At 36.3% G+C, this 72,089-nt stretch overlaps 1 protein-coding gene across 1 annotated transcript; it reads left to right on the top strand.

The window, feature by feature from the left end:
- The first annotated feature begins 18,649 nt into the window (after positions 1-18,649).
- LOC108667641 (ATP-binding cassette sub-family C member 4-like) lies at positions 18,650-51,070 on the top strand. Its single transcript, XM_018154682.1, has 19 exons — positions 18,650-18,819; positions 20,892-21,030; positions 21,493-21,603; positions 30,632-30,776; positions 31,366-31,484; positions 33,952-34,157; positions 35,620-35,747; positions 37,659-37,805; positions 38,307-38,386; positions 38,820-38,970; positions 39,712-39,818; positions 43,263-43,383; positions 44,018-44,227; positions 46,321-46,448; positions 46,948-47,103; positions 47,390-47,479; positions 47,870-48,042; positions 48,758-48,887; positions 50,945-51,070. The coding sequence occupies exons 1-19, from the start codon at positions 18,650-18,652 to the stop codon at positions 51,068-51,070; spliced, it is 2,637 nt and encodes an 878-aa protein (XP_018010171.1).
- The last annotated feature ends 21,019 nt before the right edge of the window (positions 51,071-72,089 follow it).

The raw sequence follows: 72,089 nt of genomic DNA, 5'->3' as shown, positions 1-72,089 counted from the left end.
TTGGTTCTTTTAGGTCGCTGACTATTTTTGCTGTAGCGGATAATCTTTTCCAAAACTAATTTCTTTTGCATTCTCTTTAGTATACATGAGCTCGCACATGAATAACCAATTTTTTCATAAGTTTTTCTTTCGTATTTTTATGCATGGTGGAAGTTCAACTAGCTTTCGTATCAATTTATGCCACATGTGTTTTCCGTGCTTATACTAAGTTCTTCTAAATTTACCACATTATTTAATTTCACTACATTTCACTATTTTTCAATGAAACAATATTATCGAGAACGTAAATTTCATTCAATTTAAAAATCGTGATGCAGATTGAAATTATTACTTATTTTTATGAAGCCATATGATCAGAATCTTAACTTATTGTAGAGAAAACCCGACTAAGGGGACCATGATTGTTGTACGTATATGATACATACTAAATATCACCAGTCGATTTTTTCGACACCTTTCGAGTGGACATGTTTCAAAAGCGGAGTTCCGTATGAGAATGTTGATATGCAAAATAGTTTGATATTACTGGCCCTATCCATTACAAGAGAAAATCCGTGCTTATAAATGTTTATAATTGGCTTAGGTTAAACTTGTCAGGATTACGACTATGCTGATAATTTTAGTGCCGCACCGTGCCATCAGCTCCCGAGAACAAAATTATATAGATACTAACTTTGCCAACAATCGGTTTATTGTATAATTTCTAACTGCCCGAAATTTGGCAACAAATTGTTGCTTTTTAATTATTTTTTACTCTAATAATCACCTGCTTCAAATTTGGTAGAAACATGCATGTAATGGTAGAAACATGCAGCATTGTTAAAAGGGAAAAGGGGAGCTAATTATCAGTTTAAATGTGGCATAAAATTTGGTGCCTAATTAATTCAAAGACCAAAAATTGAATTGAATTTAATTCAATCCGGATTTTAAATCAGAATTCCGCGATACATGTGAGGCAGGCGAGACTTTCGCTACTGAAAATTAGTTTTAAATTTATTAATTGGACTCTGGAAGACAAGATTCCGGATGGAGGGATGAGGGATGACGACATTCGGGATGATGGGATTTAGGTCGACGAGATTCGGAGTGACGGCTGTAGGGACGAAAGGGCTACCTAATTTCATAGATTATATATCACGGGCAAGGACTACTACACACAGGACATGCATAGCCTATGTCCAGCCTCTGCTAGCAGAGGCGATCGCCTACACTATGAAAATGCTGGTGTTTTAGTGGCATCAACAAATGATATGCCCATAATTGTTTCATACAATAGTATTACAATGTGTGTATTTTCATAGTGTAGGCGATCGCCTCTGCTAGCAGAGGCTGGACATAGGCTATGCATGTCCTGTGTGTAGTAGTCCTTGATCACGGGCAACATGAATTCGCACAAACATCGGGCAAGTTCGCACAGATCAATTTCGAATTTTGGGCTGAATTTAAACCAATTCTCTTTCAATTCCGGACGAAGCGGACGAATCTTTACAGATGCAGCGGACGATCCTCTATACAGATGAAAGACCAAACTATTATAAATTTTGGGTGTATCTTGGACAAAGCTCATAAAATTCTTGGCGTATTTTGCACAAATTTCTGTCAGATCACTGACAAATCATGGACAAAGGTTGAACGAAATTAGGGCGCAGTTCTTAACATTTCGAACAAATCCCGGGCAACGTTGGGTTTGACAGGTTATCTGAAGTCAAATTTCAAGTAAAATCAAGTAGAGAGAAAAAGGGATAATTATACGAATGAGGATATACTTGAGTTTATTATGCAGAGCCCACCAATTTGTGCGTGAGCGCAGGGGTGCGGGTAAAGTGTCCGTCCTATGGTAGGAAAAATGCGATTACAATTGTAGTTCCTTTGGCGCTGGCACGCCATAAAGCCGGCGCCGAGCATGAGAAGGAAGGCTTCCACCCACGCTGGCTCTGGCCAGAGCAACGAAAGGGATTTGACGTTGCTTGCCCCTCCAGCAGGGATGTGTGAACGTGTTGAGGAGCATTTAGCTGTGTCGCCACATGTCTGAATGTAAATTGCGTAACCGGTGTTTCCAGGAGTTGAGTTTAGGATGATGGCCCTAGCGGAGCCTGGTAAAATGGACTTAATGCGTTGTTGGTGTTAGTTGTTCTTATGCGCTGCTGATATTTGTTGGTATTTAAAAAATTTTCCTGGTAAGTAACTTGAAGCATGTATTGCAAAACTGAATGCATGTTTGTAAAGAATCTCCTTCGAGATTCCTTAATTCGTAGAGGAAAGTAATTGAATACGCGGTTTTCGTGGTGATTATTGATCGGTTTCTAGAAGCAAATAACAGAGGCGTGGTATCAGAGATAAACCAAGAAAATCTAAATCATGCGATATTCATACTCGAAGAAAATCAGATATTTACAAAACACAACGTAATTTAGTCATACCAAATTACTGCTTGTTCGGCAAAGGCAATAAAGCTGAGCTGACAGACAAATCACTACTGAGTTTGCTGGTACAGGTAAACTCTTGCTTTAGAGAGTCATACTTATACTTCAATCACAAGTATTGTTTTAATTCTCATGTGAGAGTTCCTTTGCTTAGCCGAAGAAAGCGAGACAATGGCCCAAACTGATTGTGGCCATATACCACTTACATCAATTATAATCGTTGTCAGATTATCTTGCATATTGCCATGAACATTTTTTGACGTAATGATCAAATTTTTTTTAATTATAACAAATTAAAACATAAAAACAGTTCATGACTTCGATGGAAAGCATTCTAGTACCTCCTAGAATAAAGGATCTCGCGCACCACTGGTATATAGAGTCTTTCACTGGTACCAAGAGTCTTTCAAATTCTTTTAGCTCGCGAAGTATTCAAATTGGACTGTCGGTAAACTCGTCAATAATTATCAGCTACAGAGCAAAATGGGGCTTGCTGCAGCCAAAGGGGATAAATTTGCACAGCTGACTTACGCACAATTCAGCCTTTGTTAATGAACTATGGATCTCAAGACAAGCCACAAGTAGAAGGACAACTATTCAAACGAGTGTGTAATTCAGCGCCATAGATTGTGGTGCAGTGTACAAGCATTATTAATGATTGTGGTGTTGTTTACCAGCGCCATATTGATTGTGGTGCTGTTAACGTGGTGTTAGAGCGCTAAGATAACGAAAGTTGTCAAGCGTTCCCTGATGTTGGAGATACAATGGGCTGGAGAAGAAATGTTGCCACAAGTTGTGGAACAACTATTCAAACATGTATGTATTTAAGGGCCATTGATTGTAATCCTGTTTACACGGATGAATAATAATAGGGTCTGTCAAACTTCACAAACAGTAATATATTTGAGAGTTCCTTTTTGTTTAAACATACTGGAAACTTGATGCAATGAGTTAATATTCCAGGGAGTAAAATTATTCGCAACTCTCAAAACCACAGGTAAAAAAATTTAAATGAATAAATTATTCGCAACTCTCATAACCACGGGTATGATAAACATGCCCTACTTTGAACAACATGCAGTAATTTAACGAAGGATTTTTAGTGACGCTTATATCAACAGAGATCTATTCATGGCATTATATAAATAATATTGTACAATATCTTCGTTACATTGATTAGGATGGTTACTTTAAAATACATTATTGCTTTTTAGATAAGCATCGAGCTAATTGATCGGGGCCCGGAAGTCGACTTCCGGACTACGCAGTTGCTCTCGCTAATTTTAGAGGATTAATGTCGATGCCTCTCGATCATTCAGTCTCATTCAATTTTAAAGTATCTCCCCTCCCGCACCAAGAGTAACATAATCAATAAAAAATTAAAACGGGAAATACTTCGGAAATGATGATGAAGAAAAATTATCCAACCTTCATGTACAATAGGAATGTTGAAAGACGAACAATTACACTTCTAAAGATTTATTCAAAACTAAACCCTTTATTTACCATGCTCCGGATTTCGAAAAACTACGGCGAGTGGGGATAAATTAAGTTTAAATTCGAAGAATTTTTATTAAACGAATGAATGAAACTGTTGCGAAACTGCATGGCGGTCGGAGAAGACAACGGGTTAAGCCCGTCGGTGGCGCTCCCCCCGACCATCCGCCACCCGCGGTTCCGAAAAGGAGGATGAAGGGCAACTGTCAAATAACAAAATTATGAGAGACGCAAAATAACTTGAATTGGTAAGAATTTTAAACCCGGATATTAAACATAGTTGGTATCAGAAAATATTCCTAGGTAATGACATAGGTACATAGGATAATGGTAACCGTTTAATATCTTAGGTGAGAAAATTTTACTCGAGGTAATATTAGGTAATGAGCTCAGTTCTAGCAGGTAAGGTAAAGTTTTAAGGTAAGGTAATAAAGAGCTAAAGCACTGGAGCTAGTTGGTAAAATGTTATGGTAGCAATTTGAATATTCAAGGTAATAGCTACTCGGTAAATGACATTTTAGGTAATAGTTCGAGCTAGGTAATATTACCCTAAAAGGTTTCATCACAGTATTATCCTAATTTAGTTGGCGTGCTTCCAGAGTTTTCCTTGTATTTTCGCTGCACTTTCTGGCGGGTGGAGTTTTTGGGGAACCAAGCGTCACAATATAATTTCTAAATCAATTGAAGTCACATAATTGGATGGATGGTTAATCTTCGTGCATTTTTTCAAAGATATTAAATGCCTGAAGGAAATCACATCTTCGTTTGAGGTTGAGCCAGTTGACTGGGAGCTTACTAAAAAAATTTTAATGCCTCAATTAATGGGGTGCAGTTCCCATTGGAATTAAACTGACGGAATAATTTTGAACGTGGAGGTCTTAGTCTTAATTAGCTAGTGATTGTGTAATGCGTTTTTCTTTTGCATTTCGTGTTGTGTTGGTTGTGCGCAATGTCCTGCGGTTATTTTTCTATTATATAGTCTGTGGCTGCCTTGTATTCTGTGTTCGCAATGGTGGTGGAAGGTCGTGAATGTAGAATTTGTAGAGAGAGGGTAAAAGAGAAGACTCCCTCTGAACACCTGAGTAAGTTTCAAGTTGGGCTTTTGCGGTTACTCATCCGAAACAATGCTGTGAGCTAATCGGCTATTATTTTTGCGAGTACGAGTGGAGTTTGAGTCACTTCATTTTGTGTTGGAGTTCGGTGGGTCATATCTCTTCGAAGGCTTGGGTCAAGAAATGGAGCATAGTATCTGTGGGCAGTCTCTTCATGGTGTTTGGCTGGTGTTTCGTAAAATGTATCTAGGGCTGCATATTTCCCTATGTGTTTAATAAAACCGTGATGTATCCATATAATCAGTTATTGAATATTTTGTCTATAAACTATCCGTGAATGTCTAATAATGAAATAGTGCGAATTTTTGTATTTGGTGTTATGAGTTGTTTTATTTTGAGGAAGATAATGAGGGTCTGCTTTATTGAATAGAGTAAAAAACGTTTAGGGGATAGAATGACTGAATATCTATAGCAGGTAATGGGTCATGTTTTTGAGGAGGTGTTTCAGTATGAGAGTTATGGTGCTATTGGGGCCAGTTTCTGTTTATCAGAATATTTTCAACCTGTGATGTGGTTCTACCTATTCTAATATAAATGACCTTTTATAACAATTAAGTTCATAGTGCAGACACTCTGGATTATTTCCCTGGCATATTCCTCCTTTAATACTTATGGCACACGCTAGGCTGGGAGAGAAATTAATTGATCTCATATCATCTTGTCTTAACTACTATCGAATTAACGATAATCACTTCACAATCTTTAAAAACCCTTTTCGAGATATCCAGATACATTTAATTAATAATTATTTTACTTCCTGACTTAGATCATATATGTGATTGGAGCGGAGAGTCATTCACGATTTTACTCTGAATAAATATTTAAATCAAACAAATGACTGGGATTTTCGCACCCCTACGCAAATGCGTGTCACTGGAAGGAAGCAATGCTAAACGTAAGCCACCAACAGGAAGCTTCGCTCATGCAACGTTTATGTGAGTATATTTCAATGATTNCTGTGCAGAGAGGCAATGCAGCTAGCATCCTAACAGCAGTCAGAGAAAAGTTCGACGTGGGCCCGCTCCTCGCTCGCGTAACAGCTCAGCGACCCTCGGAGTCGGTGTAGGCCACCATCAGAGGCGTTAAGGTCGGGGCCCTGATCATTGACATGAAACCATTCCCTGTTTTTAATTAATAAAATCAATTCTTTTTTTGTTGGAATGGTGAGTGTGGGAGGCCTTTAATAAAAAAAATATTATAATTATTTGTTTTTAATGTTTGGCCCAAATTATTAAGTTACAATTCATAGGGGAAGCTTTGTTCTATACTTTTAAACTGTATGAAACCTATTAATAATTTGGTTGGGTTTAAGTTCGACCTGATGAAATTGGCACCAAATATATAATTTTTCCGTTTACCCCATTTTTAAAAAACTTACATAAATGATGGGAAATGTACCTAAATGAAACAAACGTCATTTTAATGAAAAACATTGTAGTGCAAAGTGTGGAAAAAGAGTTTTACATCACACATACATCTCCAGTTCTCATATTTGGAACTGGTTCCTCTGCGATGATTTATCTTCTAGCATCTGCCCAGACCTTAGCCGGGCAGTTTTGTTTCTCTGGCCAGAGCGAAAACTTACGTCTCTTCACCGTGCATTAAATTCAATGTCCTTCTTCAGATAAGCTAACAACTTCGCCAGGAAGTTTCTGTCCATTACGTTGAACAACCCCTGGTCAACTCAGCCATTCATCCAACTCTGGTTGATAAATGAGTACCTGGCTTGTCCAGGGTGTTGTGTAATGCAATCAAATGGTTCTGGCGGGTCAGCCAGCCAGAGATGGTCGTGGAACTACCAGTGGCATTAAAGTGCCCGGAAAAACTGACCTATCACCCCCTCCCTTACGTAGTCGCCTCTGCCAGGATGGGCAATTACAAGTTACAACAACAACTCCTGAAATTATCAATAGTTAAGTCTTCAAGTTTCAATTCAGCTTGTATGTATTCATCATTAGGCCTGTGAACAGGTACACGTCTGCTACTTCATGAATTATTTCTTTCAGATCAGAAAAGGTTTGTCCATCAGATTCTGATATCATCTCACTACTATATTTATCTGCAGAAGAGTTTCACTGTTTATCTCGTTTTCTTCTTCAAAACTTAATTCATATATTGATTTGTTTAATTCTTTGGGCTAAAGTTACTACTATTCTCGACGAGAGTTGTCATGAAATAGTAAATAACATATGTAGCAACCTAAAGTCTAGGGTGGAGCCTTTTTAGCGCATTTTCTCATTTATGGAAAAAATGCACTATTGTGCTCGCCATGTCCGTCTGTCGGTCTGTCTGTCTGTCTGTCTGTCTGTCTGTCCGTCTCGGTCTGTCTGTCTGTCTGTCTGTCTGTCCGTGACCTCAAGTTTTCGTCGACGAGAAAATGCGCTCTCTGTCACTCACTGCAATGAGCACTGAGTTATATTTTTTCAACTTTTTGGAGCTCGATTTCACAATAGTGCGGAAAAGTTACGAATGGTCAATGAAACGATGTGTGCAAAATTCTAGACCCTTAGGTTGATTTCTCCACGATTCGAGGGTCGTTTGAAATAAAAAAAAAAAAAAATGAAGAGCTAGCACATACATGAAAATTTTCCCTAAATTTCAAATAGTCTTTTTTTAGAGGTCGCAATGGGCAAAAAATCACCATAAAAATCCCCACTATTGCGAAACCAAACTCCAAAGTGTTGAAAAAACGCTTCACCCTGCTAAACACTCCAAAAGTACTTGAAACAATAATGTAAATAATATTGTCACGCACTCAAATTTATAAGCTCAAATAATTAGTGTTTACAAGTAAAAGTTTGGTGCACCCAAATTTCATTATTTATCCCTGAGAAGAAGAAGCTGCACTGAAGTGTTGCAGAAATATTGAGGTAAACCAAAACATCATAAACAATAAAACCAGCAGTAGTGCTACCTATCAGTTATGCATGAACTAGATCGATAACTCGTCACATGATCATTTCACAGCACAACGAAACTTCTTCTAACTGTGGGTCAAACTTCTTAAACTCCAAAATCCAAAGTTACCCCATCTGAATGATTTTTAAGTGGCACTTAACTTTCCGGTTATAATACGCTTGCGGTAAGAGAAAGGTACACTTTTATGATATATTTTAACTTACTACCTAATGCCTTTTCTTTTTCAATGGTGTCACTCCAACTAGGAATCAATTATTAGGATTGATAACATGTAGCCACATGTTGAATATAGATGGTTCGGTCAAGGTGCACAAGTTGTCCATATTATGCGGTTTCTGTCACAATTTTTATGCAACAGTTCTAATTTTTTAGAGGATATACTTAACTGTAGAATTGGACCTTAATCATGCATTACTGATACTGAATAGTCAAGATTTTCAATATGGCCTTGCCTAGATCTTTCTGGTATTTATTCAACGAAATTTTTACGCCATGCTCAAATTTTTATTTTGAATTAAAAACGTTTTATGGGAATATTACATATACGGAATGTATATAAAATGATTTGTGATTCACCCTCTATCAAACACAACCATTCATTGTAATAGTGGCCGATAATTCACAGAACAATAGATTTTCTCCTGATTTCTATGGAAAGAAAATTGATCATGTTTTCATTTAAAACGTCAGTTCCGCTAATTTAATTATACCGGTTTACTCAATAGATCAACACACTGTTGGTTTTAATAGGTTAACACACTGTTAGGTTAGGTGTTTTAATAGGTTAACACACTGTTAGGTTAGGTGTTTTAATAGGTTAACATACTGTTAGGTTAGGTGTTTTAATAGGTTGTTAACACACTGTTGTTGGGGACCGTCTGGGTCGGAAAAAAGTCCTGCATTCACTGACATTTCGTACACATCTGTAAACGAGTAACAGAACAAGTTATTGGTTCTGCGAATATTTTGGAAAAAATGAAAGAAAACTTGAAATTCATGGAAAACGGCAAGAAAGGATTGACCTATTACAATCTAAAACGACTGTATAGGAGCCCTTTCTCCATTTTGACGATTTTTTCCATTTTACCACAACCCTACCATTTCCAATATATAATCCGAGCAATAGAAAAATTAGAAAAAATTGCTTCAAGGGGTCGCTAGATATTCGTTTTACGAATCGAATGGTATATCTCTTCATGCTAAAGCTTGAAAAGGATAGGAGGAAATAGATTTGAAAGGTGGGGGATTTTGGAAATTTTAATTCTTCGCTACCCTATCAAAATTTGTGGGCTGGTTAGCTTCCGAATTAAGGAAGCGTTTAGCTCGCCCAGCGAGTAAATTAGCCGCTCCATATATATGTCCGCTTTACGCTCTGATTGTACGAGCGAAATAAGCTTCTGATTAGAATCCGGTCATAGACCTAGTAAGCTTGGGGCGTTCGTGGTACGTACGTATTTTGCACCTGAATGCTTCGGCACGGACATGGCCGAATTTGAAAAGTGCGTAAAAAATTTCCCCACCCTTCCCCCAAATACTGGGGGAAAAAGGGGCATTTGAATTGCTTTACTCTATACATAAAGGTGTTTATCAAAATTAATGAAACACCTGATATTTTGATATCGTAATTTTTGAAGATGTTATAAATAATGAAAACGCGACATATTTTTTTTGTTGTTCATTGTTGTTGCTATTTAATATTCATTTTTGCACAGATATTTTTAGTAAATTTTTATGTCGATAACCTCACCTATAACCTATAAATGGCGAACCTCCCTGACTTTCGATGAGGCCAAATTGTTGGTGCCGGTATGGCAGGTACCAGTGTGACTGAAACTTTCTGAATGCTTGACGTTTCTAGAGGTACTGTCTCAAAAGCAATGACCTTTTTAAAGTATCTAATATTATCATCTTCATGGTGAAGAGGAAGAAAGACTTTGTTCGTAACAAATTATCCAGAGAGTTCCACAGTAACAAATGTTTCTTTAAAGTGACCATCGACAATGTGTCTCACAAATAATGTTTTAAGTGTGATTTAGCGATAATGTTTGAGTTCAAAATAATAAGTAAACAAAAAAAGATCAAAAGGGTAGTATATATGACCTAAAACTCAAATAACCTTCAATAAATTAATTTATGCTCATTGTATATTCTACTATAATGTTATAATATGCCCTGCCTGACATCATAAAATTGCAATCATTGTTCATAATTATTAGATTTATTGGAATTGGTGAAAAATTTCAGCATTAAATACATTTCAGGAGCTTTGCGTGCATTAAGGCCACACATAACATAATAGCTTCTCTACTTTGGAAACTGAAAGAACCGACCTAAAATATTTGCAATTATTTGTAAATTATTATTGAAATAATTGAAAATGACCCATAATTTCTACCATCTTATAAGGTGGCTGATTCCACTGCTGCGAAAGGGTCTCGACAAGGACCTCAGCTCAGATGATCTGTACGCAATCGATGATTCAGAGGCCTCAGAAATTCTTACCGACAACATGGAAAAGTAATTTCAGTGTGCAATACGGCATGTGTAATCAAAGTTTGCTCTTAAACCTAACCATAAAAAATGTCATTCTAGGTGTAGACAATTTCTTTCAGATTCAGAAGGAGACTCATTCGTTCCGTCCATATTTTGCTTACATCAAGAGAAAAATTCTTATAACGTAATGACTGCTTATTGAACAGCAGGAAGCTCATTTTACAGAGATAAGTTTAGATGGATGATGGGTGTTAATAGATGAAAGGTTCCAGTAGATGCAAGGTGTCAATAAATGCAAGGTGTCAATCGATACAGGGTCCACCATATTTATGGCAACAGATGTTTGCTATATAAAAATAAATTGGTTTCTAGGAGACTTTTCTTTTATAATGAAGCTTAATATAATCTAATTATTCATCTATTTTATATTGCAGAAGTCTAAGGTGTCTAAATTTACTATTATTTATGGCAGAAGATAGAAATGCAATTGTAACCCTTCGTGAAAAGGGCGAGAGTAATTCAGTCATTGCAAAAAAGCTCAAAATTCGTCGTGAAACTGTGTGGAAGGTGGTAAAAAATTCAAGGAAACTAGTGAAACATGCAATCGACCTGGTCAAGGAAGGAAACGAAGTGTCCGAACAAAACAATTGGTCAACAACACGAGGAAGAAGTTGAGGAGAAACCCTCGTCGCTCAGCTGTAAAATTGGCTGCAGAAGCAGGAGTCAGTCAGACATCAATGCGTAGAGACCTCAAAGATGACCTCAAAACCTCCCCTTACAAGATGCAAACAAGGCAAGAACTAACAGACCATCATGAATGAACGAGGCTTGAAAGGTGCCAACACATTCTGGATCTCATTGAGGATGGCACGCTGCCCAACTTGGTGTTCAGGGACGAGAAAAAAAAATTAACATTGAACAAAGCGTTAACCGTCAAAATAAAAGAGTTTGGAGTCGGGATGGATCTGTGGCAACCAGAACAGCAACACGACGTCAAAATCCCATGTTCGTGATGGTTTGGGCCGCGGTAACCGTCACTGGGAGGTCCCCACTCGTTTTTGTCCCCTTAGGAGTGAAATTGAACAGTCAGCGATACATTTCGGACATTTTGGAAGCTGTGTTGTTACCTTGGGCCCGTAAACACTTCAACGGCTCACCATGGAGTTTTCAACAACACTCTGTCCCATCACATGGCTCAAATATGACTCAAAACTGGATTCAGGGTCACATCCCAGCGTTCATTAGCAAAAATGAATGGCCCTCAAGAAGCCCTGATTTGAATCCTCTCGACTTTTCTGTGTGGGCTATTTTAGAGAGTAGGGTCTGCAGAGCACCTCATGATTCTTTGGATAGTTGAAGTCTAAATTGACACGAGAATGGGACTTGATCCCTCAAGAAATGATGCGTGTATCCCGTGAAGCTTTCCCGCGTAGATTGGAGGCCGTCATTAAAAATAAGGGTGGTCATATTAAATAAATATGTATGAGAATTGTTTAGGTAATTCTTGGCTACTAGCTCATCCAATAAAAAAACAATGCACCTGTTTGTTTCATTGAGAACTAACAAAAGACATGCGTTGTCATAAATATGGCGGACCCTGTACAAGGTGTCAATAGATGCAGGGAACATTTGTGGGCTTATAGTATGGAACTTTAGACCAATAAATCATGTTCAGGTCAGCAAAGAAAGTGTACAAGATTTACGCATTACGCAGAAGTCGGTAAAGGAACATTAATTCCACCTAAATGAGTATGTGAATGAATTTCATTGTAAGCAGAATCTGTATAGATTTAATCGCTACCTGCTGAAACAATATCGCAATAATCTGCTCTGCCACAGATTTTGGAAAGAAGAGGCATCGAGACCTAAGCCGCGATATGTGCGGGCTCTCATGCGCTGCTTTGGAGGCAGCTGTTTCAGAGCAAGTCTCTGCGCAGCATTCGCTGAGTGTATCTTCAAGTAAGAATATGGTTCCCTATAAGTATGCATCCCCAATCATATTCTATTCTAACCTCACTATTACATTATTTGCTAAGTTTGCTTCTCTACTCTATTCGATTCAATTCAATTTTATTTCATTATATTCTACTCTACATTTCTACATTCTATTCTACTCTATTCTTCTCCATTTTATTCTATTCTGTCATGAAAAATCATCGTATTCAACTCCCATCTATTCTAACCATAATCTTAATGCTTAATTCTTAATAATATTAATTTAAACTTAAAAATTAAGGAAGAAAGGCAACAGATCGCAGTGAATTTAATTTTAATGTTTCATCGATTAAATGTTCACCCATGGTGCGATGAAATTCATCAAAAGAACTGATTTGTATATTCTTTTCACCATATTGTTTATTTTGCGAAACAATAGTTATTTGACACATCGACGAGTGGCTCAGAATCAAGTGACTTTGTCAAGAGGATCAACTGTAAAATGATGCAAGTTCTCATTGATAGATTTAAAAAATTACTCTTCTGCAGGGATGGCCCAACATTATATAGAGATGGACTAAGCTGTTACACAATTGCGCTCTCTATGTTTAAAAATCTTTAAAAAATTTTACCCTTCGTTTATAATTTCAGCATAAACTCGATAACTTCAATGCTCATTCAACCATACTATTTCAATCAAAATGCCTAAAAATGCAGTAATAATCTGGTTGAAGCGATGGAAATACCAAGATTTCTGATCATTTTACTCTACGCACTAAAACAAATCGGTGCGTTAGTTGCAGACATCTCAACTGGCTAAAACGCTCAATGTAGCTAAACGAATCATTCCGAAACGTTCGTTCGCCGTTTACTCTAATTTTCGCTCAGCCACAGACAGCCACTGCCTAGGCTGATGACATCATGGCAGGACCAAAAATGAAAACCGAAAATTTACATGCAAGTTCGAATTTAATAGTTAACAAGAATTGATAATAGCTTAAATCAGCTTTATAATAGTGATAATATAACTAGTTGAAGAGACGAGCTGTTCTTCTTCAGAGCGCTCCCATTCGGCCTGTCTCCCGCACCCCTGATTTTTACGAAGCTGCTCAACGCACCCCTGCAGACGCTCAGGAAGGAGGGTGTGCACGTTCTCGGATACATAGACGACTTGCTCATTTGGGGGGCATNTATATTATATTTGGTGTTCTCCTTCAAAATACTGCATGCATAGAAGCGTCGGCGGTAAGTTCACTGAGGCTTTCTCTTTTTAAGCGCTAAAAGTAGCTTTTAATTACGCGCTCCGGCTGGCTGAGGGGCATTTTATAGACGCCTTCGGCAACTCATTTTGGAACAAGCCGGGATAGTCACTTTGGTGCGTAGTTTCTATACGCACCGAATTGTTTCAGTGCGCATGAAATGAATAGTTTCAAGCATTCTAAAATAATGTTCAACTTTATGGTACTCTAAATTAATATTCCGAGCTCAAGTGTTGACTAATGATTGGCGTCAACCTAAATGATTCCTCGAAAATATCGCAGAATCTCGCAGCCGGTGTTACTTGGTCAGCTGCTCCGCCACCTGGGCGGCGTGCAGGGGTACGAGGAAGTGTGGAAGGGCTGGGCGTTCGGAACAGGCATCATCCTTTGCTCGCTCCTCTACCTCTTTACTTATTACTACCACAGTTATAGCGTTCGGATTATCGGCATGAAAATGAGGATTGCCAGTTGTGGTCTCATCTACAGAAAAGTTTGTAATTTTATTACTTAGAGACAGAAAATATCGTTCTAAATGGTTTATGAGCCTCAATGCGTTCGGAGAAATTCACGTCTTGAATTCAATTTCAGATTGCGTGTGTTGCAATAAAGTTGTTTACTTATTCATTTATGAGAGATTTTTCACTGTTTGTCATGCATTAATTTTTTATTTTTGTAGTTCAATTATTTCCAGTTTCAAATGAAATTTATTAGTCATTTATCAACTTTAGAAACGCGTAGTTTGGTGAATGCAAATAGTGTTTAACTTGAGTGGACACTTAAGATTTATTAATTTTGATCGAACACGGATATTAAGGACATCACTATTACGGAAATTTACCAACAACCATCAAAATATAAAATTAACTCTCTAAGCAACAGTATGTACTGATAGGTTTGGCAAAAAAATAACGTAAAACTACAAAATAACATTTGTTTACAAGTTCAATTACTTTGTGCTGGGAGGGGAATATCTTAATTATTCATACATAAATTAATTTTTGAATTGAACTATCAAAAAATCTATAAGAATATTTTGATTTAAATGGTATTTGAAAACTAAGAATTCCGTGATATTATCACGAAATCTTTGTTTGCATTTTACTATTAATATTATCATCATTTTACTAGTATTATGTATTCGTCAAACTTCAAATTGAACCACACAATATCCATAGTTTATCAGTAAAACTGAATTTTTATATTTCATATACAGTCACTGCGACTGAGCCAGTCAGCCCTTGCCAACTCAACTGTGGGAAAAATAGTGAACCTCCTTTCCAACGACGTGCAAAGATTCGATACAACTCTTGTATTTTTCGACTATCTATGGATTGCTCCATTGCAGGTTGGCATTAAATAGTCTTACTTAAAGATTCGTTCCTCCATTGTTATCCCAAACAATAGAAGAGCCCAACCTATGTTGAAAATCAATGAACATGTTTTCCACTCTCGTCAGGCTTTATTGTTTGTGATTTCAGCAGATCAAAATAATGATCAAATCAAGAGTTACACTTTAACAGACGAATCTTCTTACTTTTTCCATCTCCGCTCTGGCTCGCGTGCAGTTATGCTTGGTGATGGTAGTGCTCTCCCACATGTTTGGACCAACGGGATTGACAGGTGTAACTCTTCTCATCATCCTCATCCCTCTTCAGTGTGAGTATTATGGACCATGAACCTAACCAAACTTTGTTATAGAGAGGGCAAAGGCATGCAAGGTAATAATAATCAAATAAACAGATGCACGAATCTGTATTTTCTAATCGTAACGACTTCCCCGAAAGACGCTGTCACTTAGAACGGTTCAGCAATGCTTTCCCCTTCCTATCATGCTGAGTTCTAAGTGAAAGAGGAGGTTCAACAATATTCTAGGATCGTTTCACTGGTTTCAATTGTGAAGGGGCAACAAGTTGCAATTATTGAGAGAATGTGCATAATAAACATAAAAGATAAATACACACTAGAAACACCGGCGTTGTTAAAGCAAATAAACGTCAGATAATTAGATATACACAGGTTTATTCTAAATGATGGACCCAATTTAGTGAATTCGTATTTATTTCAGTATAAATTAAAAATGAATAATTTATACAGCAATGGAAAAAACATTAAAAGTATTTTAAAGTAATTTATAAATGTTCAATATGTCTCCCTTGTGCTGCACGGCAAACATCTAAAAACGGTAGCCAAACCCGTCCCACATAAGCATATGAAATAAGATTTTTGCTCTGCACTTCTGGCCACCGAGATCACTTGATCGTACCCCATGTGACTATTAATTATGGGTTACGTCAAGGAAGCTGCTTACATCCCGCATACCAGCAACTCTGTTTACGTCCCGCCTCTACCAGCAACTCTGTTAATTACGTCCCGCCTCTACCAGCAACTCTGTTAATTACGTCCCGCCTCTACCAGTCATTACAAGGGTGACATATTGTAAAAAATGAAGCTTTCCATTGGTGTATAAATTATTAATTTTGAATTTAGCTATAGATAAATACGAATCGGGCCCATCATTTAGTTTAGAATCATTGAGGATGAGTCAGCAGCTATCAATTGGCAAACCACCGGATTTGTCAGAACTTTGAAATCGTTCTCTGGGTAATTTTTTTAGCTTAGGTTTTCGTCTGTACCCATAATACCCATCTAATGGTAGTAATTTCATTCCAAAATTTAAATTACAAGTGTTGTAAAACTCATTACCTACTTGATAATGAATGTTGAATATTAGAAGCGTCGTGAATAAAAATTACGATAAAATGTCCCATGGAAACCTGTTATTCGAGCTTTCTAATCAAACCAAAAGTATGATTAGCCGAATGGAGAAAAACAATATGAAATTTGTTAATAAAAAATAATCTCTGCTCTTGTATCGAAGAAAAAATTTTGCATAAATATACAATTATATATGTCGTGCCGAAATCGTGTAATTGCCGATTACGTGGAATCGGCAGCCAGTTGCCGAATGCGTGTAAATCAGCATTTCGTTGCTGACTCAGAAAATCGGACGTTATAGTTAGAGTTAGAATATAAATCGACAGTTAGAGTTAGAATAGGTCAGGTCAAGTTCGGTCAAGTTCCTTTGTATTTAAATATTAAAAAAAAATTTTATGACTGACCTAACCCCAGATTCCTATAATATAGAAATGCTGATCTACACACATACGGCAACTGGCTGAAGATTCCACGTAATCGGCAATTCCGCGATTTCGGCACGACATATATAACAATCGGAATATATCCGTAAGCAGGTACACACAGGTTTTTAAGGCATGAAGTAAGACCAACGAACAGGTAATTACGACAGGTAAAGCAATTGAATCTCCGACACCGATCACAGCTGCATGATTAGTGGCCGTCTAGGAGATCTCACATTCGCTATCTGTTATCACAGGAGATGTTGCCAAAGTGAAATCTCAGATAACTTTTCAATATTCAAAGTTTATAAAATGCAGCTAATAATAAATTATTTTTATTCAATACCTACTTATTTTTCTTACTTAATTATTTTCAGTAGTTCTAATTGTGCGTACATGGCAACAAGTAAAAGAACAGCTGTCACGAAGTTGGACGCATTAGAGGCGCCAGGAATAGAGAACGTTCAATTTTCTAGACGCGGAGCAAGTGACGTTAGACCCAAACAAAATTCAGGGACCACCTATTATAGCCTCACCTATTATAGTCTATATAGAGCAAAAATCCATTCGATCACATGATTTTCTATTCAATAGCATAACACTGATTGAGAGGTAACAGTTACACGATACCTAAGTAATAAGTACAGTGATTGGTCACACGAGTTATTCCTTCGATCGTTAGGCTGACGTTTTTCGTCAACGGACAGCCGTTCCATATAACTACATCAACTGCCTTTTGGTTCTCTCCTATTAAAAAGCATAAAATTCATTACTGAAATTTCGTATTGATTAGAGTTTACTTGTTACTTCTCTTTTTGTTATGAATGCTATTTTCGGAAAATTTTAAAGCTCACCTTTTGTCTGATATATATCTCCCTAGATTTCAACTAAAAGTTGACAATTGTGCAAATTTGTATTGTTCATCAGGGTATAGCTTCTTGTCTCGTTTGGTCTACAATAAAAAACCATCAAAGACAGGAGGAGACTAAGCCATCGAACAAGAACATGACCATAACATTCACGAGATACGATAAAACCCGTAGATGCGAACTGAGTATCAATAAGACTCGGATCCCTGGCACCTTATGACATTTTCATCATTGACGCATTTCGTCATTGTGACAGTTCATCATTTCATCTTTTTCTTAATTAACCTAGCACTATTAAACTAAACACACTAAATTAACCTAAGTGCACTTTATGCACTTAGGAAATTTTATGGCACATTGCTACAATGATGAAATATCCCAAAGATAAATTGATAGTGATGAAATGTTTCGTATCATGAGGTTTCTGGTCAACATAGGACTCATTCGTGACTTAAAGGGAAAAACTGCGAACCGCCCATTCAGTGGCGCCTACTGCCTGCTTCTCCTACTGTTATGTACGGTTTCACTGCAATTTATTATTTTAGTGTATTTTATTATAGGTTAGGCGAAATTATTGCGCTACTTTCGAACTTACTCTCAATGGCACCGAATACTAAAATATCCGCTTTTGATAACAATGTTCAATCTTAGTTTACGCGTTATTTCAGATACAGTTAGTAATGCGGTCTCCATAATTACCCTTTTCACAATTAATCACCCTTTTCACAATCATGCAGCTTCGGCATGAGGATGCACATAGCACAGCATACCGTCAACAGAATCTCTTTAATTGCTACTGGCGCCATCAGAACACAGAGATGGTTGATTGAAATAACTTAGGTCATTCCTACAGAATTCGAGTATCTAATCAACTGTAGTCTTTTTATTTGAAGAAAGCTCAATACCAAATATAGGGGCATTTTTTTACTGGAACTCCTGCATAGCTATTATTACCTACACGCACATTCAACGTAACACGAAAAAATATACTTCATGTGAAACTAGATGGCTACCTCAGGCTACATGGGACGTGTATTTGCGCGACTGCGTCAAATGACTGCGCAGCGCACGGACGACCGCGTGCGCATCCAGAACGTGATCGTCAACGCCATCAAGGTCATCAAAATGTTTGCTTGGGAGCATCGCTTTATCGCACTCGTTTCTGAGGCTAGGAAGTGAGTAATCAACATAAACTTTATCTCACACCTTGTTGTATCGAATGTTTAGTAGGTTCACTTCAATCTCTGAGGTATCCAACATAAGGCTACAAATTCTCATCATAAATTAACGTTATTTCAAGGTGAATTCATGAGATGAATTATATTTATAAATTTCACAATAATCTAAATTCAAAAATTTCTTGGTATGATATTCAGGATTCATCCCTAAAATTCGTACCTTGATGGTCCGATTATCACAGTGGGTACCTTCTTGATAATCTTAAGTTCTTCAGACGCCAATGTGGCCAATTCTCAGAAGCCTTACAAATTGTACATTAAACCGGTATTAAACTGAGTTGATGTTTGTCAAGCCGAGACCAAGGACAGGTAGCGCGATGTGATACTCCAAAAATGCTTCCAAGAGACATACATTGAGAAAAGTCAGGATTCTTTCGTGGACTTTCTCAGGGCTAATCTCCAAATTCCATTATCACGGAATATCTCCCAAACTAATAAACGCAGATCGATGAAACTTGGTACACGTATTCATTGGAACATAACGGTGATGTTAAGCTCGTAAATTTTTTTTAATTTCACCTTCATTCGGGAGTTATATGGTGATACGGGCCGAAATTCGCAATTTCTTCCAAACTACTGAACAGATTCGAACGAAATTTTGAATATACATTCCTAACTACCAAACGGTGATTTTTAGCTCGTGAAAAAATTTTTTATTATCCCTTCGCTTGCGAGTTCTTTATCATTTCTCCGTCATTTGTGATTTCACACTTCTTTATTCGACCCATATCGTTGGGTAATTTGTCGCTTAAATTCGCGGTAATCAAGAAATTTCATACAAAATACTGAGCAGATTTGAACGAAATTTTGTATATAAATACCTAACCTCAGCAACGATGATGTTTAGCTCGTGAAATTTTTTTTCTATTTCGCTTTCGTTCGCGAGTTATGCGGATGTACTGAAAAACGACCGGTATTTCGACCGGCCGGAGAGCTATAATAGAGCTTTAACGTAAAGAGCTTTACGTATAGCCGTATAACTCGCAAACGAAGGCGAAATCGAACAAATTGTCGCGAGCTAAACATCACCGTTGCTGAGGTTTGGTATTTATATACTAAGTTTCTTTCAAATCTGTTCAATAGTTCAGAAGAAATTTCATGATCACTGCGAATTTAAGCACGTATTGCTGTTTAAACCACGACTGAAGGAAAAATGAAAAAAAACTCGTGAACGAAGGCATAATTGAAAAAATTTTCACGAGCTAAACATCACTGTTCGGTAGTTAGGAATGTATAATCAAAATTTCGTTCTAATCTATTCATTAGTTTGGAAGAAATTTCTTGAACTCACGAATGAATTCCGCATATAACTTACGAATGAAGGCGGAATTAAAAAAATTTTCACGAGATAAACATCAGCGTTAGGTTCTAATGAATACGTGTACCAAGTTTCATCAAGTTAAGTTCATTAGTTTGGGAGATATTTTTTGATCACTGAATTTGGAAATTGGCCGTGAGACCGGCCGGGAATCCGGCCGTAAATTTGTCCGAGCGCGTACCAGTACGCCCAGGAGAGGTTCAAAAAACCCATATCTAAGTGAAAAAACCCATCGCTGGGATGTCATGTGCTGCACGTGTTGTGTACAAATCGTTTAACAACCGTTCGAACTTCTGACTTCGACTTTGGTCTGCCGCCTCCCACCACACCCTTCTTCCTCACCGCCCCCCCTCTAGATCTTTCCACTGCCTCCAGGGGGGCGGTGCCGCCCACTTTGGGAACCACTGAATTACACGAATAGATTAAGTATAAATTTAAAATTGCGCTACAAATCTTTGCAATCTGATCCAAGTTTAGCTTATCCATTATGCTGAACGCAGCAGTCTAGTGAATATCTTGAATAATATCAGCAGTCTATATAGTGAATATCTATCCAGCAGTCTAGAATAATATCATGACATAGTGAATAAACAAAATGATTGTTTACGACTAAATTCGCTTGCAGGAACACTCGATTTTATTTAAGTGACAAGGAACATATCGACCATCAAGATTAATATGACTTTTACAGAAAAGAAATCGGCGTTATCCGTAGAAGCAGTCTCCTGAAAGCTGTCAACGACGCCATGTTCTTCACCTCTGCTAAGCTGGCGATCTGTTTGACAGTCATAACCTACGTGCTCACAGGGAGCTTAGTCACCGCTGAAAAAGTATTAAGCTTCCTCGTGGTTCCACTCAATATTGATTTGGATGGTAGCGGTATCTGTTTTTATCATTAATTTAAAATATTAATTTTTTTGCATAACTGTTAATATTAATGATACGAGAAGTAAGTAAGTTTAGTAAACGAATTAAATTCAAGACACTACTGCAAATCTCATGAATAAAGATACACAAATATTGAACTGAAATATTGAAAAATAATTTCAGTATTACTATTACGACTGAAAGATAAAATATGATGAATATCATTAGATTAGACAATTTAAGTTTGACTTTATTGGATTTACTAATATCAGCGCACAACCTTGCTTAAAAATATTTCTGAACTTCATGTAAAAGTTTTGGTGATCGTTATTAGAGCCAACTTACACTGGTTGCAGTGTGAACAAAAGTTATTGATGTAGAAAATACGCAAAAATGCTCTGCAAAGCCGTTTTTTCTCTTCTCAGGTTTTCGTGACAGGCTCTCTGATCAGTAGCGTCGGGATACTGATGACTTATTGCCTTCCGGCTGCGATATCCTCCGGGGCGGAAGCGCTGGTGTCGTGCGAAAGACTGCAGGTGATGATGCAATATGTGCCAGTGTAGCGATGACAACGTAATTCTGATAATTTCAAACCTTATTCGATGATAAAGTGTAGAAAAACGACTGATTTGATGTCATGTAAATGTCACGAGATTAGTTTAGAAAAAAACGTGGCAGACTTTGAGGAGTTTCAAATTAAGAGAATAATAATTTAATGAAAAGCTTAAGGAAACTACGATGATTCTGGAATTTGTTACTACAAATAAGCTGCGCGATTTGACTCGTATAACATCTTGCTATAGAGAGCGCAGTGTTTTTACTCCACTATATTAGCGCAGTGTTTTTACTCCACTATTTGACTGCAGTGTTTTTATTTCACTTTATGAGCGCAGTATTTTTACTCTAAAGTGTGGGCAAAAATCTCAGACAACTCCGACAGACGGATTCCCTTTCCAGACCAATTTTCTGGGATATCTTTGCTCTGATATTCTCCTTTAATTTTGAAAATCCATTGAACGGTTTATTTTTTACGAATTTCGAATTTTTTTCCTGTGGCGTGCTTAAAATAAATTTAGAATAACTGTTTAAATTTCTTGGCTCGAGTTTGAAGTAAGAATTTTTCCGGATTTCAGCACAAGTAGCACATTAAATGAAGACCTTGTGACATTATGATGAGTTTTGGACTTCGTAGTCCAAGGTCACGCCGATGCGCCGCCTTCAAAGTTTTTGATATTTTCCGAAAGTTTTAGATGCAACTTCAGGAAACTTATAATAAGAGTTGTTAGGGGACACACTGTACTAGTGTTTTATTGCAGTTAGGTATTTGGATTTTTTGGTTTTAAGTCACCTCAGACGTGACCTCGTTCAGATATGCTCTGCACTTACTCGTTGCTGTGTGATCCACCACGGAGGTGCGCGTTACTTTATATTTGGTGTCTTGATTTTTGTGATAATTTTCTTGTCCAATTCAGTAGTGGTGTTTAGGGGTGTTCATGATTATTATTTAGCATTCTGATATTCATTTATCTCCCTTGCATTAGATTCTGCCTTTGTTGTTGCTAGTTCCAAATTCTTGTTTATTTATTAATTTCTGAAAGGCTCCGAATCCTGAGTCCAAAGTAAGTACTAGAACAAAGAGAACACACGGTTATATGCTTGTCTTTATATGTTTTTGTCGTTTTGTTTATTATAGTTTTTATTTAACATTTTTATTCATCCTTTTTAGCGCATTTTCTCATTTATGAAAAAATGCGCTATTGTGCTCGCCATGTCAGTCCGTCCGTCTGCCTGTCCGTCTGTCCGTCCGTCCGTGACTTTACGTTTTCGTCGACGAGAAAATGCGCTCTCTGTCACTCACTGCAGTGAGTACTGAGTTATATTTTTTTACCACTATACCCACGACAGAGTTTTTATTTATTTATGATATTTAATCCCTTTCCCAAAATGGCAAAATTTAAAATTTCGATTACTCCTAGTACTTGTATTCGTTGATTTGATTCGAATCACATTTAATTTGCGTGGCTGAGGTTTCATCGCTCCAATAACGTGTTTAACAGGTTAATAAGTTGCCTCTTATATTGTATGTCATGTCACGTAATCACGTAAATTATTCAAGCTGTCCTGCGTCTAGTGCAACACAAAAGAAGCAATGATCTCTCTGCAATATGAAGCCGAGCCGCAGTTCTCGCACGGAATTTCAATTCGACTTTCAAGCGCGGATATGGCGCGTGAGTGACTTTTAGATTGTTTTCAATCCTTCATATATAGGTTTTGCCTCGCTTAGTTGTTACGTAGGTTAGGTTTTTAGGCTTAGTTGTTTTTATAGGTTTTGCCACCTAGTTAGGTTAGGTGGGCTTGCTTTTTAAAACATTTAACTTTAACTTTACTTCTTGTTTGTTTCTCTGCTACAAATCTTATAATCGATATTTAACACACTTCAACCTATCTAATTGATCTGAAATTTTGCACACTTGCGTAAAGTCGGAGACAATGAATGAATCAATTGACAGCATAAATAATTTAAAAAATTTACATTTTTTACAATAAAACAATGTACAAAATATACAAAAATAAAGTAAGAATGTAAGGAATTAGGCAACCATAACGGCTAACAATTTTATTGAAACTACAACGGATAAAATTTCGGATCCAGCGAAGTAGAATAACGGAATTGCAGTGGATGCAGTTGAAGGAACTGAAATTAGAGAAATGCAACTTACTATAAGAATGCCGGAGTTTAAGAAATAATTATAGCATTTATACTCAGTATTTCCATTTTAGCGGTACAAAACTTAACAGTGAACGCATTTTCCCAGTCTAACCTCAAATGAAGCAACGTTTACAACAGAAATAATGTCGCGCTGGCTGCACTTGAGGCACGTAGCACACGGCAAAAGAGATGCAACGAGAAAACCGGAGGTTATGCTGTAAATTAACAGTTACGAATCAGATTGGACAGACATGTAAGCGCTATTGTATCGGATTCAATTCTTCATTATGAGGATCAAGATATATACGTCAATTATGTAAGGCATCATTAAACGTTGCGAGACTAACCTTCTAAATTATTCCCGCTGTGGTCCATTTAGAAGTGGCTTGAAAGCCGTTCAGAGGTATAAAGGTGTTTGACAGTGCAATTGAGTGCAATAGTTAAGATATTAATGAATGGATGACCCAAATTGGCTAAGTTAGTATTTAGGTTAATGCGCCACAGGGCATAGAATTAAGGCTCAAAAACGAGCAATCCAGCCAGTACAATTAATGCGTCAGAGACGTCTTTAAAGTGTTGGGTCAGACCAAAGGAGTAACGTGGCATGCATTAACTTGACAAGGTGCCCATAGCATGCATTAAATCACAATATACAATAGGAAGTGAATTGCACTTTGGTTACTGTTAGCAATACAGCAGCCATGGCAATAATACCATTTGAGTCACCTCTGTATCACATAAGTTGTCAAAAAAATTAATCATAATGCTTCAGTAGTTCTCTCGCCATCAATACTACTAATCTAACTTAATCTTTAAGGTCACCGTTAAATTAAAACGGAACATGAATTTCATTATACGGAACAAAATTTCTAATAAGAAATTCATTGTACCTGTGTAACATCGGAGACACTGGCTTCTTTAGAAGTGTTATCTTTAAAAATAATTTTTTAAACGCATATTATTTCGCTTGTGATTGAGTGCTTAAGCAAGTCCAATATATTTCGATGTCAGTTCCCTGTATACATAGAAAATGTCTCTATGTTATCTATGTACATTTTTAACATAAAGACTTTTAATATAATGTAATATAGTAATGACCCTTCCACTACGAAGAAATATTTTAATAGCTATTACTCCTTGCCAGTACCTCAAATCTCTCTCAAATCCCCGTAAATGTCTGTTTTGATTGAAGGGTTATTTATTAGTGCCCAATGTTAGATCCTTACCCAACTCCATTTTAATCTTAAATCTTGACTGCCAAAGTTTTTAATCCCTAAATTGCTGTGAAAATTAAATGATTCAAATGTGGCAACAGTTAAATACATACATACCTGCCATCCCACGTCCAGGGTACGCCTATAAAAGCACTTTGTGAAACTTAAAAGCAAAGAAAACTCCACAAAAATTCATAGTATCTTTAAAGAAAACGTTTCGGAGTCCAGCTCCATCGTCAGTTCGAAAATTTTAGAACACAGATATATCAATAATTAGTACAGTCAAGAATACAACTTATTACTTAGCACTTTGTGCATTTATATATTGGGAGAAATAAGGTGAACATCATTAACGAGCTTAGTTTGTGAGAATTTCAAGCACTTGATAAGCACAGTTCTTACACCTAATGGATTATACCAAAGTCTTTTGTCGCCCAGTATTCGTTTTTCGAATCTGCACTCGGCTGCCGACCTGCGCGTTTGCACTTTCTTTGAAGAAAATTTGGCCGGAAACTAAATTATTCCTGGGACCTGTAAAACTCAAGACGCCATGCATCGATTGCATCTTAAATTAGCGCTTTCTTGAGATAATGTCTAGAACTGGTGTTCCACTGGCGAAGGTATAATTCCCAACAAAATAACGAGGAATCTATCACAGTCACTGGCATTGTAGCAGTAATGGCCAATAAATATGTAATTCTAGGCATACAGATGAGCAAATGTGGCATGCATATAATATTAATTTGGACGTTGGTACATCTGCTCACTTATACTGGATGTTCTCCTGGTCCAGATACCTTTTTTCTAGTCGTATAGCTATTGCAGAAAGCTCAACGGTTGCTAATTGTAAACGTCCAATTTTTTGACAATTTCTGCTGTCTTTTCCTCGAGGAATTGAATAACATAATTCCATTAATGAATAAACTTTATTCAAAAGATGAATTTTTTTCGTTCGCAGTGATAGAGAAAGTTAAGCGTTCGCTGAAAAACGTTAGAGAAAACAAAGAACCCATACGAATCTGCTGGGTTTTTGGCTCAGTATTCTTCACTTCTTTTTGTCATCCTTCGAATCGCACAAAATTGATTCAAAGTCCTGTTTAGCTCCTTGCGTTGGTTGTCCACATACGACTCTCGATGACTCGTTCGATCCAACAATTTTAGTGGAAAAAACGACAAAATCTTCCTGAAGCACTCTTTGAAATAACATCTCTTCGCGGCACGAACTGATTTTTGGGGAATGAAGTCTTGCACGTACATGTATTAGACCACGTGTTCGTTTAACCGAATTTAAATTGAGGCGAATGTTTCGGAATGTAAACGGTATCTTATAAAGTTTCAAAATTCTTATCTCAGTATGAAAAACATGCCTCGTGTCGTCTAAAAAATGGTTTCAAATGATAAAATTAACCTGGAACGAATTAGCTTTGTGCATGAGAAGTAGATTAGTAAAATTTCAAGAAGATGTAGAAGACTGATCCATATGTTCTGTCGGGTGCAACCATAGATTGAAAATATAATATGAAACACAATTTGTTATTTTAATTTTTCTCTACAATATTTTACGTTCGATGCAATCAAATGAATTTAATCGGAAGATTTTGGAACAAACATTTCAATTTTCATTTTGGTTTTTACTTCGGGTATTAACGACATCCATCTTTGCTCTCAGGATTTCTTCGTTCAAGCCGAAATTCGGACTCCCCAAAACAATTTATCAGAAAATTTCCCAAGAATGAGTAATAAGGTAAGTTTCTGTAATTTATAATTTTTACTTGACAGCAAAAAATGTAGAGTTTAGATTTTGACTAAACTTTTACTTGTTCTTTCATTTGTAGCTATCCATGAAAGACTTAAATTGCTAGTTACATTTTTGAAACTGAACCTATAAAACAAATTAACAACCTAATGTGACCGTCGAATGTCCTCCTAATAGTTGCCTCATTTTCATACGTAGTTCGACAATAATTGGTGATTGATAATGAAAATAATGGATGAAATGTTGCTAAAAGCAGAGATGCGTGTTGAGAGGCAAATGAAATAAAGGTAAAACGATTCGGACATTACGAATCGTTTTAGAAAGTTATTGGGTGGGATGAGTCTAGCATATAACAGAGTTACTGAAGCTACAAATCACTAGTTTGATGATAAGATTTCTAAGTACGATCATAAATTTGTATCATGTATCATTGTATCAATCAAACATTAAGATAGCATGACATAAATTTTCTAATATTCATTAGAAACAAAATAATATTCCATTAGGACAGACGTTAATTTAAGAGCTTTTTCACATTTCTTATACGTCACTGATGAGATATTTTTATAATATAAATAAAATTGAGACATTCAAAAATGGCATATCCAAAATTTTTGGAGTTGGCTAATATTTGAAATTTCGAAGCCTTGAAATATAAATCGCATTGACAGTTTGTGCAATCAATTGTAATAATGATACGAGATACTGTAGCTTAGAACTGATTTCTGAGTGGTCTTACCACGATTAAGATTGCCGAAAATGAACGAATTTAGATTGATAATTTTTGTATGCTCCGAGTCCGTGTAAACTTAAGGGGAGCGTCTGGGTCCAAAATCGATATTTTAGGGTTTTCCGGTTTTTATGCTCATCTCAAAGCTAACTTTCTGCCGCATCGAACGGTACTAGAACCATCTCTGTACGTCTATTTATGCGTTCACGACAGATCCCGAAAGGGAGGGGTGTGGTGGGGTCCCTTCACTAAAGTCGAGGGGAATAATTCAGACCAGGCACTATTTAATGTGCTATTACTGGACCTGCAGCTCAGTTACCAAGTAGCCAGCACGCGGAGAGGTTTCGATGCAGTCGTCCTCTGCACTGCTGACTTTGAAGTGAGCTAACGCTTGCTTTGGGTATCTGAGCTACGTTACATGCCCTTACATGGCGCTCGCGCCGCCAGTCGCCGGTTTCTCGCCTCTACTGAAAACCTCCTACCTGTCTCACGGCAAACCTATCTCCTCCTACAGTTAGCTACAGTAATGAGACATATACCGAGGCTACAGTAATGCGACAGCAAGCTACAATAATGAGACATTTACCATTCGATTTGCAAAGAAATTATCTAGAGACTTGTGCAGGCGTTTTTCGAATTTCGTTATAGCTTGGATTTTATTGAGCAAAAATGGAGGTGGCGAGGGGTAAAATCGAAAAATTTCCAAAAAATTTACACAAAATGCTCCCACACCCACAAAAATTAGAATTTCAAAAAACGCCTCCACAATTATTTAGATATGGTCATTATGCATCGAATGATACGTGTCTCAATGTTGTGGCTTAAAAATCATAAGAGGAGTTAAAAACCATACAGCCTTTTTGGCTGTTTTCTAAGAATTTTACGTTTTCTTTTTTATTAAATTGACACGAACAAAAAAATCTTAGATTTCTGTTTTACATATGTGTACCAAGTTTCGGAGTGATCCGTCCGTAAATAAAAAAAGTTTTTCTGGGAGCCAGACGCTCCCCATGACTCCATTTAAAAATTGCAGCAGAAACATCCCCTGAATAATTAGCCTTGTGATTTCTGTACAGAGCACTGAACCTAATTATTCTGTGGTGTGATGGATGTAATGCATCATCGCATCCCATGATGGATGTTGTAAGGATTCCTGGGTTGATTCATTAGGTTCGTAGAAGTACAGTATATAAAACATGGCTTCGGGGTTTAATATTTAATACTTATTTACCGGTATCTAAAACCATGCAAAAAAATCATTTTACGAGCCCATTTAAATAACGACTTAATTCGTGTTGCAACTACAAGTATATCGTCAATCATATATAAATAAATTACCAAAGAGTTCTCACCATACTAATGGAGCTACGGCATAAATTATTCGCAGCCGACAGACGATTCGTAAATGAGTTGGCGGATACAAGAAAGCTTTTTCTCTCGTCTAGAGTAGTCGGCCTGAAAGTAATTAGGATGTTTTTAACAGATGCGATGCAAAATTTAGAGAACAGTGGAAAGTTGAAAATATGAATTGCATAATTTTTTACGATGCGTTTAAATTATGTAATCAAATAGTTCCGAGACCGATCCTAATTCTACTTTATATAGGCTCTAAGTATCCCGATTGAAATTAGTCTTTTCACATGAATTTCTAAAGCATTTTTCCCTGTGGCCTGATTTCCACTTTTGTGAATGTCACCAGTAAAGGTATAAAAATCAGACTATTGAAAAGGCAATCAAAATGTGATTCAACTACCTACACTAGAAGTAAAAAACCTTCAAGACGTGGCAAAGACAAGGCGTAAAAGGAAACCTCGTAAGAGGAAAACTCTTTTCTATCGATAACATTTTCTTCAAAAAGAAACTACGAGGATTTGACGCGATTAAAAATGATGTAGAGCAGACAGATGAGACCATTACAGCATCATGCTCGACCGTCGATTCTCTTGAATGAGAAACATCGGAATATCACGATGCATGAACGAACTTGATCGATTTTTCTACAAAATAAAATAAAATATGCGAACTGAGTTTACAATCAGTGTGTGAACGCGGGGGATTCATGCACCCAAGATTTTTGAAATCATAATCATGAGTATCATAATGTTTGATATTCATTTGAAGTAACAAATGAGTATTTTCAAAATAATTTTTTAGTGTTATTCTACAGACAATTTTAAATTTCTGTGTTAAATATGGAAGGCGCGAAGATTTTTTGACGTCCATATAGCTACAAATTAATTATCCATAAGAATGTTGAGAACTGGCTCGGTCATTTAAAATATTTATAACTGGAAAATCGTCTTCACTCCGTTTCAATTCCACCTACACAAGAAAAATTCAAAGATTCTTTTATTTAGACTCGCTTCAATCTAAATTATGGAATGAACCAGTGGTATCATGTTGTCCTCTGATTATATCTGCTACATCTTATAGATGTTATTGGGGTTGGCATGAAACATCACTTTTCCTCTTCTGGTGTTTTCGTTTTCGAGCTTGAACCGTAAATAACAATGAAAGGCCAATTAACTTAATTATATGAATAAGGTAACATTATAGGAAAAAGTGAAACAGTGTTCTCCCACAGCAAATTATTTATTTTTTCTTCACGCTAATGTGGATAAATTTTTTAAAATGACTAATCATGCCGAAAACAAAATTTAGTCTTGAAATCAATTTATATTTATATCGAATATTATTATTATGAAACAAAATGAAAAGGCGACAATAGTTCTCAAAATTTCCGAATTCCAACATTGCCAAATATATTTGTCCTGCATGTACGAAAATATTAACGAAATGTTGAATGCAATGCGAGGCGATGAATATGTCTATCGAACACAAGTCTTCGTGTGCACATCCTTTCCAACCACAGTATCTCATTGTATATGATACCTAGGCAATTGCAGTTACTGAATAAAGTATAAAATGGGTTTTTGAGCCATCAATGACGCCCAAATGCAGTTATGCGCGGAAATTAGTTATGAAGTATTTGACAAAATAATTTTTGATTGAAGATCCCTCACCTCGGACGTTGAATAATTGCACAGAGAATTTTTTGGTTAAACATCCCTCAGCTCGAAGTTATATAATAGCACTGGAAATTTTTGGTTAAAAATTAACTACCCGATCAGCTTGAAATTGTGTAATTGCACAGGGGAAGTGTGCATTTTTTGGCCCTTTCAACGAACTTCAGAAGAGCAACATCGGGCTAGAGATGATGACGATTGACGCTATGAAGCTGAGTCCCGCCTCAGCCACATTTTCATCGCCCAGTTCCATCGTTAATATTCTACAACGAGGTACGACGAATATTAAAGTTAATCTTTCTTACCAGCTCCTACCAATTTTTCGCTGTTCTTATTACGTTGTGAATACGTGTAAAAAATTGGATTTTATAACAATTGCTTCTAATTCTTCTTGCGTCCCTCTTGAACTTAAAGGTCATATTTGATTATAATTTGTATAACCGAGATTCAAGCAGTTCTATTGTCGTCGGGAAAGAGCCTCCCGTTTTCCAAGGAATTTGTTTTAGGCTTGGCTTGAGTCATAGATAACTTGTTTGAAACCTGAAATTTTATCATACGACCACAATACACAGTACCTATATACACAAACCGATCTTATATTAAAGAAATACATATACACTTAGACGCAAGCAGTACTGAACGCCTCCGAAACTTAAATTCCCACCATAAAAATCACATTATACCCTTTTAACTTGAAGCACAAACAAATAAAAAATTTTTGATGCTCGTGCAAATATTTTAATGTGAAGTTCACATGCACGTCTTATTTGATAAATTATAAAAGTTAATAATATGATAATTTTCCGAACACGAACGTTCATTTTATTCAAGATAAAAACATGAAATAATCTCGGTCTTGCAGGGCAATCGAATGCCTCCAAGTACGGGAGCATGGAGACTAACAGCGAGACTGAGAAAAGAGTTCTGATGGCGTCAGAGGAAGGTTTTGAAACGGTTCATCGACTTCAAGAAAGAAATACGGTAATTAAACTTTCAGAATCTTGTCCAAAATCTGAACTGATCCTGAGTTTAGCGAGAAGTCTATTTGTTTCTGTTTTAATTTGTCACTGCGTCTTAACAACCGAACTCAATCAAACAATGTTGGAGTATGTAACATTTTCGTCGATTTCATCATAAGTGCCGGGCCATCAAGCATAACGGGATTATTTGTGACGTCGAAAGAATGGATTTCTTGTATGTCGGATCAATGCTCTGATCCTTTCCCAGTATAGGAGCTCTTCATCGCGAAATAACAGTAAATACTGGAACATTTTATTTGCATTTAAAAAGAGGTTATTTTACCACTGAAGCCAGTTTTTTCTTTTAACAGGAAAAACCTCTTTGAATGACCAAACTTATTTATTTCAAATTTCTAGAATTTGCGGCTGCGCTATAAAAGGGGAAAAAAATTAGAAAAATACAATGTTTCTGCAAAAATCTGCAGCTGTACAGTTTTCGAACAGTAAAATATTCCAGTTAGAATTTCTCATGTAGATTAATTCCAATTTCAATCAGAATTTGAATCATTAAAGTCTCCAACTTTATATTATTATTTTTATTAGTAAATTATGTTTTTATCCATCGGCAATCTGACAATGATTTCTTTAAATTATCAGCGCTCACTTATTACACTCATTTATTAAGCGCCATCTGAGGATCGGGATACGTGACTAAGGTCGTGAAGGAGAAGTAAGACACAGCTGTCTAGATAACATATCTTGATATACGGGGTGGTTATACATGAGAGTTACGATATATACTGTATTATATGGAGGTATAAGCTACGGCGTTGACCGAAAGGTCGAAGAACTCAACTGACGCGTTACATCTTATCAACTAAACTGCGTGGTACATTACTAAGGTTCCAAGCCCTTTTATAGGATCTCGGCTTCCGCCCACAACATAGGGTCTTGATCGCTTGATCTATCACGTGATGTCATCCCGACGCTGACTCATCACGTGACACTCACATTTCCATCAACCTCTATCAGATCAAGTGAATATTACGTCTAAATTACATATGATATAATCATTTTTTAATTTTGGTACAATTGGAAATTAAAGAACAAGGAAAGCGTTGAAACTTTTATTGGAGTGGTTCCGTAAAAATAATTGGTTCGCAGAACGAAGCCAGGAGGTCACGAGAAGCGCGATGAGGAACTCGTGCCCTGTATAGTGGAATACGTACGCACATATAAGTACAAGTTCGAACGTTAGAAGTCAAGTCTAGATCACAATATTTTTAATTTCGATTGAATGAGTCACTGTTGCAAGTGAATGTCTCTCTCTCCAATTCTCACCATGTATTGCCGGTGACAACAGAACGTAATAAGTAATTTGAGTAGTTCAGTTCAAATAAACAGAAACGGCAGAGTTGAAGACCAAGTAGAGGCGATTGGGTGGATTTTTATCAGAATAAGACAGAACAACAACTTAAGCCTAAAATTAATAGATTAAAGGTTTTAACGCAATGGATTTCAGTATGATTCAAGTAAATGCAGAATAATAACACTTTCAAGATAATCAAAATAACCAACCTATTTGTTTCCGTTGAGGAATCCTAGATAAGAGTTCTCATGAAGAGAACTTTAAGAAAGAAAATAGTGAAAACAGTAATAGGATTGTTCGCTCGTACTTAAAGAGAGTAAAGCGCATGCAAGCATGCAGTTAATTCACAACACTGGGCATGTGACATAATTGGTTAACACCAAAGCTCCAAGGAGCCAATAACCCCTACGGGTTTCAAGCACTGGCCTAAAGCCAGTTAAGCAAGATCTTAAACGAGCGAAACAAAGAAGTTCTAACATGCATTAAAAGGAACAAAATAAAATGAAAACATACTCGCACAAACACAAATTAAGTAACAGAAAAGCAAGAGTTAACAAAAGTAGTAATACTTTTTGAGCAGGAGGTCTTCACTCGGGTAAGGTTAAGGTAATAATAATCAAGATTGAGCTAACGAGCGTCTACTTTGCCTCCTAACACGAGACAAACGATAAGCGTATAATATTAATGAGTAAATTAGATAATAAATTGTAACATCATATAATGTAATTATAATGAATATATTGAGACTCCAGATTGACACCGGACAAAATCTCTTGAAATTGCAAAAGATATGTCATATTCTCTTCCTCCTGTTCTGCAAGCTTTTTGTCTCGTCTCTCCACTAACATCATGAGTTGCCAGATCTCTTCTCTATTGATGCTCGATTAACTGCGTTTATATGGTATGATGGAAACTACTGCTACCGAGATTAAAATTGCTGGCAACAATTATTTACTCTCGGCACCATTTATTTACTCAATTGCTGGCACCTTTAATTATTTTTATAACTGTTGTAAATCAATGATGTTATTAAATAACAGATAATTACGTTACTGCTTAACTAGTATGGAAAGGATCTTGAATGCAACTCTTATATGGCAAAGATATAATTTATCCGCAGCTGAAACAGGAGAGACATGGAAGTTCAACAGAAGAGATGCCTATCGTTGCACGAGAGGAACAGCGTTCGGTGGGCTCAGTCTCTTCCGCCGTGTATCTGCAGTACTTCCTCAATGGCGGATCTTGGGCCTGGATCACGCTTCTCATTTTCTCCAACCTCATTACTCAAGTTGCTTATACGGGATCAGATTTTTGGCTTTCATTATGGTGAGTCATTGATTATTCAAAACTTTAGACTAAAATAGGTTTCGTCTCGAATTACCTGTAATCGGTAAATGTTCTATTTGTGAACGTGAATGACTGGTTCACGAATTCCATGCACAACCGTCCAGGTCTTTTAAACAAATTGAAATTATCTTATTTTCATTATCAAATATACAAATGGCATAGTTTGTTGCTTGTCTAGCTGAATGGTAACTTTAGGAAATCTGTGAACTTTGTGTCCTAGTAATAAGGGACACCACCCTTTCATTTCCTCTTTTAGAAATAGAACTTATTTGCCGATTCTATATAATTTATTTTAACCTAGTTGATCACACGGATTTATACACTTTAAGTTTTTGTTGTGCTCTTTGCATTCACTAAGTCGTAACTTGTATGAAAAATCTGTTTGTCGTACGAGCTTAATACTTTGCTCTTCTGACAAATTTATGAGATTGGCGCACTATACATTAGTGCGCGCTAAAAATTATAAACTGTTTTTGCTGCATTATACATCTATTAAAAATTGATTTAAGCTTTAGGAGCTTTTACTTTGGGCCAATTATAGTTAAGGTGCTAATGGCATAGTGTACAGTGATACTGCCACTTGCAGGGCTAGTAGTAGTAATACAACAAACATACGGTGAGCGACCATCAGCTGATCATGTGAACAATATTAAAGTCATTTTGTGATAAATGACACGGTTAAATTTGAAGACACATTGGTTTTAAGTAGCACTAGCTCTACGTAATGGTTTAAAAAAATTTACGTTTATGCATGTCCTTTCATGCCACTCTGCTGACAGTTTTATGTAGCTGACATCGAAATAATTTATGCCTATTTCGTTTGAAGTGAAGTCCTCTAACGAGCATAATTTGTTGTCCCAGGCGAAAACTCCAATTATGATTATATATGGAAAAAAAACTTTAGTGACGATTAATGAATCCGCAATAAAAATGAATATAACATGCAACAGAATATAATACATGCTAACGGGAACCGTGTTAAAATTTTATTCACACATTGAGGATATTTCACTTGCAGCTAGTCTGTAATCTATAAATTTGCAACAGATTTAATGCAGGAGATTAAAGCCTCTAACGTAAGCAAGGTGTTGTACTCGCAAAAAATAAAAATTGTTTTATGTCGGACAGGGCAAACGTCGGCAAACGACGACGTCATTTCCCGAGAACGGCAATTTCGCAAACAAAATCCATTGTTTTTTCTTCATTAATCGAATTATTGTAGGAATAAAAAATTTATTATAGTTTTGATCATGATGTGATAAGGAATTTTTGACAAACATTTCAATAAGTGAGGTCAAATAATTACTAAACACCAAAACCGATACTGAAATATTGAAGACATTGAGGGTTGATTACGAATAGATCTCTTAATGGTCTAACGCTCTAATTCTACGTTTATTTGACAATAAATGAGGTGTTAAGAATTAAATATTTGTTTCAGGACTAATGAGCTGCATGGACAAACATACCAAGGCGCAATGAACGGCCACAACATCACTAACCAGACCACGAAAAGGTTGGAAATTGACGTGTCGTTCACGTCGTTCACTTTTGCGCAAGTCTACGGCGGTGAGTTTAGTCTTCATTTCTTTTCAAGTTTATCGTTATGAATTAAAGTCCCTATCATTTAGAAATTTTTCTCACATAAAGTCTCTTTTCATTTTCCGAACGCTTCCGTATACGTCAAAGTATTTTCACTGAGTCGTATGGAATTTTCCGATGATCGTAAACAACATCATTTTTATTAAAAGAGAATGTTTGGAAGAAGAAAGCGGTATGAAACACAGCCTAAATATAGAACTATTATTGGGAAACAAGTGCAAAATAACCGGCAAATATATGTATTCATATACATATGTTCAAAGCAATAATGTAAGGATGTTCAAGTTACTGTGATCATATATATTCTAATAAATTGATGTGTGTGTTTATGTGTGAAATTGCCCATCCTCGTAGCGTCAACTACGTAGGTAAGGAGTGATAGGACAGTTATTCCAGGCCCTAATGCCACCGATAGTTCCACGACCATCACTGGCTCGCTGACCCGCCAGAAGCCCAGAACCATTTTATTGCATTACACAACACCCTGGACAAGCCAGGTACATGAAATTGATCACAATGATCGGCGCTCTTAATAAATTTATTATTAAACTATTTATACTATCACAATAAGATGTCCCAAATGATTTTTAAATCGTTCCTTTCCTCCACTTTGTCGGGAGACATGGATCCTAATCGCGATCTCCTGATGTCATTTAATTGAATTGATACCGCGCTCTTCTTTATCGCCATTTATCCCTGTCTTTACGGCCGTTTCATTTACCGTAGCAATAGCCTTTTTACTACACTGCCCGTAGCAATAGCCTAATGTTTTTGACGCTAGCGCAGAGACCACTCAGTCGTCAATTATAGACTTTTAGCAACAACTCGTAGATTCTCATGGCGTTCCTTATAGGAACCTTTACGTCCGGCATTGGCTGTGGCCGTGCAATTAATGTTAAAGCTATTGGCTGCCCTTTCAAAACCACCGAGTCTGAAATGAATTTTTTGACAAAATTTTGCTTTCTTATGAATGCTTTTGATGTAGTTATGACCGTAAAAGGACAAAATCACTGCCTCAATCACGGTACTTTACAAATTCTGGCGATTGAGTCCGTATTTCGCATTCTTAGTAATCTCAACTCTAGGGTTCGAACTTGAAATAAAATTCAAAATATGAGTAGTATTAATTTTGTCTATGAACCCTCTGAACGGGCTGTATCAATGCAAAATACTCGAATCTTTTAATTTGGAAGCATTTAATTTCAGGCAATTTGTCAATTGAGTAACGGAACAATTAATTTTATGGTTAGAAATTTTATATTTTCATATCGAAAAATCTGTCAAGTTTGATCTTTTATGACCTGTTATATTTCAAAATATTCGTTCAGCATTACCGGAAGCAAAAAAAATTCTTGCAGTGCTGAATATCTTAAATTCAACAATACTCGACTACAATTTTTTTCTTAATAACAGCCCTGAGATAATTTTAGTTCGGTTGTGAGTATTCTAATCATTGTGATACTGTATTTCAGAATCAAATTATATCGCACGTAGCCTCTAAATTGTTTAGCAGTTTTGGTATGGTAATTAAGTCATCAACCAATTTCTGGAATGCGCGGTATAATTAAGGCAATGGGGGAAAATTTTTAGATCGTGTAATAGGATTTCCAAGGAAGCATGATGGAGCTTGTTCTTTGTTAGTTCTGTTGAAAAGTTAAGTGATAGTAAGTTCAACAGCCAATCGTTGACGGCCTTTCAAGCAAAATCAACCAATCATAGATAAGAAAATAGAGCGTAAGTACTTACGTTCACTTAAGCGAGTTTTGAAAGTATGGCCCCTGAAACGTTCAGCAGACCAATCACGTCCGTAAAAATTATGAGCGTTGGTCACATTTATATCAATAATAAGAAACTGAACTTCTCATGATCTCTGGGCAGCATTGGTATGTATCGTACTAATTCTGTCTCTGGGACGGACGATGTTATTCTTCATGATGTGCTGTGTGTCGTCACGACGCCTGCACGACAACATGTTTCAAGCGGTTATGCGCGCGCCCATGAGATTCTTCAATACCCAGCCTATTGGTATCTATAAGCCATACAACTGCAAAAAGACCGAGCATAGTGACATTGAATTAACATTGACTTATTCTTTCATAAGATCAATCAGATGTTATTTAGTAAGAAATCAATTCCATAATTTATTATTTTTTAAATAAAAATGCTTGAATTTCATTAGGACCTGGATACTTTTAGAATAATTTTTTGATTCATTGAAAAATGCAGTGAAAATCGCAAAAACTGCTTCATGTATACATGGATGTTTTTACCGTAGAGAAGTAGATTCGTCTAATCAGGAAGAGAGATGAATATGACGTATTCGTTATGAATGCCCTTGATTTTAATTATAACGGATTAATTAATTATTCGGAGATGAATAAATTCTAAACGATCAGCATGTATAAGCAGGTACGGAAGAAATCGAAACAAAAAGTGAGCAAGCTTCTCAATCATATTTAGTGAGAGACAAAACTTACTTTAATTCCTAATAAAAGCTTTGAAACTAGTCTTTTAATAAAATTTCAGGTCATGTGCTAAATTGCTTCACAAAAGATATGGGACAAATTGATGAACTAATGCCGACGTGCTTATGGGACTTTTTGGCAGTAAGTCTCTCGTTTCGATATTCCACTTCAGCAGTGAATTGGATTAAACAACTAATTTGAATATAACAATGTCTTAATGCCAAATATACAGCTGCATCTCAAATATCATATTTTTTATCTTTTATTATTGAAAACCTTCAAACCACGTAAGCCAGCGTAACTTCCCACCCAAACCTTGTTACGCAAGCTTTCAACGAGGTTTTAATGTTTCGCTTTGTTCTTGTTTTCTACATTTCTTCTTCTTCCTCTTTCTGATAACTCTGCATCAAATATTGTTATTTCCCTACTTCGTTAGTGATACCACAACAATAACAACAATATTTGCATTATGTTAGCATTATTGCTAATCATCATTTTTTTAGCTTTTGTCTAATCAGAAACGCGTTATTATTTTGGCTCATCCCAGCATGCACATTTGTATTTTTATCGCCAGATATCGTTGAACACAGTGGGAATCATTGCACTGATCGGGTTCGTCTTCCCCTACATGTTCATCCCAACCGCCGTATTCGTCGTCGTGCTTATTTTGTTGCGACGTCTCTACTTGCACACCGCTCGAGACATCAGGAGGCTTGAAGCAATCAGTGAGAGTTGAACATTGTTTAACGCATCCATCTAATACTAACAATCTTTTCTGATCAGGGCTTTGAGCTCTTACTTTGAAGCTTCTACGGATAATTTCTCACTATACCTCGAAAAAATTGCGGGAATACATGTCAACTTTATGAAATACTAATTTAAATTCCTCAGCTCTGATACATTTTTTAAGCTCATTTCATCACGGATGCGTGATTGAACGAATCCGTTGCTATTTTGCTGCCGGATACCTCAGGTGTGTTCTAATTCTCAATATATTTTTTATAGCGCAACTGAGTATTGTACATTCATACTCCGTTTTTCTTTACGCTGTAATAATTTGGGATTTTAGTTTTGATCGTTTCTGTTAGAATTTAATAGACGACTAAAAATGGAAGACCACGAAAATTGTGGGGCTGATTAATTCAAGTAAAGACATTCGATATCTTCACAGCAGTTTTAGCAATTCATGAAATAGTCCAGGATTTTATTTCAACAAGATTTGAATAAAACATGTGACTTCTAACTTGACTTCTGTGTGATTTCTAACAAAAAATAGCTCTGAAATAACCACATGTTGAAAAAATGTGGTGTCAAGCATAAGCATAGAAGTAGGTAACATTTCGTCAATATTTTGCATATATTTGTACGTGAACTTGTGCTATTTATGTCTAGAAATAATCAGGCGTTCGATAGTCACCGTAATTAATAAGCTCTTAGTACAAACGCCAACAATAATTTTGCTGCAGCGCGCAGTCCGGTATTCTCCCACCTCAGCACATCTCTAAACGGTTTGACCACCATTAGGGCCTTCCGTACCCAGCGCTCCTTCGTCAAGGGCTTCGATCATCTTCAGGTATGACTTACCAAGACTTCAGGTATGACTTTGGCCAGACTTACGTCTGGCCAAAAATTTTGGACTTTGGCTGTCCCAGTTTTTAGTCTCATCTTAAAGCTGACATTCTGACCTATCCAACGGTACCAAAACCTTCCCTGTACGTTGATTTATGCGTTCACGACAGATCGCAAAAGGGTTAGGGGTGGTGGAGTTCTTCGCCATTTAACATAGGCGGAAATTACCGGCAGAACACTTAAATAGCCAGTCTGAACACGCTACGCTTTAGTTACCCGGCTGCAGTCGTGCGGGATGGTTCTCGTGCAGTCGTTCGCACCATCCATGACAGTAATTGAGCTCCACTATCGTCTAGTCTTGCATCGTTGCAACGTCGAATGTCTATTCGAGGCGCGCGGGACTTTGTGGCGCTCTCCTGAACATTCACACTTAATGGCACTGCAAACCTATCTCCTCCTAGAGTTTTTAAGCTACAGCAATGAGAGATATACCGTTCGATTCACAAATAAAAGATCTAGGTATTGGTCGTAGATTTTTCAATTTCGTTGTAGTTTTGAAATTATTTTGAAAAAGGGGGGGAAATAGGGGGAAATCGAACATTTTTCGAAAAAATTATGAAAAATGCTCCCCCAACCACAACAATTAAAATTTAGAAAAAAGCTACGACGAATCGATAGATATGGTCTTTACGCATCGAATGATATGCGTCTCGATGTTGTAGCTCGAAAATCCTAGGAGGAGATAGTTTTCTACAGTACCCCTTTTTTTGCCCGTTTTCTAAGAATTTCACGGTTTCTTTCATTTTTCGAAAAAATTGACACGAACAAAAATGCTTTAGGATTCGGTTTTACATATGTGTACCAAGTTTCAAATTGATCCGTTTGTAAATAATCGAGATAAATTTTGCACAAGATGCTCCACTTACGCTGGCACAGTCTTTATTTGGCCTAACAAGCGGAAGGACTGAAAAGCGTCCGGATTTTTGGCTTTGATAAATACTCGCGTAAAATGGATCTGAAAATAATGACGGTTTAAAATCAAAGATCGAACTAAATAGTAAGATATGAAATTAACAATGAATCACATAATATCATCACAAAATAAAGTCGCAATATGAAAGAACTTCTCAAATTGATCACAAAAACCAATAAATATCTGAATCCTGAATGAGAAAGTTTGTCACCGATCAGTTTCCTTGCTAAAAGGTTTCAAGCGTGCAAGTTTCTGTGATTAATCAATTAACATCTATTTGTAAACAAAATGACAATGTAAATGTACATAATAAGACTATAAACGTGCGATTGATGACCAGAGAATTCGTTAATTTATATTATCATGAGTGGAACAATTCTTCAGATGACGGTAGATTGAAAGGCAAGTTTCAGGAAATAGTTTTTATTTATTAACGACGTTTAGAATGCAACAAACATTCATTTTCAAGCCAGAAGGAGGAATATATATTGAAATCTTGGTGGAATTAAGTACATAATATTTGTAAATAGGATTCAACAGTACAATTTTGGACCAAAAATTACTCGGAAAATTCTTTCACAGTTCTGACAAATACGATAGTCAGAAAATATATAGCTGGAGTCCAATCTGTAGAGATAAAGGGTTCAGCTTTCGCCGGTCGGTTTTGTCGGGCCACTGCATGATCACGATGCTGGTGACTTCATTCAGCACAATGCGAGTGACGGTCTGGTTGTGAGCTTGTCTCGTGTGGTTAACTTGCCCTCCAGTTTGAAGGTAGCTAACGAGACAGCGGCTCGGTGTCTTGACTGTTAGTCCAATTTGTCTAAAACATGAAGAAGTCTACGACATTCTTTGAAGCAAAATTTATAGTCTACACCGCCCTCTCGGATAACTCCCGCGTTCTTACAGGGGCCTTTGTTGCGTTTAGTTTGGAATTTGACGTTTACATTTGATGTTTGGCATTATCAACTTGCTTTTTGATACTGCTTTGAGATCTGGTATGGTTGTGAGCTTGTCTCTGGTGGTAGGAGAAACGGTTGTTCAATGTCGCAGTTGTCACTCCAATAATTCCAATGTAATCCATAACGTGAAAAAGTCTACAACCTTCTTTGAAGTAAAATTTATTCAATACACCAGCCTCTTGGAAAACTCTCGCTTTTTTTGCAGGAGCCGTTGTTCGGTATAGTCCGGGGTTTGACTTTGTTGCTAAGGGTGTCACGGATTTGTCTGAACTCTGGAAGAATTTTCCGAGTAATTTTTGGTCCAAAATTTTACTGTTGTATCCTATTTACATATATTATGTCAATAGGATATTGTTACTGCAAACCTATTGTCACCCATATTTCCACCTAAATTTCAATATATAATGCTTTTTCTAGCTTGAAAATGAATTTTTCTTGCATTCGAAACGTCGTTAATAATTAAGTTTATTTACCAACGCTATTATTTAAAAAAAATTGTGGAGCATTCAGAGTGTACCACAGCTAGGCTACGTTATGATTTAATTCATCATTTTTTGTTGTGCCTCCAACGCAGAACATTTAGATTGAATGAAAATTCCAATTAAAGGGGCCGAAATGAGCTTTCATAGCAAGTGAACTTTCAAAATAACGAGTAAAGAAAGGTACATCTGATATCATACCATGTACCTCTCACCAGAACTACCACCCAATACCAAACTAACGTAGATTGACTGAACCTGCTTATATGAACATTTATATTTTAGCATTTTAAAGAATCGAACTTTTCAAAATGTTATTCTGATCAGAAGTCCAGTACCTAAATGCTCAGAATGAAAATTACCGTCACTTGGCACGGGGTTAAGAACTCATCATCGTACTAGAGTCTATGCCCCAAAGTGGAAAAAAACTTCCGGTTCAGCGCTGTAATGAGTATAAATTTCTCGTAATTTAATATTGAAATTCACAAATTTGCACTAATTAGCAATGAAATTAATGAATCCGCCATTCAGTTATTATTTCAATCGAGATTAACTAATATCGTCGTAATTTTACATCAAATTAAAATCTTACACACAGGTTTTTCGATTTGTCTCAAGCAATTTATATTTTTTAAACAAATACACTATGCATTGAACATTGAATGTATTCTATGCATGGAAAGTTCATTTGTGTTATGGCAGAGTTCTACTATACTAGTATAGAGTGGATGTGTTATCTCTAATATCCTAACATTCGTTACAAAAACGGCTTCTGATAGAGGCAAAAATTAAAAATAATATTACCCGATGGGGACAGGACGGTTGGAAATTTTTAATTGCAGATTGCGGATTAAAACAGAGTCGTGTGCCTGATCCGATATGGTGCTTAGTGCAATGTGAAAAAAATTCAACGATTACTTCAATTCGCTCTAGATTCAACATTTTTGATTTCTCGAATATTTTGAATGCAATGAGTCTGGGTTGGAGATGCCATATTTGACAAAGTTGACCGTAGGATATTTTTCGATGCGCAGGATTTCCACACGTCGTCGTTTTCAATTCTTACAGCGACGACGCAATGGTACGGATTTTCACTTGATGGCCTTTCAGCTTTTTTCGTCGCTTGCGTCATCATCACATGTATCGCTGATCAAGGTTCGTTTCTCGAGCAAATCTGCCCAATCATTCGTATGATATCGTTAAAATTAATTTAACATTAAGGAATAATAGGGCACATTTGATGCAATTTCTACTCATGATTTTCTCCTAACGAAATTCTCAATTGTTTAACATACGTAAGAAAAAGCCATTAGCATAATTTGCCTTTTTTCTGTTTTTAAGCTATTGATGACAGCGGGTTAATTTTCTGACATGTACGACTATTATGTAAACTATCCGGACGGCCAAGGTGCATCGAGCAACCTAAAATGATTTGATATGTTTCATGTACTTTTCTAAAAGTAGTTCAAACGCAAATAGATGAAAATTTTGCTTATTCAGTACTTTAATCAGTCTTTTGGGTACCATACGCAATGTTATTAAGTTCTATAAAATTCATATGTAAAGATTTGGAAAGAAAATTTTGTTTGTGATTCATCTGCGTAATTCATATTCATATTTGGTAATTTCATAATCTAGCAGGTCTGTATACCCTTGGACATAGGAGTCTGCAAATCTGAACTAAATAACATTAGCATTATATATAATTTTACACATAGAACTTCATATGAAAATTATTTGAATTCAGATATTTTTGTACATGATTGACGATCGTCAATGCGGCAAACAGGCCACCGCAGTGGTGATGTTGGACTGGCCATCTTCTGCGCACTGATGCTCACCAACACTCTTCAGTGGGGCGTTCGACAGTCGGCCGAAGTAGAGAACCAAATGATTTCTGTGGAGCGGGTGCTGAATCTCAGCGCATTACAGCCAGAGGCCCCACTGATCTCGGACGTAGGCGAGTCACGCAGTAGAGCAGAAGTTTTCCAAAGAGCAGGTGCTCTTAGGTAATAAAAAATATCGACTCTCCCTTCACTCCTCGGGCAAACTTTCCCGTTCTCTTCTTATCTCTCTAAACCCAACTAAATCATATGCACCATAACAAACATAATTGTTCGCTATGCATCTTTCCTATCCTAATCTTTTTTCGGTTGTGCTTTTTCTATCTGGCTACTCTGTGCCACAACTTTTTCACGTTTCTTTAGCGGTACTGTAACAACAACACTACTTATCTTTTAACAAACTTATATTTTTAGCAAAACTTCCGAATATTGACAAACTTAGGAAAATATCATGCTTATTCAGAAAATTTACATTTCAGGTATCCGTATTATAGTACGTCATGTCTACAACACTATTTGTATCACTTCAATTTATTGTTTGTCAAACACGTTGTAAAGTATTGGAGCTGTTATTTACTTCCCATGCATGATATCGCTAAAAATTTGTTGTTAACTTTGTAAATATTGTTCATTTCTGGAATTAGCGGCATGAAATTTTGGAATATTAAGGAATTTCATCTTCAAGAAATTTTGTCTCCACACAATAGGAAAAAGTTGATGAATATGCAGATAATTCAATAAATAAGTTCTTTGACCTGAAATCAGGCGTAGGACATTAAGAGACTAGTTGTTGTAGAGCAAAGGGCAACCTGATGCTCTTTCACAAAATTCCTACGAATATTCTAATAGCCAAAAGTCCATTCGTCTTATTATTTTGAACGAATTTATTTAAGATGTGCACAGAAACTATACGGCTAAAGTCCACTGCGGTCCTATGCTGAAAATGTAGCCTCCTGGCAGTTTTAAAGCTCACAACAATTTGGCCTGGCCAACCATTTTCATTCTTTCAAGACTAAACAAAGTTATTAAAGTCAGACCAGTCGCACAGATCGAGTGGCCAAACAGACCCAAAAAACTCCAAGCCAAGTGTAACGTCTCCAAATAGAATCCTAGGCGTTATGAGATTTTTGTCAGTGTAGAGGAACTTTGCCATCTACTTAATTTGATGTTTATCAAACTATAAGGTATCCTCCACCATTCTGTATCATGTATTGACTAAGCTCAAGACATGCCAACTACAGGACAGTTTGAGGTTATTATATCACGTTAACTATGTTCCAGATTTATTATTCCATTTTGCCAATCTTTTGCATAGGCACCTTTTGAGCCTAGAGTCATTCTCATCTTCCCTTTCGAGCTGACAACTTCTGTGTTTATACTAGTCAGTGCCGTTATTCCACTCATAAATATGTGTTGCACTTAACGTGTTTCAGCTCTGATAACCTGTTTCAAAACTATTTTACCAATGTCGTTATATTGAATGATTGCTTATTATAGGGAAAAGGGTTGATGTAAACTAGGGAACGTCAAGAGTCTTGAAGCTAATGCATTAAATGGAACAGTCGAGTCCAATGAACGATTATAACCCAAGTTCGCCGTAATGAAAGGATGGTTTATTAATATGTATTATGACTAAATGTCACTTGTTCAATGGCTCACATAAATTCACGTAACCCTCACCGAATTTTTGTAAGAACTTATAGGTGGTTTGACGCAAGCGAAACAAAATACCCTGGCATGTTGTAAGCACGTCTGGAAATGTTAATAACTTTCAATGAAAGTTGCTGGCTATCGAGTACACCATGAATCAATTAAACATTTGAGGATGTTATGATCCAACAAACTCGAAGGAAAGTTTTAAATTTTTAATTTACATTCAATATTAAAATTCATCTTAAATCTCTGTATTAAGAGTATGAAAGGTAATTTTTGTGGGTCGAGGGCACACCCAAATTACCATCTTATTATTATCATTTTATTCTTATAAAATAAAACGTTGCTTTGTCATGGTATAATAAACAGGTTATAAGGAAAATCTGAATAATAATTATTTTAAAACCAAACCGAATTTGCTGATCTTCTTATATATGTTGAGTTGCTTGTAAAAAACTAACCCGAGCAAAGGCTCTGTCACCTGCTTTTATTTGGTGTTTCGACGAATATTCAAATAGTAGTACAGCAAAATATACAAGGAAATATTTCTTATGATTCAGAGATTTTGTCAAAATTTGTAACGCTTGGTTTTCAGACGCCAACATAAAGCCTGGTTGGCCAACCACTGGACAAATTGACTTCAGGAACGTGAGCCTTCGTTATGAGGAAAACCAGCCCCTGGTTCTGAAGAATATCTCATTTACCATCACATCAGGTGAAAAAGTACGTCGACTTTATAAATTTTTATGAAATGGTGTGTGCCAATCAGAATAATATAAATATAAAATATCAAGATAATGTGATTGGTAAACCACTCTTTTACTAAAATTTACTGAAAAAATACCAAGAAATATTCCCATAATTCAATCAAATGTTTTTTTTAGGTAAAATTCCTTCGTGTCGAAGCTCGGGTAAAAACAATGAAAAAAACAGTCAAAATTTGCTTGAATAATTAAAACTTATATTGATCAATAAATGAGAAATTCTGCGTTAATTTCTATGGCGATTTCTTAATGCCCGTATTTCTCAGCTATAAGATTAAAGCTAAACTCAGGAACGACTTCATCAAAATATGTAGAATTTTTTCATATTGTACTTGTTCAAGTGTGTAGTGAAATGAATGCGTTATAGGCAGCTGTTATGAGTTTAATTATGAGGATACAAATTTTCTCCTCGATAATAACTTGTCATAGTTACCGTTTATTTTATTTGTTTATTTCAGATCGGCATCGTGGGCCGTACAGGGGCAGGTAAGTCGTCACTCATCTCTTGCTTGTTGCGCTTGACGGAACCCACCGGACAGATCAGCATCGATGGCGTGGACATCGGCAAGCTCGGACTGCACACTCTCCGCAAGAACATTTCCATCATCCCTCAGGTGGGACATTTGGGAATTGCACGGATTTTTATTTGTGATGAGAGGATAACCTGATTTTAGGATAACCTAGTACGTTGCTTAAATCGCATTTTTCGTCTACAAGATGGGGAGGAATAATTAATTAATTAGAAATTCGAATTTATTAAATTAATTTTACTTTAAATTGATACTTTTTCTCTGACTTTTCAATTTTCTTTGCTAAAGTCAAATGATACAAATCATTTCACAATTTCACATGCGTGAATACTATATTTGCACTATCGAAAAATGTGTATTTTCCTCACAGGACCCTGTACTATTCAATGGCTCTCTTCGTATGAACTTAGACCCCTTCAACGAGTACTCAGATGAGCAACTATGGAATGCACTTAACGAGGTATGGTAGTCGAGTTGAGCTATTTGTGCATTATTCAATTCGCCACATCATATTATGTAGAGCTCGAAAATTAAGATCTCCCGCGCATAGAAATTCATTGGGAAAAGTGATAGAAATTCATTGGGAAAAGTGAGCCTTATTTAAATCACGAAGTTATCATGAGCCGATTATTCGTTATTTTTAAATCCTTCCGTCAGTTTAGTTTAAATCCTTCCGTCAGGGACAGTGGAATATGGCTGTTCTGCTATGATTGTTTTAATTTTTATCAGTTATCAGAGCTTAGGGGAGCTTTAAAAAGTGAATAATGTGCTCAAACACTGCGCTTGAAATTTCTGAAGAGTTTTTTATCACTCGAGCAACTAATGTTCTTTGGATGTTCAAACTGTGAAGGTACAAATGAAGGAGGCGGTACAGGCGAGTCCCGATGGTCTGGATCAGACTGTGGAGGAGGGCGGCAGCAACCTGAGTGTGGGGCAGCGGCAGCTCGTGTGTCTGGCTCGCGCCATCCTCTCGCACAACCGCATCCTGCTCATCGATGAGGCAACCGCCAACGTCGACTCAAAGTGAGAATTGATTGTCGCTAAATATGGAGTTCGTTTTTCACTAATTGTTTTAGAATGTAATATCACATAGCGTATTTATGAGTGTAATTAATGATGAAGTAAGAACAGGCAGAAATAGAGCTAGCGCATTGCTTATTACTCACATTCATGGTTCATGTCTTTAAAAGAAAAGAGCAGCATGAAGGTACAGCAATCAGCAGGATTTGGCGAGTGTACTCGTATATAGGTAAGAGACTTTCGTGTCCTGCATGGAGACATCAAAGTTCATTAAGCACCAGGTACATTTCTTAGAGGCACACGTTAAAACTTCACAATTTAATTTGGGTTTTCTCTTCCAATCTATCGACTGGATCCGTCTGAACTTCAATACGAATCACATCGTCCATGAACGATTATGAACTTTAACAATATGCCGCTAAAAGTTTGCACTCAAAAAGTTTATGCATGAATTTTACTAAAGAATTAAGTTTAATTTTTCATCTGGTTCCTACAGTTTTTTAGAACTCAAATTTAGTAATTATTTCCAGTAAAATCCAGAGAATGGATTTTGTTATGATTGAAAATCTGACGGCCTCATCATTCATCATTTCGATCGTTAAAAATCTTTGATTTACTTTATACCTAGATAACAGTCTCTAAGGTCTATCGAAATGATGTTCGTTTGATTATATGAATTTAGATTATTATTTTGTAACTAGAAGTTACGATCTTATAGGGCAGATGAGCTGATTCAGAAGACCATTCGGGAGAAGTTCCAGCGATGCACGGTGCTGACTGTGGCCCATAGACTCCAAACTATCATGGACAGCACAAGAGTGATGGTGATGAGTGATGGAAAAATCCAAGTAAGACAGTATCTAAGATAATAATCTCAGATTTACGTTACGTATTTCCTCAGATCAGAGAAACATATGTATGAGATTTATCAAACGTATTTTTAGTATTGGTACGTATTAATTGTAGGTATACGCGTTGGCCAATAGTCATCAACCAGGTAATGAAACTTATTATTTTTACTACAGCTGGCGATTAGAGAATATAGAAAGGATCGTGCGCAGGAGCCAGATGTTCTCAACTCAGATGGCAAGAACAAATTTTAACTTTATGTCTCTCACACCCATGGACCAAACTAACACAATTTCATGCTTAATCCCATTCCCATTTGATAAAGTATTACATACCTCAGCTTATGACTTTGACACAAATAGTGATATTGTTATCCAGTGTTCATCAGTACGTTCTTGAAAACTATTAACTTTACTAAAAATTTTCTTTGCGAATAGGGTTCATGAAAAGTTAGGAAATATGAGAAAAAAATGTTCAGCCCCGTATGTTGATTCAATCACTCATATAAATCTTAAAATTTGTTCTAGGAAATTTCATGCTACACTTATGCTAATATCATCAGGCCTAAATGTGTGCAAATGAAACTCCAAACTTTATTGTGAATTATCATATGATCTAGAGGATTGATTTAAAGCAGTGGTTCCCAAAATGGGAGATATCGCCCGCCCTAGGGGCGGTGGAAAGATTTTGGGGGGCGGTGAGGAAGAAGAGGGCGGTAGGGGGGCGGCAGTCCGAAGTCGAAGTCGGAAGTTCAAACGTTGTTTGACGATTTATACGCAACGCATGCAGCACATGACTCCCAGCGATGTTTTTTTTACCCAGATCTGTTTTTTTAACCTCTCCTGGGTTTACGTCTCGGACAAATTAACGGCCGGACTCGCGGCCGGTCTCACGGCCAATGTCCAAATCCTTGAGATATTCCTTGATCCTTCAACGATCAAGGAATATCTCTCAAACTAATGAACGTAACTCGATGAAACTTGGTACAGGTATTCATTAGGACCTAACGGAAATGTTTAGCTCGTGAAATTTTTTTGAATTTTGCCTTCATTTGAGAGTTATATGGCAATACGGCCGAAATTCACAGTGATAAAGGAATTTCTTCCAAACTACTGAACAGATTCGAACGAAAGCTTGAGTTTACAGTCCTAACTACCGGACGGTAATGTNCAGCAAAATATATAAATTATCACGAGCTAATAACACCGTTGGGAGTTTACATATTTAATAACAAAGTTTCGATGAAATCTGTTCAATTTCTTGATCGCCGTGAATTTAAGCGACAAATTACCCGGCGATACGGGCCGAATATAAGGAAGTGTGAAATCAGGAATGACTGTGAAATAAAAAAAACTCGCAAATAAAGGTAAATCGAAAATTATTTTGAAAGTTAAAAAAACCACCGTTTGGTAGTTAGGAATGTTTATTCAAATTTCGTTCAAATCTGTTAAGTAGTTGGAAAGAAATTCTTTGATCATTGCGAATTTCGGCCTGTATCGCAATATAACTCATGAATAAAGGTGAAATTTAAAAAATTTTCACGAGCTAAACATCACCGTTAGGTTCTGGTGAATACACGTTCCAAGTTTCATTGAGCTGCGTTCATTAGTTTGGGAGATATTCCTTGATCATTGAACTTGGAAATTGGCCGTGAGACCGGCCGTAAATTTGCCCGAGACGTCCTAGGTTTCTAGTGCTGAAACAGTGAAAACTGCTGAAAAACATATTGGTTTACTAAATGGGGTTCTATTTGCGAAATAAACATTTGCGTTTAACCTTTATCTTTTAAAGTTGCAGCGTACTAAATTTCTAGACTGAGGCGTATGTTTGTATATGTGTCTGTGGGGGGCGCTAGAAATTCACTAGGGAGCCAAAGGGGGGGCCAGCCTGAAAAAGTTTGGGAACCACCGATTTTAAGTATTTTATTGTTTCAGTAAGTAGAGAGAATTTTACAAAAGTTACGTAATTTTTTACAAGTTGCGTAGTTAAAGTATACCTAAAACTGCACCTACTCCTGCTTAAACCCATCGCTCCAAGAAGATCTTTACCACGACAGGAGCTGGATGCCCCTTACACGCTGCTGCTGGACCGCGACTCGCTCTTCTCGCACCTCGTACGCCAGGCCGACGACGCGACCGCGGAGTGCTTGCCCAAAACTGCAAGGGAGGCTTACAAGAAGTGAAATATTTTGACACCGCCTTTGTGATAAATTAATCATTCGGATAAAAGTTTGAACGGATATTAAAGATCATATCGTATTTTCTTGAACTGGATAATTAGATTGCTGGATTAGTATTCTCTTCAACTGGATTGAAGTGGATTGATTAGATTAATAGGATTAGACCAGGTAATGAATCTTGCAACTTGCCTAGTCTCATATAAATAGAGGTGGAGCGTTGTTGATTTAAACAAATAAGGTGTTTTTTGTTTGCCTGATATATTCAGTTTTGCCTATTTCTAGCCGTGATGGATGTTCTGCGATGCCTTAACGAAAGAATGGAAAAAGCAGAAGGGGCAAAGAATGTCCAGCAAGAGGAAGGAGAGAAAGAAATGAAGGAGAGGCGAGGAAAGAGGCGGATGGCACATGATTAGATTGTGGATTGGATTGGGGGAACCCGCCGGGGGCCGGATTATTAACACACCGTTATGTACACCTAGCGACTTACGCAGCGCATAATTATTGCTAAGTAGACGTAACTCGAAACGGCGTTTTTTTTCAAAACATTTCGGCTTAGATTTACGTCAAAAAATTGTAGGTATCTTTACAACTCGGAGGTTGCGTAAGTGGAGCTACGCATAACTTTTTAAAGTATAAAGCGATTAGATCATATTATGTCACTTATAAAAGGGCGAAATATGGAAAATTTTTGTTCAAATCCAAACCAATAATCTATAACCGTGCCATTAGTGAATAAATTTCAATCGTTTTTCTGCCAAGGGCTAATTTGGTTTATATTTACGTTATAAATTGCACGCAAATGTTAATCTCTCTATTCTATAGTACAAATGCATTTTCGATGCAAAATTATGTAAAGCCTGCCCAGCAAACAATTTTTTCTACTCAAAAGATTTCTTTGTCCATTACACTCACCGTCTCCAATTTATACTCTAGTGTCTAGACTCTTTGGTATCGCACTAAGTTAAACCCGTTAATTATTATTTAGACGAATGGTAATTTGTAGTTTTTAAAAACTAATATTAGTCTTGAATTTTTACAGTTTTCCCGCAGATGTCTAAATAAAAATGATTCTAATTGAGTGGAGCTAGACAATGTTTACTGGACCAAGACGATATTACGGAGATTTTTTAATGTTTTAATGTCAGCTCTAGAAAGTCTGTCAACTTAATGAGCACTATACATACTATTAACCACTATTTTGGTAACCTAACCAAGGATCGAATGATGAAATAGTTAATGAGAGCTCTGACTTTTGCATAAACATATAGACATATCATAAATTAGGGTAATAAAGAAAAAACTGTAGTCAAAGCTTAACTAGAAACTCACTTTTCATTTTTTATAAATCATGTACATCATAATCAGCTTTGAGTTTTTCATATCCTCAAGCCCTAATTTATTCATTTTTATATGGGATCATTAACATCAAGTAAATTTATGTACTCATGTGACACTCTGCTAAATTATTTTACCTGTTTAATTCCTCCGAGGTTCACAGTAATATTTTATATCTCACTATTACTTCATTATTCATTCAGAACTACTTTATTAAGTATATTTTCCACCATATGAGAAGCATGAAAACAAAATTTGTTGTGAATATGAGGTATCATAGCTATTAATCAAATAAACTGTGAATAAATTATTCAAAAGAAATTGCAAGCTCCTACATTCTATGATGCATGCGTGACTATTGAATGATCATTTTTGTATCTTTTTAGCACATTTTCTCACTTATGGAAAAAAGGCGCTATTGTACTCGTCCTGTCCGTCCGTCCGTCTGTCCGTGACTTCACGTTTTCGTCGACGAGAAAATGCGCTCTCTGTCACTCACTGCAGTGAGTACTGAGTTATATTTTTTGAAAACCTTTCTAGCATGATATGCAGACTATGAATTATAATGCATTATCAAATTTTTCTATTTGAATATGAGAAAAATGATGACATTCAACTGTTTCAGAACAACAAATTCCTTGAAAATCATAGTTTACTAATCGGGTGCAACTTTTATTGTATGGTTGTGGACTTTTTCATGGAATTGATGATAGTTGAGATATCTTGGAGGCTTGAGCTGCTCCTATCTCCATTGGATGTTGGACATGCTTTACACTAATTAAATGCTTTATTTTACCATAAGTGAATATTTTCCATTTAAATTAACATAAAAATATTCTTTGGAATGACTAAGAGAGAGGGTGAATAGCAAAGCTAACTCGTAGAATAGAAGTGTCGGCACTGAAGAAATAGGCCCATTGCCTGTTGCCGAACTCGTGCAAGAATATATTGTCAATCCCACACAATTCGTCTCTCATGCCTAAAAACCGTACAATATTAGTCAGAACTACTATTTGTGGGGTTTGATTAACACAATAATTACAAAGCTGTTATGATCGTGCTAGAAAGTTGTGGTTCAGTTTTGTTCACAAAATATCCCATTTCTTTAGAAGGCCGGCGACATATGTAAGTGCTGTGGAAACGTTTGTGGCATTGACGGCAGTGAACACAGAAAGCACACTTGTCAATCAAGAGACACTGAATCTTAAGGCAAAGTTGGAAATGAAATTGAATAAAGCTAAAGTAAAAATTATTTGCCATCAAAAGAAAACAAAATAAGGTATATTCAAGCTTAACAATAGTTTATTTATGCTGCTATCTGTCAACTGCAGTTTTTCCAGAGTGAGACAAATAAAATTTTATTAGTTTATATAAATAGCTTCCTCTATTTATATTATAAATCACATGACACTATAAAACTCCTATTCAATCAAAACAGGTTGTCCTTCGAATTTGGCAATGTTGATGTTTTCAATCTTGTTGGTCATTATGACAAATTTATCAATAATAAGTTGTTTAGCTATCCAATAAGATCATTTACGGTCAAAACATTGGAGTAAAAGCATCTAGAATAATTTATAACAGCTAAAACTTTCGAAATCACTTAAGACAGAGCAGAATATTGAAGGCAACGGACTCAGAATGGAAACAAAAGATGCAAGCGAGTTTCTAATTGGCTGTCCAGTCCCATGGTTTTCATAATACCATTCTAGATAAGCCTTGCATACGTAAGTTTGAGATCCTTCGTCTCCTCGACCGCTGATCCTTTGAATGACATTGTATTGATTGAATGAGGAACCCCGAGTAAAGTTTATTGCCGGTCGAGTAGGTCTGCGATTGTAAGACGAGCTTAGGAAACTTTCTGCATGACCTCCGTGCAGAATTAAGGCCCTGGTTGAAGGTCGCATGGCTTCTAACAGGCTCGGCTCTTCCCTATGCGTTTCTTCACTAATTAGGATAGACTTTACTCCACTCGCAAATGAGATGGCAATATGGATTTTTCCATGCTTACCCATCTATTTATTTATAAACGGTGATCAGTAACAAAAAATATGTAAACTTTTGATATCATATTACAAAGAGTACAAGCTCGAGGGTAGCGACAGGCCGAGCTTCGGACAGATCAAGGATTTTACACGATGGTCGCGAAAACCTCGCTCTTAGACTTCGCACGGCTTTCAGTCAGGGCCTTAAGGATCTATCCAACAGAACGAGCTGGTAACCACAAGAGCTGATGCATGTTTGCGAGCAGATTGTCGTGGAGCCCTTAAGATGGAGTGCCTCGATGTTCTGCGGAGATCTTGCAGTCATTTTGCGATCACGCTTCTTCTTCACATCTCCAGATTCCCTGAAGTTCTTTACCCATGAAACGATTGGTGCAACATGGAAGTGCGGACGAAATGCTCGCTGTGTGGCGATTATTTCTTTACCACAGGAAAATATGCCTCAAAAGAAAAAGCACGTTCCACGTCCTCCCATTTCACGACTACTGCAAAGAAAGAAGACAATAAATTAATGCAGCTCATCATGTAAATAAAACTTTACAGTTTGTGCTCATGATTAAGCCCTTCCTTAAAGTTATCGTAGCAAATCAGACTTCAGGAAGGCTGATACAATAAGCAAGTTCCTCTGTCCTACCCTGTTTTAATAACGTAATAATGCGCCAGAACAGGACATTATTACATGTACTAGACAACTGAGGTCGACGCAAATAATAGCAGTTGTTGAATCAACTGTCAAACACCGTTAGTTCTATTCAAGTTTGTTGTTTGGATATTTCACCTGCGTGAGATGATTTTGAATTGCGGTAATTTATTTCAATTTAGGATTGAAAAATGTGTTTCCTAACTAAGTAAATTTATTTCAGATTTAAAGGTCCAAATACGACTTCTGTGTCGACAAGTTGAAATTTCTTACATCGCTAATTGACCTTGAGGCAAACTAATGATAAACATCTTTTACTTAGGATTTCATCTCGTTCAAATATGTTAATTGAAGAAAAAAACAATCAAGTTTTCGAAATAACTCGGCAGTGATATAATTGAAAACCTAATATTTAAAAATATTAGGCTGTAACGGCTTATAAAACATTACATGAAAAAGTTATAAGTGAAAGAAAACAGAATGCAGCGGGCATTATCTCTGCTAGCTTCTCAAGATGTGGATCATTTCATTGTTGCCGGAAGGCATCTGACCTTTTATCACTCAACCAGTCTGTGTTTTAATTCATTATTTTTCAGTAACGTCTAACTCAATTTAATTATTTTCATTTTGATTCAGAGTAATTTTTGCACAACTAACGACAGTCGCGTTCCATTCAGTTCCGTCATTTAGTAACTAGCAGCCACTGGCATTCCGTGTATTTGTGTTTAGTCTGGAAGTGCAAACCTTGTGTCACTCAAGTCACTTAGTCCTACCCTGTGCTCCCTATAAACTAAGGTTTTGGCCTAGAACAGCCAACAGTGCTCATAACCTTTATCAGTGAAACTGCCAGCTAAAGCCCACTGATCAATGTCACATTCTTCACTTGTTTCATTTGTTTTGATGTACTATCCCTAAATATAATTTTAATAGAAAATTCTTTCATTTAAAGTTTAAACAAGATTAATAGCTTCCACTGTTTAACTCTTAAGTGGACAACGGGTTTGTCCCACCCGCTAGCACGGTAACATCATCTTTACCATCGGAAAATAAAGCAGATTTTTTATTAATAAATTTCTCGTGAGACCTGCTGGCTTCAACTGTGTGCAAAATAGTTATTTACTAGTTTACGTATATGAAAAATTTTTTAATAATTACAATTTTCTTTCAATCTTAATCAACTTTAATTAAAGTGGCACCATATGCTCTATTGTGATTTATGCGAAACGTTCATCGAAACGTTGACTGAATAAAGCTTGAAATTGCATTCAAAATATTTATGCAAACCCCTAGCTCATGTTCAACTAAATGGGTGGTTTTAAATAAGGATTTTTGGGAAATTTTTATTGACTTATTATGCGAATGCATCTCTTACTATGTCAATTTTTCAATCTTCCTCTGAACGAATTCTTGTTTTTCCATGCATAAGGCCTAGGTTCTGCAGATCCTGTAAACAATGTTGTTCATTTAAGCCTCTTCTATCATATCTTGCTTGGTATCATGAATATTTATTTCTCGCTCGAATGTATGGTTTTAAATAGTTTTAGCGCAAATGTTCAACAGTTTAACTACAAATGGATGAAGAGAAATGTATGAGCGAAATTATCTTATGGAACATATTTTACCTGCGTAGGCTCAGATGAAATTCCCTGATATTTCCGTACAGAAAAACTCGTATATAAATCTTCCAAATCATCGTCATACTCATTTAATTAATTGCTTTGAATTGCTTTCGGTAATTTTGTTCCCTTTTCAAAAGTTGAGCCCAGGTCCACCTTTTGCGCAATTCTCATCTTTACGCACAGATTCGGTTCAGGAGTACTAGTATAAACATAACTGACATCGTACACTCATCCCACATAATAGGTGGGATGGATTAATTTATTATGCATTTCATCATTTATAATTGTCAAGTAAAAAATTCGAATTATTTACAGAGTCGGAGCTGCGTCTTAAAATTTGATGTAACATAAACTCATGAATTTGTTATTCTCGAGCATTACTCGAATGTCACCACTCGAGTAATGGTCAGACACTTGAATTCAAGATATAATATTTGTTTCAAAACTGGTGAGGGCGTATTTGCTTAAATTTTAACAATACAAACTAAATTCAAAACTTTACTGAGGAGAGCTGTAATTTCGCTACAAAACTTATGAGTACATGAACACTCGTGAGACACGCGATATGTCAATTATGAGGTCACAGCGCATACGGAAGTTCAATAAATAATCTACCAGAAGTCAAATTAATATTGACTATCAAAACATAATCATAAAAGACATGGGACAGTGAACCCCTGTGAATCATAAAAACAGTAAATAGTGAACCCAGTAAATCATGAGAACAGTAAATAGTGAACCCAGTAAATCATGAAAACAGTAAATATATAGTGAACCCAGTAAATCATGAAAACAGTAAATAGTGAACCCAGTAAACCATGAAACAGTAAATAGTGAACCTTTTTATTTTTCTACTGAGCCATTTTGGATTCAGTAGTTGGCTGGCGTAATGACGGAAGTGGAGTGATTACGTGCGATTAAAACTATGCTATGCATTAAGTTTGATAAGGTATTAGTTTGAAGCTTCAATGAGCGAGTTCATGCGACTAACGCAGCAATAATGTAGCCCCATGACAACTCAGGTAAGAATATATTCTTTTAACACAGCCAATATGCTGAGTCGATGAAGGAGTAATTTTACAGCTAACGTCAATGATTACAAAAGTTTTGTCACGCACATTTATCAAGTGACTTCACAAGGTGTAGCTTTCAGTGCCGCAGTATTCAGTCTTCTTAAGCTGGAGTAAGAGCTGCTATTGGTCAAACATTTATTCTTTAATTTGCAAGTACGAGAAAATGTTTTCTGGTCTCGACATTTCTAGACTTATTGTGCATCAACGAAGAATTGAGAGCTGATATAATGGCTGAAGCTTTGTTATAAATACATTTAAAGGTAAGATATCCAGAGAACCATGTCCACCAAAAGTATTCTTTAAATCAACTTGAAATAGAACAATTATGGCAAACAAATGTAAGATTAAACTAATTCTAAGAGAATAATGATACGCACTATACAGGCCGTTGGAGGCATACAAATATTATAGGCTCGTGTATTAAGCAATACTGCATGACGGAAATTTTTTGGTATATCAATCCTTCACCCACATGTAAGCAGAAGTCGTTTTTTGCATCATGACTCAAAACTCTAATTAAAAGATCATACATTAAATTTTCGAATTTGTTTTGAATCCATTGCAATTTAGCTAAATTTTGCCCTGTTACGATCCCAACGATACGATATTTTATGATATTTTAACTACTTATGATCTTAATTGCCATGCCTATAAGATAGAATGTAATATTGTTCTGCATTTATATGAGCGTCGTCGTTATGTGTCCTGGACTTGAAGCGATGCTAGAGACATTCAATAGGCTTATCCTATGTATTTTGTGTAGAACTTGTAGCATTGATTCTTATACTGCCACGTATATTCAAGTGACAAGAGGCAATTTTTTATGTTGCCAGCTTCAAGCTCATTTTCTAATTATTTGCGCGCATATGAGACATATGGGTACCCAATTTTTAATTTACTACTACGATTTTTGATATTTTAGTTGAAATTTCGTTAGCGTAAATTAAATCTGGTAGCATTTACAATAAACTTTATTGGTCTGTGGGGAGTGCACAATATTGAACAATTAGTAATTGCCAAGAAAAGAACATGAGGAAGGCGTAGACACTGGTAACGGCTTATAAAAGAAGATTTTCGTCGGAAATTGCAAAATTGATTATTAGAAGAAGCGATGGGGACGTACGGATGACGGACAAAAATTTGGAAAATAAGAGGATGTTAAGTAAAAAATAAACTTTTCTGAATACACTTGCAGGCCTGCTAAGTGGCCTTAATTGTTTAAATTTGAGGACATCGGCATTTATTCATATTGGCTGAGAACATGTATCTAGAAGCAGGAAGAATGTTCATAATTCATCTGATGAATTCATTCATATGAGCATAGGGTACAAGTAAATCCTGAATGTTATGGACTAAGAATTATTTACCGTTAACACGCCACAAATGAGCGCTGCGGTTGACGCATAAGGCTCAGAGAAGTTGACACAAGCAGTCGCGACCTCGGTTACTGCATTGTAATCAATTATTTACTTCATAATAAAAAAAATAATTCCCATTGTTCATGCGTAATGTCAACGACTCCAAACTGGATCGAAATTATTGGGCTTAGCACTGCGACCGCACCTTGATCAGCATAGGAGAAATGAAAACTTGATATCCAATTATTTACTGAAAAAACACGAGTTTATACCAAAATTTGGATAATTTTCATAGTTAAATGGCTTGGTAGTTGCGGCAATTGTTGTGAGAGGACATTGCAGGTGTCAGCATACGTATAGTAGCTGGACGCTGCAAGTGTCAGCATACGTATAGTAGCTGGACGCTGCAGGTGTCAGCATACGTATAGTATGCTGTCAAGTCTTACCTTACCAACCGAATGACTGAGAATTTAATTCCATTGCGCATACTAGTCAAATTGAAACGACCAATATGACAAGGCAGGCCTGACATGATCATCCACATGCATGCAGTAATGCTAACAGCGAATCAAGGTAGTAAAACTTACAGGCAACAATTACATAAGCAAATTATCCATTAACTGAAAGTCTCGTGAAAGGTTTATTGCCCGTCTATTTATATTGAAGTTATCCATTTATGTATACGTATATTTAGCTAATTTTGCTGAATTCAATAACTAAATAGCTGAAAGATATTAAATTATTCATTATGTATTAATAATAAATATCGTTTTTACACTCATTTGTTTATACTAATTACACCACTTCCGGCATCAAGCAATGTCTCGAACCTTTGAATTTTGTTTTCGACCTTTGTGGTCTAAGCAATATTTTGCTTGTAGTAGTTGCGGGTATATCTCAGTAGTAAACGATAACCAAAATAAAAAAATCAGCTGAAGAAAAGTATATCCTTGATTTTTAAATATTAGAATTTTACTGAAGAATATTTACTTTACTAGAATATTTACTGAGTTTCGGATTTTGGTGCAGTCATTCGAGCGTAATCTAAGCTAATCCATTTAGTACCTGCAGTTATTAGTCATCAGTACCTGCATTATCTTAATCAGATTTAAATTACTTTTAGGCATTCGGGATAAAGATGAGTTAAACCATTGTTCTTGTGTTGTATTGTGAGTGTTATGAATGGTGAGGTGTTCATCTTCTGTTAATTTAGTTGCGTGTAAAATCTCTAGTTTCTGAGACTATATTGCCCCCGTTCTGGTTGTAGGAAAGTTGAATATATCATGGCCGAGTACCGTTCGGGGAGCAGCTGCGCCGATACATTAATTGACATTAAGTGATATGGAAAGTATGGAGCCAAATCTTTCCTGTCTGGTAAGGCTGACAGTCTGCGTTTAAAAGTATTTATTATTGCTTGTCAGTTAGATTTGTATTTTGTTGACAGTGCGGCTTTGTAGTGGGAAGTTGGTTTGTTGTGCTGCATGTTTGGTTATTTGAGCACATATTTGTTGCATCTTCTGCATGCATGTGTATCTTGGTTCGTATTTGTTATTTTATGATTGCTTGTTTTATGTATGATCAGTGGGCGGCAAGTATGGTGTGGTCTTAATAACAATTGCAGCGTTTTTTGTATGCTGTTGCATTTTGTATACAACTGTAGTGGTGAGATGAGCAATGAGAGCAGGATTGCGTGGTGGGGTGGTATATATAGCTATTTGCCTTGGTATCTATTATATTATATTATAAATATCTTGGTATGCAGATACCTATATCTTGGTATTATATATAGGTATCTGCATAATAACTGTTGCATATTAGGATGAGAGATTGTGACTGTGATTTTCTTATTCGATATGAAAGGTGTAAGTAAAAGTAAAGGTGAAAGTAATTCAGGTAATGAATGTGGACTAGCCGTCGTTCAGAATGCTTTGCGCAATGTGCACGATTGGTCGTGATTTTTTAATAACGTGGGTTATAGGCAATTGTAACGTCTTGAATGTGTTTCATGTTCTGCAGTGTGTAATGTGTTGTGCAAAAGATAGAACTATTATGGCAGTCCTATTCTCGTGAGGCATGCCCGTTGTTCTCGGGGTGTAAAAGGAACATGTGGATGAAAGGAAGGGAATGAGCGAAACTTCTGGTATGCGATTGGTTGCGGTCACATAGACAAAAGTAGAATAGTAGGATCAGAAGTAAAGATTGATTGAAGTCACTGAATCACAGTGACAATCTTGCAGTTAAATAGCAGCTAGTCTCTGAGAAGACAGGAGGATACCAATTAGGTGCCAAAAATATCAAAGCACAGCAGTTGCTGCGATCGAGAGTCTCTTGTTATCAATAAGACCTGTGCTTCAATAAATTTTGAAACGTTCGCTCTACACCTGATGGTTATGAGTCCAATGGCGAATCTTAAAAAATTCACTGGTCTACAAATAATTTGACAGAAATAAAAGTATAAAAGTAGCTGAAAATACTGATTCCAGGTTGCTGAACACGAATATATTAGATATATACATATTCCTTTCTAATATTGATATTAGAAAGGTTCGTTTCGCTCTAGTTTTCAAGTTATCGCCATAGGTTATTTCTGTTGATTGTATTGTTTTTCAGAGTATGTATTAACTTCTGTAAGCCGGTTCTTTGTTTCGTGCGTTTTTCATACTAGTTAACTGTTTATCTGTTTGGATGTGATCATATTTTGAAATACAGTACCCCCATTTCAATAATCTCATCTAATTTGTCCAGAATATTTGTTGGTAATACGGATTCATTCTTTTATTTCTTTAGCAAAGTGATGTCGGTTTTACAGAAACGTATTATCACACATGCATGCTCATACTATCACAAATGCAGGAGAATTGAAGGTAACATTAGAAAATATAAAGAATGGTCTGGTCAAGATCAAATGTGGAGAAAATCATTTGTGCAGACTTGAAAGTAGTTGCTACTAAGTACTGTTGTGCTAAGTACGGCTCGATTATAATAAGTACTATTGCTTTCTATGTGAATGGGATAGTCAAGCAAGAGCGGATCATTACAATCATTACATCAAATGAGAGGTACCTAAGAAACAATAATTTGAACCCCGTGTAAAATTTAAAATTCATGAAGCACTATAGTTGAGCGCAGTAAAAATCTCCTATCACCTTTACACATAAAACTTGGCCTTATGAAAGCTATTGTTAACTGACTCGATAAAGATAGTGCAGCAATTAAACATTTAATTTCCAGATTCCCTATAAGTATAGACTGGGTAAAATCAAGCCCGGTTAATTTTTTAGGTAACAGATACGCGAACTAATGGTGGACAATTATTTGAACAACCCTCAGTTTGGAGAACATGGAGAATGCTTTAATTCATCACGAGGTGGTTGAGGTAGAAAAGCGGTAACAAGGTAAACTGAGCACCTCGATTAATACACATTTCTGTTGGAAAGTAGCAAAAGAAAATACAGAAGCTGTGAACAATATCGAGAACATTTAAATGACCTAGAGTTAGTAATGCGAAAGGACTTAAATTTTGTCTCTCAGTTTATATATAATAAATGCATAATCATAAAAAATTGTATCGCTAATTAGCATAACAACAAGAGCTAACAGAACAATTATTTCAATTTAATATTTGAATTCTGCGTGAAATACTGAACCAGAAAAATGTAATTTCGGTTCAGTCACAGAAAAAATGTGAAATTTGTTGTCCAGTGTTGCATAATATGGAAGCTAAGCAACGCCTATAAACTTGACGAGAATTCGTTGCTTCTAATCTATCTGCTATTATTTAAATACGTCCGTGATCCATGCCGTCTCAAAGATAGTATCGATTGCACCTTTAATTTTCAACGCTCAATTTATCATTAGATAACTTTCAACTCTAGAGTCAAAGCAAAATGTTAAGTTATCACGACAGTATCAAAAGCTTCAGTTTTGACGTTGTGCATAATTTTAACAATATATCGCCAAGTGTAGAACTAGATTTTAATTTCACATCTCTGTTTTTCTTTAGATGTGAAAACTAAAGATCTTGAATTATCAATAAGCCAACCCAATTCTTCTCATTATTTCAGTATATTTAAATAAAAACTTTGACTTCAAATTTAAACTTACAGGCCAAGCTAAACGTTTTCCCATTCCACGGGGAGAACTAAAATGTTTCCAAAAATCTCATTGAATTGAAGAATGGAATCACGAGAGAATTCTAGCAAATGAAAACTTGTAACGGTGACTTGCACGATAGATATCTCCAACTCTGGTTTACGTGTGCCCCTTTTGAATTAAATAGCTGAAATTGATTCACAGTATTGTTTTAATCACTTGGCTCAAGTGATTCGCCCAACAATTGTTATGCTACGTGGTTTGAAATTTCAATGCACGTTTCTTGACTCAATGTTTGGCCTTGTTACAGCTGCTGCTATAGCGAAGTCGAGGCTGACCTCCGCTTCTAGAAGTCTCCACATGCGTCAGGAAATAATTGGGACGTTGAAGTGAAAATGTTCTTCTTTTAAATAAAACAAGTTTCAACTTCATAACGTTCTTAGTTTTTTATTTATTAACAAATTAATAGGGTTACTTAATTCTGAAACACCCTGTATAATATTTATTTATGAAATATTTGTAGAAAAATGTTCATTTTATATAAATTTGAAACTGCTTCACGCTAAAAATGAAGCACGCACAAACATCGGGTTTAGCTCCTTAAACGGTCAATTCTCGGAGCTTTATGTTGACTACAATGAATTCAGAATTAAAAATTATTTACCAGTAAATACTATTTATCCAATCACGTTTCTAATTGACGATCATTTACCAGGTTCGCGGTAATGCCGTTAACAACAAGTGCAAGCTCAAGGATCTCGCCTTGTCTGAGTTACAGAGCCAACGGCCACTGTTTCCTTGCGGCCTCTTTTGCCAGCAGACAGCAAACTGTCGTTTCTTCTGCACCTTGAAAAGTGTGTAACTTATTCTTTACTCTCATCAGTGAATTTATTTAATACTTGTTGCTTAGATGATTTACTTTATGCAATTGCTACATGAGGCATTACCCGTACTAAAATTACATTCATGCAGACTAAATGCACTCCTAAAATTGCTTAGTTGTCAGAAATCCTATTTTTGATATTTTTTCTATAACATTATCTTCTTATAGTAAAAAATATAACTTACTCACTGCAGTGAGTGCCAGAGAGCGCGAAAACGTGGTTACGGACGGACAGACAGACAGACGGACGGACATGACGAGCACAATAGCGCCTTTTTTCCATAAATGAGTAAATGAGCTAAAAACTGGAACCATAATATGTGCTATGAAGGAAATTGTGATAATTCTACCAAAATCCTCACTCCCACATGTTGTCACGTGTTTGTTACAGGCTGCGTAAGCTATATTTCTCTCAAATATTCCCTTCTTTCCTGTTCATAAGTCGTTATCGACTGTGAACTATATCATTTTTGCACAACGAGATACACATCGTCTTCCGTATTATTATAATATATATGCACATGTTATGAGTTAAGCGCAAATTGCCTGAGTTACGAAAGAGAATTTCATTTTCATAGTTGAATGTCCGCACTGTCAATGAAATGATGAATACATATGAAACGATTTTTTTTAAATACAGCGAAAATTTGTATTAAAAAAAGCTATTGACAGCATTTAGAGCGACGGTGAGTAGTTTTTGAAAACTAGAATTATTTGCGTATATTTCTTATTAATAACGCGTTTTATGTAATATTTACATAGAACAGATTTTTACTCAAGAGATTTGTATTTGATTTACATTTATTAATGGTCGGAATAAAGAGGAGTTACTAAATGAACATGGCAATTTGCTCGTCAGAACGATTTAAGAGTGTGAAAGTATAAGACGCTTGTTTTTTTACCGTTTATTTTGTTTTACCCATTCAACTTACAATTGCACCCATTTACACTGTCAACAGGCAAGGGGCAGTGCGTCCTGTACAGTTCCTTCGTGGCCGTGCGGTGGACGGGTAATGTTCCGTCTACAAGCACCACAACTTACGACGCTTGTTACACCTCGTGGAGAGACCCTCGTGACATCGTGAAGACAAACTCGCCTTTCAGTTACTCCTCCATCATTAGAGGTCCCGCCGATGCTACCGATGGATATGCTTGCAACGAAATCGATAACTTCTTCGTGACGAACGCTCTGTCAAACAGCTTCTCACAAATTGACCTGGAACAAGTCACACGAGTTCAGACAGTTATCTTTGCGACCACATATGATCAGTACAACATGAACGTGGATGTGTTCCTCAGCAACACAAGTGCTTATTCCAGCGGTCAGAAAATTGGGCGAGTAACCGGCACCACGCCTGGATTTTCGACGATAACTGTTGACACCAACACAAGCGTGGCAGGACAGTACATCACGTTCTTCTCAGCTCCAAGTGCTTACCATGGCTTCGCCGATGTGCAAGTTATTCCACTGCCTTGAGTCTAAGCTCTGCCCGGTCCATGAAGGGAAGAAGGCAAAATGAACAAGAAATTTTATTAGCCACTCTACGTACAATTTTTACGTAAACTGACCTCCGATTTTTGCGGTTACTGAAACTGCATATTAAGGGGAGCTTCTGCTCTAAAAATTATCTCGGCTATTTACAGACGGATCACTTTGAAACTTGGTACACTTATGTAAAATAGAAAAAAAAATCGCATTCTGTTCATGTGAATTTTTCGAAAAAATGAAAGAAAACGTGAAATTTTTAGAAAAAGGAAAAATGGAGTACTTTAGAAATCCATCTCCTCCTAGGATTTTCAAGCTACAACATCGAGACACATATCATTCGATGCGTTACGTCAGTATCTACAAGTTGTTCTAGGCGTTTTTTGAAATTTTCCGCACGACAGCAGCCGCGTAACTAAAGAGCAGCGACTTCAGACCGTCTAATTATGTGCTCGGCAGCGAATTTTCGCCTATCTTATATGTGGAAGAACTCCACCATCCCTAACCCTTTCGTGATCTGTCGTGAACGCATATATAAACGTACAGAGATGGTTTTGGTACCGTTAGATGCGTCAGAATGTTTGCTTTAAGATGAGTATAAAAACTGGAAAAGTCTTAATTTTCGATTTTGGGGCAGACGCTCCCCTTAAATGATTGTGAAGGAATAAATTTGGATTAGCGTAAAAAATTTATTGTTCTTCTAAAATACGCACATTGTAACCAGATAAGTGAAATTGGTTCAATTAATGACTCAATTAATTATATTTTTCCCCATAACTTTTTGCACTTCCGGTTAAAAATTTCCAGAAACTTGTGGGTACAAATCTTATGGATATTCATGATTTTTTAACTGAAAATTTCTCAAAAAAACTTGAAATTTCTCATGATTTTTGGAACTTATGGAGAAATTCCTGTCATTAGGTGACATTTGAAAACAATTTAATCAAATCGCCATTTAGTGTGTCGTTGGCTTCGATTTAAATGATATATAATTTTAATTTAAATATCTTCAAATCACACTCATATGCAGATTTTTTCCATTTTTGGTAGGAATCCAGTGAATAGAAATAAAAATTTACTTACTGGTGTACGCAGCTTCAATGGAAAGAAACTATACGCTTTTGTTTATCACGCAGAGCTCGCATTATACTTGGCCAGGGATTATTAAGTCCTGTTGTATACTTCTGGTAGCACTGTAGCCCTATTTTGCCTCTCTGACATGGCTTTGACTTCAAGTCTGCAATAAATGGCACAAGTGTAATTTAACTAAAAATTTTAACGTAAAATTTCATGTAGGAGACAAATTTATGTTCATAGGATATGTGTGTCACTTGGAGTAATTTACAGGCATGCTTCAAGGAGAACATAGAATGTCGTGCATGCAAATTTTGTCTCATCTTTCATCGATCGTGAGTAGAAAGGCAGCATTCATTTTGCATGAGAAATTATGACCCTTTATTAAATTTTTTAGAAACATTTTACATATCAGAGGCGGGCTACGTTCGAGATGAAAGTGGAATGGTCCGCGAATGCTGAAGCCAAATGGGAATCGTACTTGGCGTATGAATGACTATGAGGAGTCAAAGTAGAGTGAAAGATGAGCGAATACGAGATCATATGCGGATGACTGGAGTGGAGGCGAATACTGCCTACCGTTGGCCTCGAAGAGGGTAACAACTGTTGCTCAAACATTGTCATGTTAATTTCTCATGTTAGCGAAACATATTCTTCGTATTCTCTAATTTTGCAAATCTTCGTGGAAAAAAATCATGTTCTTGTTATTCAAAACTTTAAAAATCCAGGACCAGATTACCACACGTCCAGAAGTTGAGTACCTTCCAATTTCGTTGCTTTACAACATTGGGGAGAGAACTTTGCATTTGTTCTGTCACTCTTCAATCTGAATTAATTTACACCTGCACAATACATTTACATTCATGATCAAAATGATGGTTGTATGTAGGAACTCAACCACATTATTTAGATGGTTAAAATTTGAAGATATTGTAATGTTTCAAGTGTAACTGCAGAACTGTTTGTTTAGCATTCTTTGTAGTTGTTAGTTTCGCTCTAAGTGTGCGTTTTTAAGTACTCGTATAACTAAAGCTATGCACCCTGCAGGTTGGTTTTATTAATGCATGCCGAACACGTATGCGAGCAAAATCAAGAGTGGCCTCAGCTCTGGACTCAATGAAATCTTGAGCCCATTAAAGAGTTTAATTAGATGGCAAAAGATGGATGAAAAAAATCATAGCAGATCCTGGAATGAAGCAATTCGTAGGCTGACCACCATGATATGAAAATAGGATGGCATCGAATACTGAAGTAACATAGAATTCGTGTAACATATTTCTACCAAGTTCGATTGTTCTTGGCAAATATGACTATCAAACTTACTAAACGAAAGTGCATTATTTCGTATTAGCTTTTAATTCAATAGACTAGAATAATATCGTGTTTTATCGTAATCTACCTTATCTTATCTTATTCAGCGTAATATCTTATTATATAATTACCTAACTAATGTAATTTAAACACATTGAAAGGTCATTCATGAATCTTCACGAGTTCCTACTACCTTTTTCTTGCAATCTGACGCTATGTTTTTTGCAATCGAATACTGGTTTAGTACAATAAACTAATCATTTCTGTTTACGAAAGACGTCGACTTGTGAGATTGACGTAGTCGAAAATTTGAAACTTGCTACAGAAATGGAACACTGCCTGAGAAGGCGTCTCGTACACTAGAATATAAAGCATTAAGTCCCCACCTCTGCTTCTCTACTTCTATCATCTTACCAAGTCAAAAACCTCTTTAATATTAGGCTGTTACAAATACTTAGCTAAAAAAAGGGGCAACCCATCTCACTGTTTCACTTAAACTTGGTATATTGACACAGAATATGAAGATATAGAAGTTCGTTCAATATTTCGTGTATTGTTTGTATTCAATGATATTTGTGACACACATAAAGATATTTATGTTTGAGCTCATGCAAATGTTTGAAAAAATGCCTCGGTCGGTGCAGCAGCTCTTTTGCAGGAAAGATTGGGCGAAAAATTTTCCGCCATTAAAATTTTAATTCTATCTTGGAAATTGCAATTGGTTCGTCTTTCATTATTTCATTTTAGGTCGTATGCAAGTTGTCGTTTTCAGATCTGAAGTTCAGGTAGGGACTAGATCTAGTTAGACTAGTGAGTTTATTCCGGTAATGATGATTTAGTGACAATTCACATTGTTAATCTTAATTCGTCATCAGCCGCAGGATTTCTATTACAACTTCGTGCACGCTGTTGTACTATTTTTACGTTTGCGTGAATTGGGCTGCTATTTTGTTTTTTATTTGCGCACTGTATTTATGCATGCTATGGTATTCTAACCAGATAACTTAATCCAAATACTTAATCAAATCACTTTATAGTTATTTAATCGAACAAACTACTGGAATAATCATTTTCATTCTAGAGCGTGGTTTCTTGAAATATCTTTTATTTTAGAGCGTGGTATTATTCGTGACTTTGCTGTGACCTTTGCTTCTACATCTTTTTCTATTCTTGCAACATCAAGTCTTATATTATACTTTATATTTTCCCATTCAGATTACATATTTTTTCTGATTTCATTTGCATCCTAAATAATATTTACCAGCTTGGCAATTTTTACTAAGACGCACCATAATACTCGGGTCGTAAAATTTGTATCCATCCATGTATTTAGGTGATAACTTGTGGAATAGATTTATCTTATTCAATGGCATAGAAACGATCAAGCCGTCAATTATTGAATGAAGTATTTCTCTGCCTTGCTGTATTTTATTAAGAGCCTGGAGCGCAACGGCGTTGAAGACTTTTCTGGATCGTTCATGGCGATGATCGACGCTTCATTTGAAGGCTTATTAATAGTACACAATTATTCGTGTATGATATAATTGAGATCGTATTCATCGCACCTAGTATGAAATTGTTCGCATGACCACTTAATCTGAAATTGAAGACCAGCCTTGCAATAATTAACAGAATATACCATTTTGAATAAATATCATTCGACCTATTTCTTGATTTATTTTGTCCTATTGTGTGAGCCAATCTAAAAATTAGAGCAAACTCCGTTTTAGGCTGTTTGCTTTTAACAAGTTGAAAGCTCTATTTGATCTTTTGGATTGTTTCTTCCTCGAATTTAATCGTATCAGCAAAGAAAAAGGATGAAAGCTCTGCGATGATGATTGTCGCCATCAACNTTAATTCATCACGAGGTGGTTGAGGTAGAAAAGCGGTAACAAGGTAAACTGAGCACCTCGATTAATACACATTTCTGTTGGAAAGTAGCAAAAGAAAATACAGAAGCTGTGAACAATATCGAGAACATTTAAATGACCTAGAGTTAGTAATGCGAAAGGACTTAAATTTTGTCTCTCAGTTTATATATAATAAATGCATAATCATAAAAAATTGTATCGCTAATTAGCATAACAACAAGAGCTAACAGAACAATTATTTCAATTTAATATTTGAATTCTGCGTGAAATACTGAACCAGAAAAATGTAATTTCGGTTCAGTCACAGAAAAAATGTGAAATTTGTTGTCCAGTGTTGCATAATATGGAAGCTAAGCAACGCCTATAAACTTGACGAGAATTCGTTGCTTCTAATCTATCTGCTATTATTTAAATACGTCCGTGATCCATGCCGTCTCAAAGATAGTATCGATTGCACCTTTAATTTTCAACGCTCAATTTATCATTAGATAACTTTCAACTCTAGAGTCAAAGCAAAATGTTAAGTTATCACGACAGTATCAAAAGCTTCAGTTTTGACGTTGTGCATAATTTTAACAATATATCGCCAAGTGTAGAACTAGATTTTAATTTCACATCTCTGTTTTTCTTTAGATGTGAAAACTAAAGATCTTGAATTATCAATAAGCCAACCCAATTCTTCTCATTATTTCAGTATATTTAAATAAAAACTTTGACTTCAAATTTAAACTTACAGGCCAAGCTAAACGTTTTCCCATTCCACGGGGAGAACTAAAATGTTTCCAAAAATCTCATTGAATTGAAGAATGGAATCACGAGAGAATTCTAGCAAATGAAAACTTGTAACGGTGACTTGCACGATAGATATCTCCAACTCTGGTTTACGTGTGCCCCTTTTGAATTAAATAGCTGAAATTGATTCACAGTATTGTTTTAATCACTTGGCTCAAGTGATTCGCCCAACAATTGTTATGCTACGTGGTTTGAAATTTCAATGCACGTTTCTTGACTCAATGTTTGGCCTTGTTACAGCTGCTGCTATAGCGAAGTCGAGGCTGACCTCCGCTTCTAGAAGTCTCCACATGCGTCAGGAAATAATTGGGACGTTGAAGAAGTTTCAAATGAAGACAAAAATGACCCGATCGTGCAATTCAATTTGAAAGACTAAATACTTGATTATAAAATGAGTATTTCGTTCTCATGATTTTAACTAAATGTTCCAAACAACGAATAGGCCGAAAGATTGTTCTCATAACAAAGATCCAACCATACCGATTCCCTTAATAACCGTTCGTTGTATTTACCTCATCAATAAGACGCTACTCACGCTCAGTTTTGGGAAACGAACTCAAGGCATCAGTGATAATTAAATTCACCTGAGATTAATTCACCTGTGATAATTATTCATATTTATTCACCTGTGATAATAAATTCACCTGTGATAATTATTCATATTTATTCACCTGTGATAATAAATTCACCTGTGATAATTAAATTCACTAAAGACAAAAATGAAAGTCGATAAATATTGCCATAACTTCCTGATGTTGCTGGTTGCACTTGGGCGCGTGGCAGGAAGCCAAGTCTCCAGCTACTTTAGTAAAGTGAGTTTTTATTCAAGCATCAATACCCTGATAATCTTAAGGGGAGCGTCGGGGTAAAGATTTTTCTGGAACTTCATGCACATATGTAGAACACTAATGAAAGAACTTTTTGTTTGTATGAATTTTTTCAGAAATAATTGCTTTACATTAATTCGAATAAATTAATAATTAAATTAACTATGTATATAAATTAAATTAATAAGTAAACAAATTATTAATAAATTAAATTATCAAATAAAACTAATAATTCTATGCTTTACGAGCATCGAGAGACATATCTTTCAATTCGTAATGCAGGTATCTAGTGACTCTAGAGGTCATTTTCCTTCTTTTTTTAGAGGACTTTTCCTCATTTTTACCCTACACTCTCACCCACTTCACCCTAGTTATTACAATATATAATAAACAACTGTTAATTGAGAAAAAAGGCTTCGATGGCCGCTAGATATTCTCTTGATAAACCGATAGATATTAAATGAGACGACAAATATCAATTTCAATTGTTCAGTAGAGCCAAATAAGTGAAATTGTTTTAAAAAGGAAGCAAAGGCTGCTCAATTTGCTTGAGAATATATCCCCAGCTTTCCCATCGCCTAATTCTCGTATTGAGGATACCGTATGCGCCGCATTTCTTATTTTTATCCAGTTTAACACGAATAATCACCTATATAAA

The sequence above is a fragment of the Hyalella azteca genome, unplaced genomic scaffold, assembly GCF_000764305.2.
Source record: "Hyalella azteca isolate HAZT.00-mixed unplaced genomic scaffold, Hazt_2.0.2 contig4818, whole genome shotgun sequence".
In the NCBI taxonomy this organism is placed as follows: Eukaryota; Metazoa; Arthropoda; class Malacostraca; order Amphipoda; family Hyalellidae; genus Hyalella; species Hyalella azteca.
The sequence above is the reverse complement of the archived record's forward strand: the minus strand, read 5'-3'. Positions and strand labels throughout refer to the sequence as shown.

Coding starts and splice junctions, on each gene's coding strand:
- LOC108667641 (XM_018154682.1), top strand. CDS start 18,650: ATGGCTACCTCAGGCTACATGGGACGTGTATTTGCGCGACTGCGTCAA. Junction 30,777..31,365: donor CGTTAATATTCTACAACGAG/GTACGACGAATA, acceptor TCGGTCTTGCAG/GGCAATCGAATGCCTCCAAG. Junction 48,888..50,944: donor TGAGTGATGGAAAAATCCAA/GTAAGACAGTAT, acceptor TTACCACGACAG/GAGCTGGATGCCCCTTACAC.